This window comes from Ornithodoros turicata, unplaced genomic scaffold (genome assembly GCF_037126465.1).
Source record: "Ornithodoros turicata isolate Travis unplaced genomic scaffold, ASM3712646v1 Chromosome99, whole genome shotgun sequence".
Lineage (NCBI taxonomy): Eukaryota > Metazoa > Arthropoda > Arachnida > Ixodida > Argasidae > Ornithodoros > Ornithodoros turicata.
The window spans coordinates 271,518-343,606 of record NW_026999399.1 but is presented as its reverse complement, the minus strand read 5'-3'; the positions used below and the strand labels follow the sequence as shown (position 1 = coordinate 343,606).

At 45.4% G+C, this 72,089-nt stretch overlaps 1 protein-coding gene and 3 long non-coding RNA genes across 4 annotated transcripts; 3 read left to right on the top strand and 1 right to left on the bottom strand.

Moving 5' to 3' along the window:
• Nucleotides 1–3,037: 3,037 nt before the first annotated feature.
• Nucleotides 3,038–3,843, bottom strand: LOC135374689 (uncharacterized). Its single transcript, XM_064607613.1, has 2 exons — nucleotides 3,800–3,843; nucleotides 3,038–3,713 (listed from the first exon to the last, which is right to left on the bottom strand). Exons 1-2 carry the CDS (start codon nucleotides 3,841–3,843, stop codon nucleotides 3,038–3,040), a joined length of 720 nt encoding a protein of 239 aa, XP_064463683.1.
• Nucleotides 3,844–13,009: 9,166 nt separating this feature from the next.
• On the top strand, nucleotides 13,010–23,872 carry LOC135374694 (uncharacterized). Its single transcript, XR_010417077.1, has 5 exons — nucleotides 13,010–13,069; nucleotides 13,446–13,479; nucleotides 20,315–20,353; nucleotides 22,107–22,148; nucleotides 23,819–23,872. It is a non-coding gene; the product is annotated as an uncharacterized LOC135374694 (long non-coding RNA).
• An 18,582-nt stretch (nucleotides 23,873–42,454) lies between these two features.
• Nucleotides 42,455–43,609, top strand: LOC135374692 (uncharacterized). The gene is made up of 3 exons (XR_010417075.1): nucleotides 42,455–42,823; nucleotides 43,429–43,500; nucleotides 43,589–43,609. It is a non-coding gene; the product is annotated as an uncharacterized LOC135374692 (long non-coding RNA).
• Nucleotides 43,610–43,618: 9 nt separating this feature from the next.
• LOC135374691 (uncharacterized) lies at nucleotides 43,619–57,735 on the top strand. Its single transcript, XR_010417074.1, has 3 exons — nucleotides 43,619–43,636; nucleotides 50,704–50,846; nucleotides 57,673–57,735. It is a non-coding gene; the product is annotated as an uncharacterized LOC135374691 (long non-coding RNA).
• The last annotated feature ends 14,354 nt before the right edge of the window (nucleotides 57,736–72,089 follow it).

Below are 72,089 nucleotides of genomic sequence, written 5' to 3'. Positions count from 1 at the left end.
GTTCTTTTTCAAGTGAAAAGATATAATGAGTTGGTCAAACAGAAAACACTCACTTTCGTGTGCTTCGACAGTGGTGGGGGCAGGGAAATCGCAGTGCGTTGAGGTTGCCGAAGGGAGGTCATAAATTCTGTGTGCGGGGTCCTGTCGAGTGTGTTTCGCACGTGGGTGTTTTTTTTTTTTTTTGGGGGGGGGGGTCTTTCCCTAAGACGCATTTGTGTGGAAAGGACTCGCTTGCGTCGCGTAAACGGGTGTAGCTTCTTGTTGTGTTGTAGGCGTTATTATTTCTTCATGTTTTTCACAGTGGACAGCGATCCCGGGTGTTCGTTTAGTGCCGGATTGAATTTATGTATTAAAAATGATTCCTTCATTTCACGATCCCTATCGCTCTTGAATCCGGATTGTACTATGGCAATAGAGAGTTTCTCAATCGCATGTTCTGGAAGGGCCATATGCCTAGACAGCGGGAACTAGACACCGGAACTCCCGCTGTCTAGGTGTGTTTTTAGTGCAAGCAAGTGTTTTTAATCCTTATACGGCCTCCCAAGTCTCTTCATTACTTGTAGTCTATTTGTTTTCGCGTCCATCTGTACCCAGTTATACATTCATATATATATATATATGTGTAGACGGCACAAAAATATTCAAAACCGGAAACCGTAGGAACATCGAAAAAATGGGATAGGCACTGCAGCAAACGCGGTTTAGCCCTTTTGGATTTGCTTTCATTCTCTTTCTGGCTTTGGCCTTGAAGGAAAAAATGAATTCGTGTAATGCAGTAAAAACTTCAAACTGACTTGGTGAGTTTGCGAGAGTGCATGTGACAGCCAATATGCAGAACATGCCTGTAAGCAGCGATATGCCGGTAACGGATTTAGCAGCCGCGTGAGGCTAAACGAATGCGTTATCCTATTTTCTAGCATCACAATTAGAGCATACAGCGATGGAGATGAGTATAGCAGTCCACCCACGTCCCACTGTTTAGGGGCTTCTGCAGGCCGTTCCTCTAAGGCACATTCCCTTGTCACAAGTGAAGTTTTCTGCAATATTCTGCAATGTAATACACTAAACGTGCACCACTGCATTGGTCTGCATATCTAGCATGGTTCATAACCCCATAAAAACCGCAATAATAACCGACATAACCGGGATAAAACCCCCACGAATACCTGTCACACACTGCAGAGTTCTCCCGTAGGGTTCTGGCAGCCCTTGGAATGGCACGGGACCACTTTGCAGAGAGATCCGAAGAGGTCTCATGAAAAGCCTGTGAACTGCAGTCGTGCAATCTCATTCTTCAGTGTCCCACTCTCACCCTGAACGCATTACCCTCGTGCTTTTTTTTAATTAAGTCATCTTCTTCGGTAATCCATCTCATCCTTGTTTCACCGTTTCTTAGTTTAGTACTATAATAAATGTAATAATAAGTATATCCCCCCCCCCCCCCCCGGAGAGGATGGTGCACTGACAAGCGAAGCCTTTCTCCGTGCAGTTCTTGCAGCCGCTGTCGCAACCTGGTATGAAACACTGTCTTTGAGTTTCCTGTTTTCTCGACGGCATGTCCTCTCACGCCTCCGTCTTAGACCGCAACACCTGTCGATAACTTCACCGCGAAACAAACTTTTAGCGTCCGAAACCATCAGAGACAACTTCCCCCTTCAGACGCTCGTACTCCAAACTGACGGCGCCCCAGATCGAAGCGCAGGATTCTCCCCTCGCAGCGGGATCGCGCAGGGGGGCCACGGTCTCTGGAAGGAAACGCGCGGCGGTCTTGTGACGTCAGAGGGACACGTGATTTGGAGCGATGGAGATGATTGTAGTAGGTGGCAAGCTATAATAACGCAATAAACCGCTTTCCTCTCCAGATACTCCCTCTGTTTGCGAGGGTGATGTGCTCATTTGCATACCGAAATTTAGCGCTGGATATTTCACTGCACGCGCTTTTTGTCTGGGTTTTTAAAGGCTAGAATGGCTTTCAACGAGGATTGTCTTCCGTTCTGCTATCTCGCCTCCCGAAATTGCCTATTTCGGGAATTTATTAACAAATTTTAGGTAATCAATCATCATGTTGTATGCATACTTTCTTCGAGAGTATGGCAGCCTAGCGGAGAACTCAAGTGCAATAACAAAATTTACGTTGAAGTAATAACTTTTTTTTAGAAAAAATCCCTCCTGAATAAAAAATAACCAACCGAGCATATCGTTTGGCTTAACTTTTGAAAATGAAAATACATACGCAACAGATGACATAGCGACACCATCCACCCACTTACTTTATGTAATGGGAATCTACTAGTTCATGTCGTCGGTCTGACAACTGTAATATAGTAACTAACTACACAATGAAACAGAAAAAAAAAACATTGACACGATCAGCCTCCCCGATTGACCCAATCAGTATATCACCTTTGTCTCCTGCTCGTTGGCTATAGTCGTGACGACGCCTGTGTCTACGATGAGCCGATTGCCCCACCCCACCCCTTCTGCTCCTTGGCTTTCACTAATTATAATTAGTGTTTATTAGCGAGTCAAGTCATCAGTGTTTTTGTAACATGCACGTTGCACAACACTGTGGCAATCGGAAACGTTAGCCCTGTAACACTTTCCACCTACGACACTTTCTTCAAAAATAGAGTATCACTCTAGGAGAACAGAGGAATAACACGGCAGTAACAGTTTTACACCTTAACATAAAGCACTGATAACTACATGGACGTCAAACAGAAGAAAAGAGAACAAAACATAACATGGAAGCATCGACAAAGTTTTACACGTTATCATAAAACAAGGACAACTAACATCGGCGTAAAAATGCAATACACGCAGAGAGTTATATGCAACGCGACGATAACTGAGTTATTTTACATGCTTATAAAAAAACAGGCTTCAACGTTCTCTGCAATGTGGTTCAAACATGCGTCATTGATAACTAAACTTGCAAAGAAAGTGTTTGCCGCAACAAAGTTTGTCGAAGAGCATCTCAGACTGTTACTGTATTGTTTGTCGTGAGTAAAGGAACAGCAATGATTTAGATATAGCGTCATACTCGCGACATGTACACTATGGTTCCACGATGCAGCAGCAGCCATCCCTGAATGCAAATGGATACCGCGTCGTACAGAGTTCGCAGCCCGGCCACGTCATCCATAGACTTGGGACCTTTGATGTCGAAAAGCGAGTCTAGATGCTGGCTGATCAGAAGGTCATCCCTACAAAATCGCTTCTTTAGCATGTCGACTGCTGTTGAATAAGTGGCGTCGGTGATTGCCAAACCTGCGATGGATCGAGCCGCCGGTCCTGTGAGAAGAGACACCAGGTACTTGAGCTTCGTGACAGCAGAAAGTCGGGGGTTGTCGTGTATGCTCGCACGAAACTGGTCCCAAAATCCTTGCCACATGGAGACATCACCATTGAAACTATCGATCCTTAGCTTCGGCAAACTTGCTCCGTCGCCCAATACATTGGGGGTGTGCAAGGAGTTGGCGGTGTCGACCGATGACTGTGGCTGTGTAGTAGTACTGGCTGTGCTCGACGGTAAAGCAGGCGATAGCAACACGATTGAGGCCAGAGCACTTCTGACAAGCACGGCAGTTTCTGTTATGGGCTCAAGATACCTGTCGCAGTCGTCACATTCGGCTTCCAGTAAATCCTCAGGGGCGACAGCCTGGATCTCGCGGTTCAATTGCAACAGAGTATTCGCTTTGCCTTCCAGAAAGCTGTATTTAAAATTGAGCTGATCAACAATGAAGCTGTCACAGCCAAAATAATCTTGATGTCGGAGATAGTGCGACTAACCGCTGACCTTTCGGACTTCCGTTGCTTCTTGAGCCGCTCCATGCCTTCCATAGCTGCCAACCGAGGCTGTAGCACCCTGTAGATCCTCTCTTCTGAGCAGTATGTTGACCGAGAGGGTCCCGGGTTTCGGCACCAATATTAAATGAGATGGAGGACACGTCCGTAAGGGTGGAGTGCCTAGTGTTTAAAGGGACTCTGACCAGAAGTTCGACAAATATTTCGTTTGCATCTATTACGAAGGTATAATATGCCTCCAAGCCACACGCGAAATGTTTTGGCTGTGCGCGGAGGCAAAGTTTGCCAAACAGGGAGCTGAAAACCGGCTTCGCTTTTCCCCCTCAACTCGCGCAATCGGGGCCGAAATCTAGCCTCTTTGCAGTGGACATCCGCCAATTTCCGTGTGTGTGACGAAGTCACGAGGGCCACGTTTCATTGGGCGCCCGGACCGGAAGTTCTGTTGTTAGTGAGTTTGTGAGAGCGCCGGCATCCGTCCGGAAAGCGATCTTCAATATGGACGTCGAAGGCAGAAATGCGGAGACTTCGAGCCCGGAACTTCTTTCTGACCTTTCTGCGATCGAGACATCGAGAAGAAAATTCTGCGTGCTGAACAGCTCGGTAGGCTTTCGAAACGTCGCCGATGCCGCGAATGCGAGACGAAGTTAGAGCTCTACGAACATCAGTTACAGATGAAGCAAACAGCATGAGTCGACTGTCTTCAGGTAAGCGATGAGTTTTTTAACGCACACTGTGATCGAACATGTAAACGTTCTCAGAAATTTCGTGTTCTGATATCTAATGCGCACTTGCTGTTCATGGTGCCGGTGTGGCTGGTGTGTCATAATGCCGAAGGAGATCGAATGCTTGTGCTGCCAGGAGCTCGAAAACACTGCCGAATGACTGCAGTATTAGTGCATTACAACCCACAAAGATTTCCAACTTCTATTCTTCAATATGACTGTCCTGAAGGTCGCATATTGAACTCCGTGGGCAGCGCGAACCTATGAGCGACTGTATTCACAAGTAAGTCACATGTGTCCTTGTCGAACGATGTTAAAATTTGGGCGCCCAAAACTGGTTTGGTCCTGCAATAGAGTCGTTAAAAACTCCAGTACAGGGCGCAGCACATAAAAAGGCTATACAGTACACGACTCTGAACTGGAGAAAATCAATATAGGCAGTTTTGTAATTGTCAGTGTGCTGTGTCCTGAGTCACGTTTTTATGTATTGCCCTGTGCATAAGGTTTTAGCGTAGGTTTTTAGCGATATTGAGTGTTCTTGATTGTCGATTCAGTGAAAAGCAAAACAATTTTGGGTTCTAAAAGAACACAGCATGTGTAGTAATGTACAAGGTGTGGGCAGGTAAACTGCAGTTACTCTCAGGTACATGTAGAAATGACAATGCACACACACTGTACTGTAACCGGTTACCTATTTGCCTAAACTATATTTTATGTACATCTGTGTAGACGATGCAGATACACTGCGTATCGCCAGTTTGCAAGGTGAGTATGGCACAAGCTTGGAAAAAACAAGATCATGGTCATCCCAGCCTGTGCAGTGAAGAGGGTCTGGCAAGCCTTTCCCACAGAAAATGCCACAGGCTTCAAGTACCCAAGATCCTAACTGGAGGTACCTCTTCGCACAGCTCGTCTATCACATTTAAAATAATTCAGCATCTGTATTTAGGATGATCTATAGCTCTCAGGATGATGCATGGTTCATGAGTTCAACATGTTGTGTTGAAACACAACACTAGTCCTTTTTAATGAGTCTTGCGGAACGATAGATGAGCACTCCTTTCGTGACATTGTGTACCATTGCTACAGTGAACAATTTCTTGAGCAAGACTGATGAACGAACAAAAAATAGAGTCTTGTCTTCCAAATATGTATGTTCCTTGTAACTTCCGTATTTGTTAAGTGACCCATGTTGATGTCCCCCCTCATGTAATGCCTGCAATGGCCTTTGAGACATATTCATAAATAAATGCATATCAAAACCGGAAAAAGATGTAACACGTATCCTCTCTTTGTGTGAATGATACATAGACATTCTCAGAAGATTTGTACATAGTCACACTTTGCCTCATTTTGCATAAAGCCTAGTTCCACCTCTTACATCATCTCCACAATCTCCAAAGCAGTACAAGGCTAAAGTAATCAGCTACTACATAAAAAGAAGGAGGGGAGGAAAACAAATGCTGGCACATCTAAAATTCGAAGAAACCCTGGTACTTTCACGGGGCTACTCACGGCTCAGTGCTGGATCAGATCCCGATGGAAAACAGCTTTTCTGAGCCTCAGTGATTGATGCCCTTGATTGCACTGACTGTGAGGCACATCTCATTGGCTTGGTGGCAAGTGGGCTTGCGTCTGATAGTAAGATTTGGAAGAAAGGGAGCAAGTAACATCTCTCTACGGTCTTAAGAAGGATATCAACGTTACCTGTCAAGGTACAGCATTTCATGTTGCTTTCAGTAAGTACAACACTCCTCATAGCAGTTACCATTCGTGTTGGGAAAGCATGCTGAAGTTAGCTCAGGCAGTGCATCCAGAACTGTGAATCGGGTTCATAGAGAGCACCTGGTGAGAGGGACAGCAACAGTGTCCAGTAAAGACTCTCCAGGAATTTTGTGTAGGTTTGGGGGTCACACTTTTTAATAGTGTTGATGGAAAGCAGGGTGTGTGAAACACTGACTTCTGGTAGATGAATTCTTGTTATTTATAACCAGGTACCCATGTTCTAGTAATCTAGAAAAAGCATTGGCTCTCTTAGAGGAAATTGCTAATGAATCTGAGTGTCTTTTGTGGAAACAGGTTGTAACTGCCTTTCTATCCACCCTTCTTAGTTGCCCTAGCAAAAGCAAATATGTAATGCTGTACACCATATCTGATGCTAGCACACTAATTGTTTTGAGTGTTCTCAGGCTTCTGAAATGGAACTACCTCGTACATACGCTGTGCCATGTCGGCAAGAACATAAATCAGACTGCCTTTACTTTTTAAATTGGCCCTTCAGTGCTTCATGTGACTGCTAGAATGGCACCCCCAAAACAATAGGCAACAAGAATGATTTCTGCAATGTATTGAGCTTTGTAAAACAACAACTTTATTTGAAAATATATTCCAAAAGCCGGGTGACAACCTCATAATGTAGCGTCCTTTACTGCAAACACCGCTCAACACAACGAATAAAAACAGAGCGTAAACGTTTTGTCGCCTATCCAGGTGGCATCATCAGTACAACAGAGGCCAAAGATGAGCACATCAGCCTATCTAAGAGGGAATCTTACACATCCGATAGGTGGCCACGGTATGTATTACAGGCTGAAGCATCACGCCTGATAAAGCAGGATTCTAAGAACTTTCTAGGGTCCCATCGCTAGTCATGAGCAAAGGTTACTGCACCATCAAAATATATGTCCCTTAGGACAGCAGTGGTAGAGACTGATTCGGTCCTGTTTAGTTAAGCTAAGCATTAGTAGCCCTGGCAACTGGCTGTTTTAGTCTTGTCCCACGTCTTTTGTCTATCTCGCCAATGTAGGTTGCATCAGATTCTATGCACTCAACTTGATATGCACAGTCAAAATGCCTGATGGGCACAGTGCCCTCCAAATAGCGTATGAAATACATTGGATGAAAGGAATGCGGACCACCGATTTGACTCCTTTGATGTTGTTTTTGATTGTTCTCTGTTGGAGGGATGATGCCACCTGGATAGGCAATGAAACGTTTACTCTCTTTATTCTTAATTGTTGTGTTAAGCCAGTGTTCTGAGTAAAGCATTTTACGTTATGAACTTTGTTTGAATGATGATTAGTGGCGAGCTTCGTACCCTGGGCCACTACTCTAACAATTGCTTGTGGTAGTGTGGCGAAATGGAATAACGAGCCTTGTAGACAATTTACTTGGCAATATATTTATTTCTCTCTCATAGGTTGAAGAACCCAGTGTGGTGTTACATAACAGAGGGGCACGTAATTATACAAGACCGATCACCAAAAGGCCTTGCTTTTGACTAGATTAAAATGTGAAGCGATTGTAATATAACAAATGCTGCATGGTGGCGATATGATAGGTTCTCCTCACGAGTTGTCGCCACAGTTACGGTTAGTTGAGAAACTGCATATCCAGGTAGCAGGATCAAATTTTAATTAGGCTACTTTGGCCAACACGTGAGCGTAGAGCACAGTGTCAAAAGCCCTTACAAAATAAAAAGAATACTACATCTACATGGACCCAGAAATCAAGACAGTTTGAAATGCTGTGAACGAATTCCACTACGTTAGTTTTGCCTGAATACCCTTTTCTAAAGCCATGCTGGAATTTAAAAAAAGAAATTGACAGAGTCAACTTAGTTGACAACGTGGTAGTACATGATGTGCTCCATTAGTTTACAGGGAACCCTAAAAAGTGGAGCTGGTTTATAGATAGAAGGAGCATAGTTGTCACCTCTTCTGAAGACAGGAATAAGCTTGAGACCTATGTCCTCGACTCGCACACATACTAAGAACCTTTGACACAGATTAACGTATCTTCATTCCAGCTCTTTCACTTTCAGATGTTCATCTCTGTTGAGTGGTCTGTCATTCTTGTAATACAGATTGGGATTGAAACGCAGGTGCAGAAGGGATGCTCTGAAAGAAAACTGTTTGGTTTTAGTCCTCTTCATGTTTCTGAAAACGAAAACAAACTTCACGGTGACTATTCTTCTGAAATGAGCAATTCCAGGATGACAGCAAAAAAATATATCTTGCCATATCATTATATCCACCTGGCACTTCAATTGAATAATGGCAGTTGAAGATGACGATGATTCAATTTAATGACGCATAAGCAACTCGGGCTATAGTGTGCCAAAACCATGGTAAAACTGTGACTTGTTAAATATCAGACGATTATACTAAAATAATATACTTTGTTGGTTGGTAAATTGAGATATAGACAAAAACATGATATGATAAAAATAAGCAATTGAAGAAAAGGCAATTGTTGGCTTTGTGTGACTGATGTCGAGTTTGCCACACTACGTGTTGAATAATAATGTACGCTGATACGCTGTAGCATATAAAGTACAATCATACACACGCTCAATATGTGGTGGATATGTGAAACCAATATACACATACTTACATTTCAAACTTTCTTGAAAAAGGCAGTCCAAGTCTGTCGGATTTGCCAGACTCTACACAAAGCCAGTAAGCACAGTGTGGAATGACTGATTCATCTTTCGAAGGCAGAGGTGCAGCTACCACGACGCTTCGTTATCTCAATGCTTCGGAGCGGCATAGCCTAGTAAGAAGCCATCAGAAGGATCTCATAACGATAACTTGGTCGAAAAAGTGGACGGTTCTGTGGGATATGTAAGAAAGCATACGCGTTACACAACAGCTACGAGAATGATCGACTGCACCTGCATGGTTTTCAGTACGTAGACTTGGAACTGAAAAATAAATGTGCTAACCTTGTTGATACTACTTTTCCGTCAGGACCACACGAGAGCACATTTGGTTTCTTTAGTTGAAGGTATCATCAGGTCCCCATGCTCCTTTGAGATGCAGCAGACAGAAGTTCGCTGAGGCGAGTGACTGCCGTTGCGGTTCGTCGCTTCGCAGCAGATCAAGAACAGTACACCGCAACGATAGGTGAAACGTTCAGAATATGGTGACCAACTCTAACACCAACCCAATGACCCGAACAAAGAGGATGAACCGGGAGTCACACAAGTTCGCAGTTCGCAAGCTCGGCATACGGCATCCATTACAGCTGACCGGATACGGAAGCATATATCGAACGCCGTGTACAGATTGAAAAGAAAATCGTAGAAACTGTTGCAGGTGATAAATGCAGGGTATATTTTTCTTTTTGAGGCTCCGTAACAAAAACATATTAACGTAGAAATGCCATTTCATGAAGGAAATTGACAGATATTGCGTGACCACGTGACGCGTTTGAGCCAATTGTGGGTGTTGCGAGTGGCCCCCGTGTTGACGTCATCTTGATGGTGGACCGGGGTGGATATTCTATATAAACGTATGTTTTCTCGGTTTGACGCTAGGCGTGCTGCACTCGGATTAAGTCGAATGTTTAAAATTCGAGTTTAGAGAAACCGTGGGGTTTTAATGCGTGAATTTTCGCATGGAGAGTCCTTGTTGGGTGCTTTATCGACTACAGGTACGAAAGAGCTCCCACAGTTTCTGGTCAGAGTCCCTTTAATGGCAAGGAAAAGACAATGGCGGCAGAATGCCAACACCGCGAGCCCATGAGATGCGTGCCAGAACCCTTAACTTCTTTTACAGTGAGATTGAACAGGAAAGTGCTCTTTTTGTTCTGATTTCGCTGTGATCGCAGCGATCGGATCGCCGTGTTCGCTAGGCCTAACACCGGCGACAGATTAGACGGTTAGATATCGATACAGGATCATCAGTTGAAGCCCAATTCCGAGAAATGTATATGACGATGTACATAGCGTAATGTAAGAGTAGTCCTTGAACATTTTTCTTCTTCTTCTTCCACCACTAAGAACAGTGGCCACCAGCCACACAGGGCGATTGGCCAGGGTTTCGTGCGGAGTAATTGCAACGTGCGTTTTTGCAACGAGATCCCCGCTTCACTGCGTTTTTTTCGTCGTCATTTTAGGTGGCATTAAGGTGTCATGGCGGCCCACTTGGTAAAAAGCAAACTAATCAGAGGCGCGAAACTGTGATTGACAGGCCAAGCGTCTTTTTGTGACTCTTCCCAATCGCCATACTCCCTTTTAATATACGACTCCTCTAAACACCGGGCGGTGCCGCCCTTAGCGAAGTCATTGGAGATTAGGAGGAGAAGGACGATAGTGGGACCTAAGTGTTAAAGGGACACTCTCGACCCCTTGATGTTAGGTAAATAGGGCTCATCAGGTAATTACATATATCTTTCCAATGCACCATGCAAAATATTCCGTTTATATGTGACTCAAATGTATTGAATGTATTTGTGTAATGAGTTGTAATGTAATTGTGTTGAATGTATTTTTTAACTTGCGTCTTTTGCCCCCGGGTAAAAGCCGCATTGCGAACAGTCGTGACGACTGGTGCGTCCTCTTCCTGCCCTTGCGGCGTCTGCTCGGCTCCTCTCGGCGGGTGGTGTGTTGTGCTTTGTGCGTCGCCGTACCTGGTCCCCGTACTTTCAATACACATGACATTCCTGCTTTTTATTAGCAATGACTGGTTACTGCATATGTGACGGTTTTGTTGAGGGATCGGGCATACGTGTTGATTCGTGCATAGTGGGATCAAGGAGGAAAACACAACGTGCGTGTCGTTTTTCAGGAGGCCAGTGCCGTTTGAAGTGACAACTAAATGTGTTAAATTAAATAGATTTGGTCAACTGAAAATAAACATTTTTCAGGCGCGTTTCTCTGAGTTCAAGTGGAACACCTGCATAGCAAATGTCACACGCTACATAGTTTGAAATAACATAATTTATTAAACCAAATCACCAATCCCAACTGGGTCAAGTCCCACGTGAAGATCTCACTTCGTGCTTCAACCAATCGCAGACTGTTTTTGTGTTGTCTTGCACAATTGTAACGTTAGGAACAACGGTGACGACACGGAGAAATCGAAATCGGCTATGGGTAAACCTTAGGGTTTGAATATTTTTCTTTTCTCCCCCAAAACGGCAAAGCTTTCGCCCTTCGTAGTATATGTGGATGGCATACGTGTGAGCACAATCGAATGCAGCAGCAATCCCAACACCCTCCGGAGCTCCAGACTGTCGCTTTTAGCGCTGTGTTCGTCCCAGTTATTGGCAAAGCCATTGCAGACCGCGTGACAAGGAGCTGTCCTTTCAAGAAAACAAGGTCTATGTGTGTTGTGTCCTGCTCTCAACTCAGAACAAAAAAGGAAGCATAATTCACACAAAAAAGAAGAGAAATTAAAGTCCTAGTCGGTGGACGTGCTGCTGGACGGGACGTTTTCCTCGAATCCAATAGTGTGGAATATTATGATGGAATCGTATGTATATAATATACCATGTTCGTCTATAAATGGAGCGTATCTCGTATAACACCCGTTGCTTACGTCTCTGTAGTGCACGTGCGAAGTGTACAGAATGTCCTTATATCGAATAGAGTCACAGAGTAGTGTGGTACTAACTTCATTGTCAACTTGTCAAGGCTCCTCTGTAGGTAACAATGGATTTCACCAACATTACACGGGTGCTTGGCGCATAGTTAAGCCAAAGACTTACACAGCTGCAAAGTGGATTTCGGACAATACATCGGCGATAAGAGGCCCTCTCGGCACAAAAGAATACCGACCTTGTCATCCAGTCATGAGAGCGTTGGTCTTCTTACTCAGCAGTTTTGTGGAAGCCCCAAAAAACGGCGTTGTTTCAACAGATTCAAATGGCTTTAACTATACTGCGGTATATTTTACCGATTATTCAGGATAAACCGGGAAAGGAGGAATCCTAGTTATATATATAGCATATTGCGTTGCCCGTGAATTTTCTAGATGCAGCAGTCGTGTCTGATGCGTAAATATCTCCCGCTTCTTCAGTAAAGTTATCTGGAAGATTGAATTTCTCCACAGCGCTCATACATTGCGTGCATGGGATGAAGCAGAAGAAGTACGTCACGCGTTCATGATCTTTCATTCTGTGGATGTAGTACGATTCATTGTGCGACCTCGTTTTGCAGAAATATCCGCCTCAACATAAAGGTAAGTTCAATCGAAGTCATTGGTTAATTTATTAAGGGAACGCGGTCGTGGAAAGTTATCCAGTCGAATTTATAGCGGTTATCTCTAAACACGAAAAGGAAGGGCTTTCTCCTTCGTCGACGCTTGATAGATAATAATAATTCGGGGTCTACGTCGCGAGACAACTGAGATTATGAGCGAGCTTGATAGAGACGACATATATGACGACGAGATGTTGGAACTGGCTGTAAAGCACAACATCTTGGTCCGAGTTAGAATTGTCCCAGCCATTCGTGACACTCAAATCTTCATCCTTCCTTCGTCGCCTTTCACGCTTAAAATTATTTTGGTGTCTTTCTACTTCCCTTTGGTGTCGCGAAGTACGACCATGGAGTTTCTAGAATCTTCTTCATCTTGTTTTTGTCTTGAGAAGCTTTCGCTTCAGTCGCTGTCTTTGTGATTCATTTGTTTGTTCAAGCAATCTGAATTAATTAATCAATTCTTTGTCAAACAGTGCTGGTCCTTGGGTTTCTTCAACACTGAGTTTGAGCCTCGAACATTTATTTTGAAATTTTACTTGAACTGTGTCATCAGGTAAGAAATGTTCACTTGTCACACTTCGACACTTCATGGGCGTAGTTTTCAGTGGAATGCAGTTGAAATGTTTCGACTAAAAACATATTGGGGCAATAGAATACTCCGACCATGTCCATGTTAATTGAAATTACATGACCCTCAATACCTGATTGTTAGCAAGTTATGACCTCGTCCCAGAAACACTTACAAGAAACCTTTTATTCGAAGCACTAATCATTATCTCGACTTATTTATTAAACCACTATAGTTCTTCCGTTTCGGTCTTGCTTATCCATTACTGTGTGTTAACCCGTAGCCTTCAGACACTAAATGTTTGCCTTGCAAGAACCAATTCCCTAAACTGTTTTCTTTCTTCTTCTTTTTTGCAAACCAGATGACAGCCATGTCCGGTTCTACCGCGGCACTGGGTAAGTACCCCTTCATATCGACAGTATAATGGCTCCTGCCTGCGCTCGAGGGTTTTATTCCGAACCGAAAGCTCTTGGGGGTGGAGGAGAGTTGCACGAAGATAGGGGTGCAGGTACATTATAAGAGTGGTACACAGGAAAAAAATTTAGTGGTGTTGCAAAACATTTGTGGTTGTTGGAAGTGTTGTAGGTGCGGATAAATCTGCTTGGCTGTGCCAAATATGATTTACTTAGGAGCATGGCCATCTACATCCTCATACAGGGCTGTCCAACCCCTCCCCACTTCAAAAAAGTACCACATTGCAGCATGGGTGGTGAGCTCTGTACCACTGAAAATTCCCTTCAACATATTTATAAGCCTGCACGTCATGTTCGGTGCGACGTGTAAGCAAGTAGCATCGCTTAGGAGGTTTGCCATAAAATCAAAGGGTTACGCGGACCAGCTTATCATTGAGCTAACCTTGAAAAAAAGTGTGATGTTAAACGGTAGGACAGACTTATTTATTTACACATGGTAACAAGACTTTCGTGCACGAGACTGCACTTCAGGTTACAAAAATACGAGCATGGTACAGGAACATATATAAAGCTGACGGCGGAGTTTTAGCATAAGAGGTTAACAGGTTCATGGAACGGATGCAAATACAGGTAAAAATGAAAAGAACATAAATACAAACGCAGGGGATGATACCCCTGCGTTTGTATATATGTTATTTCAAATTTCAAAAGTTCGTAGATCTGCTATTGCGCACAACAGTATAATAACCACATCACAATACTCAACTCACTCAGTCGACTTTCACGACAACACAATATCGCTAGAGAACGACAACCTCATCACAAGCGTGCACGAAAAGGAAACTAACAAATAACACTTTCACATTAACAGTCACGACCCGCGCCACTGTAAGGTTGGGACTCGTATTGGACAGAGTGTAAAACTGCGCTGAATTAATTTCTAATGACTCAGACTATGCTGAGAAGCTCACTTGCTTAAAGAGACTACCCAGACTTCGTTCAATCCGAACTCCGTCGTAAGGCACTCACACTGGACTGAAACGAGGTTCTGGAACACCGAAAAGATCCTAACACGAGCCAAGTAAGCTTAATCACTAGATATTTATAAGCACATCCAAACATCAACGGCATTATACGGAAGCACGGGCGGCTCCTCCAGTGCGGTGACTCACCTAGGAGTATGCAATACAGACGCACAAAAAATCCTAGCAGACTCCTGGGTCAACGCCAAAATCAGTAAAACGGACACCCTGTATAACAAAACACGCCCCTCCAACCTCCCACGCTGCAAAACATGCAAGCACATTCAACACGGTAGCCCCAACAAAAGCACTGCGAGCAATTACACTCACTCGGTTAGCCACGCATTGATGTACAGAATCACCAATGTCATATACCGCATTGAATGAGTCGACTGCTATATGCAATACATTGGTGAAACCGGCTAATCAATGAACAACCGCCTTACCAGCCGCAGAACCGACACTTCTAAAACACTCCGCAAAGCACTCCCGACAGTTGAAACATACATTATACAGGGTGTGTCACTTGTCGTGTTATTTCAACCTTGTAAAGTAGAAAACAAAACGGCTCAACAGAAAAATAGTTCGGTAAGCGGCTACCTTCCGGGCATGCCATCTGCCACCTACTAAAATTACTTTAGACGACTTTTAATTGAAATGAATTAAATTTTTAGAATTGAACTCGAAAACTTGCCTAGTAAACAACGTTTTTGTTGCTAAATCAGATAGACAATGGTTGAATCAGCCAAACCCACTGCAAAATATGTTATGTAGTACGGCGGATATGTCCAGAAAATTCGCTCGAAAATTGGCGCACTTAGTCGGCGTAAAACAGTGGTGACCAGGGGCGACCAGGCTGGACTGCGGGTGATAGGTTTAGTGACGGTTAATGGCGATGAACTGAAAACGAAAGCTCAGGGCGCGCACAACGGATGGCGGCGCTGGTGAAGAAGATTACGCTGCTGCTACAGCGCAATCCCCGTGGCGGATGACAAAGCCGGCGACGAGGGCTGAGGGCAGTGGGAAAGTCGGGTGCCGGACTCAAGGAAGGCAGCAGGCGGACCCGAGGCGGCGGGCGGCCCGCACTGCTCGAGCCGCTGGGCCCAGTGTACTCGACGTGAAGGGGTGAAAGGCAGGAGACACAAGTTGAGCGCATAGGGAGAGAGGGCGAAGCGTTCGACACAGGCGGTGCCGACTCCAGAAATGCGGGCTCGAGCCTGTCGATGGCCATAGTGTCGGGTCCGAGCTGGACGTCCAGGCTGAAACAACTAGCCGGCTCGTGAGATGACCCTGTAGGGGATGTCGTAAGGTGGCTGCAGGTTGGTGCGCATCGAGTCCCGACGGAACAATACGTGGGTACATTGAGGAAGGGCGGGACACACGAATATACCTGATGCGGTGCCCGAGCGGGCGGAAACGGTCCATGTACGAGGAGGGGTCGGGCAAGAGCGGAGCCGAGGGGGTGAATAACGGAACGGTGAATCCGGGAAGGCGGAGCGGTCGTAGACCATGTGGGCCGCGCTGCAGCCGTCCTGGCGGATCGCCGCGCGAAGGTCAAGCAGGAGGAAGGGAAGACGTACGGACCATGTTGTAATAATAATAATAATTGGGTGTTTACGTCGCGAGACAACTGAGATCATGAGCGACGCCACAGCGGTCGGTCTGTGGATTGCTTTTGCCCAAGGACTATGTTGTGTCGCCGTGGTCAGTGGCGCGGAGGGAAGCCTTGAGCTGCCGATGGATGCGCTCGACCAGGGCGTTGGCAGCAGGATGGGAGGCTGTGGTTCGAATGTGATGGGTTACGAGGGCGCTGCACACGTGACAGCAGAGGGCCGAGTCTAACTAGCGTCCTCTGTCCGTGGTGACAGTGGACGAAACGCCGAATCGGGAAACCCAGGAGAAGATCAATGCGTGGGCCACTCTTTCTGCCGTGATGTCAGGAATCTGCGTTAGCCTGCGGCCAGCGCGTAAACCGGTCGATGCAAGAGAGGGGGTAGCGGTAGACCTTCGCCGGAGGGCCGACTAGGTCGGTGTGTAAATGGTCGAAACGAGCATCTCGCGGAAGGAACATATATACGTTTTGTGCTGGAGCAAGCCGAAAAACATTATTCTTCGATTATTATTCTTCGATTATTCTTCGTAAGATGATGTCCAACAAGTTTTCGAAGCTAGCGCTGAGTCACGAAACTCATGTCCCACCATCCTCGCCATGTTCATCACGTCCATTCCGCAACTATGGGCCGCTACACTATCCCCCTTGCAGAAAGATGTTCATGTCCCGCGAAGGGTATCAAAGAGGAATTTGCCGCGTATCATCGAGGCGGTAGTAATCCGGTACCATACGTACCAGATTGACGGTCAGAAGGAGAATTGGGTACTTTGCCGATGCGATCTAGGGAAACATATATTGAATAAGGGGGGGGGGACGCACTGCTGGAGGAATCCACTTTACTTGTACAGACGCCTTCCCCCTTCCACGTATCGACGTTACAGTCGAACTTTTGAAGGGTGCGAGGCAATTCAGTTCGTTGGATCTCGTTTCTGGCTATGGCCAAGAGAAGCTGGATGAAGCATCACGACACATTACCCCGCCCCGGACAAGAATGAGAAGGTAGTGAACTTGCCCTCACCGTCTAGCGCGAAGAAGCTCCAGTCGTTGTTGGGTTTAGCGTCGTGTTAACGCCGGTTCACCAGAGATTTCGCCACTATCGCCTCTCCACTGCATCGTCAGCTCGAAAATGGCACCGCCTTCGCGTGGACCGAGGACTGTGAGGCTGTTTTTGCCCACCTTAAACGCCTACTCACAAGCGCGCCAGTCCTCGCTATCGAGACTTCAGCCTCGCCCATCATTTTGGACACGGATGCAAGCGACAGCGGTTTAGACGCTGTTCTATCATGAGCGAAACGCGACCGAGCGAGGCATAGCTTACGGAAGTCTAGCCCTAACCAAGCCCGAGAGGAAGTGCAGACCCACACGCAAAGAGCTGCTCTCACTTGTCTATTTCATTCGCGTATTCCGTCATTATGTTCACGGCAAGGAGTACGTCTACAGGACCAACCACAGTGCACTACAACGACTCCGGTTCTTCAAGGAACCAGATGGGCAGGTTGCACGCTGGCTCGAACAACTCAATGAGTTTAATGTTCGTGTGATTTACCCACGGGGAATACAGCACCGTAATGCAGACGCCCTGTCGCGCATGCCTGGCTCGTCTGCAAACTCGCCGCCCACAGCACTGTCCCATGCCGATTTATGTGCGCACCAGATGCGTGATCCAGTTCTGTCTGAGATCATTCGTACCCAGTCGGACGGCGTCACGGCCTCGTCTCTTCAGGCCTAATCTAAGAACTACCTGCGCCAGAAACGTTGTTTGGAAATGCTCGACAGCTGTTTAGTGTGGAAGAAAGTGTCCCACCAGTCCCTGTAGAGTCAAAAACGTTGGTTGCCGAAATCCTCAAATCTGCACATGACATCCCCCTCAGAGGCCACCTCGGTAGAGGAAAAAGCTTTGGAGAAGCTCAAACACAGAATCTTTTGGATCGCCATGAACCCCAGCGTCTCCGACTGGTGTAGATCGTGTCTGAAATATTGCTCACGGCAACCCCCACACGTAACACCTCATGCTCCTCTGAGTCACGAGTATGTGGCTGCAGTATAGTAGTGACCGCTGAGCAGAGGTCCAGTGGCTGACGTACGATTCCCTGCGTGTGCTTCGGTCCTATTTGTGTTCGAACGAGCTTGAGGGTGCGAGCGTCGAAGTCGATGATGCAATGATGTCTGACGAGGAAGTCTACGATGAGAATGCAGTCACGCGGTATATCACGGACAACGAAACCAGGTAGAACGGTACTGGTGGTTCCCGGGACAGATATAATCAGGTCATAAACTCTTGCGACATCCAATGGGTTACCATTGAGGTCGTAAACAGGCTGGGGTACAGTGGCTTGGGTCGGGGAACACCTCCGTAGTGACTGCCAGATATCGTAGTTGAGGATAGTCACACTGGATCCTGAGTCAAGCAGCATCCTAGCTGGCGACCCTTCAACGGCGCCTGTAATCATGATTGAGGTACCTCCCAGGGTGCCGGTGGACCACTGTATAGGCGTTCCCAGCGAGGCCGAACCAGGAATGTCGATTAGTTTCCTGTTGCCGGTTATCTGGGAAACCGGGACTGGGTTTATCCTCGTGGACGCCGTGTACAACAGCATGCGAGGTGACTCAGATTGCCTAGCGGCAGCACACTAGGACGTTTGCAGGGTGTGCACTTTGCAGAGGTGGCAAGGGCATCAACGTTCCCGTCCAATCCAGCTATCGCTGATGCAAGTCCCGCCAGTGGATCTGTCGTGGGTGTGGCTTGTGACACGTACGCCACTGTGCGCGATGCAGCGGAAGAAGATAGCGGAAATTGGCGAATAACTGCAAGAGTACTAGAAAAGCATCGGCTATTTAAAAAGCATCACCAAGCGTTGCAGGGATAGCAGAGGTGACCTTGTCTCTGGTTGCAGAGTCGAAGCCAAGAATAAACGCATCTCGTACCATGTTATCTCTCATTTGCGGCGAACAACGGGAAGAGCAATAACTTCCGCTCGTCGGTCCAAGAACTACCTGGAGCTCAGGCGAGAAGGTGCTTCTCCTAGAAGTCCCCATCTCAAGTCAGAAAGTCCCCATCTCAAGAATATGTGTCGGGCAGAAGAAATTGCTGAAATACTGACATGTTTTCAGCTGCCATGTCACTAAGACGAATCCTACCGCTGCCACCAAAATGTAGCAAGCCGAAAAACTTGTGGGTTTATTCTTCGTCCGACTGGGATGTCCAAGCCCTTTTTTGAATCTAGCACGAGCGCTGAGTCACGAAACATACGTCGCACCGTACTCGCGATGTTCATCACGCCCATTTCGCAACCAGACGGCCGCTACAGTATTATATATATAGTAAATTATTTGCCGTGCTGCGGACTATTACGCATAAATATTACACAACACTTGTGTCAGGGATCGCTAGAAAACGCTGTACTCGACTGGCTTCATGCAAACGTGATACTTTTTCCAAAAACAACTGACACGATAAACGTAGAAAAGTATCGCCAAATATCATTGAGTAAGTTTGCTGAACCTCACTTCCCATATTATGACTTACCGTGATGAAAACGACCTTCTATTTGTAAATTAATGCGTGTTCGGCAAGAATCGTTCTCATTTTATTTCTTCAAAATACGCACCTCTTCAAGAGAGCCCTCCCGACTGGACACCTTGCGACAGCCGTCTCGCTTCCGATGCACGATGTTTGCAGAGTGTTGGAAGGTAAAAGTTCTGAACGGGCGGTCGTTTGAGCTCGGCATCAAACATGATGGGTGAGATGTGTTGTGCTTGGCGATAGTGACACAACAAGTATCACGTTTGACTGCAACGAAATGTTGGATATTAATGTTTCCTCGTTTCGTTCGCATTAGAAATGGAAGAGATTGCATAATGAGACGAAAATTATCCTCTGGACCACTGCTGTTCAGATCTGAGTTTTAGTTTATTTCGTCGTACATCAACCATTGCTTCTTGGATCATTCTTGGAAGTGGATTCAAGCCACTTGGACGGACGTCGACAAACGCGAAACAGACACGTTGCTCAGTGATGTCCTATTTTGAAACACGGTCATTTTCGGACCCTGCAGATACATAGACATTTTTAGATATAAACCCTGGATTTTTAAAGCTGAAACATCGTGGCACACCAGTGACTTCTTCCTGTGGACATCACTTCTGGTGGATGCTGACGCTTTCATTTTAATTTTTATTTCAGAAACGCAAAGCGCTCAGGTGTCGGCAGCTTCCGACTTGGGTATGTGAAAAACAGCGACGTAGCGATGATTTTTTTTTGGGGGGGGGAGGGGGGGTCTATGGGGCATGTTTCCCATGGGTCTTCGGTACAATATTTATACGAGAAAAATAAAGTTAGGACAAGGAGGCGCGAGAAGCTCGCTCTTCGTTCACTTCTTGGTTATCACGTGATCGAGTGCAGTCGTGTCTGATATTTCAACGAAAGGAGTGATGCTGTGGTATTATCGCTAGCTTGTAGACATCATGCTAATTCTGATTATACACCTGATGATAATTCTACATGGGGACAGGGGGATGTCACCCTCATCTCCCTTGCCCAATAGCACTCCCAAAGGAACGTTTTCGGATCAGGGGTTAAGTCCTCCAAACTTCCCATCTGGCTACGTCAGCGTTGACACATGCTTTGCACAGAATCAGCGGCTATTCCATTCGATTACGTCGTGATCGTCCAATCTGTAGCGACAGTTCTACTGACACGAGAAACTGCAGGTTATTTCACATGTAAGGAGTTGAAATTCACAGTTGGGGAAATGAAGAAAAAACAGACAAGGCTATCAAATTTGGCATTTAATTGCAACCTGCAAAACCAAACGAAATGTATGGACGCGCAGCAAACGCACAATTAACAGACATGACATCGCATATTGACTGTCTCAACGGGTAACTGGGACTTTCATGGGTCGAGAGTACAGAGGGGATTTGAGCTATTGAGGAAGTGCTTTGTGGTGTTGCGCTTTTGTGAGCAGCCTATAACAACAGTTACAACACCACGCACAACCACCCAATAAAAAAAAACACGAACAGTCTGTGGCTCTGGAATAGAAACACGCATAAAGCGCTTTGACTTTGTTGAATGTCGTTGCAAAATCAATATTCTCGCTACATGAGCTCATGAAGCGAAATGATTGGTCTGCGTAACACAGGCAGGAGCTTAATATTAGTAATTGGCTTACGTTTTTTATGGGTTTCCTTCAGACCATTTCAGGCATATGTTGGCACGCTCTAAATCTGCTGCAAGCCATTCAAAATCTGGCGTCAAAAACTCACCCGCACTGTTGGTGATAGATATGCTAATGTCTTACGAGCTCGTCTACGAAGCAGGGCACAGGCTGGCTAGTGGGTTCCAGCCTACTGCGGTGTCGAAGGGAATGAGCAGGCCGACAGCACAGCAGAAGCAGCTGTCTCGTCTAGGAGGCGGACGCGTATCGCGCTGCTGAGAGGAGATCGTCATTCCGTACTTTTACGCCTTGTGACTCCCCGCAATAGACCATTGACATTCTCCCCCAGCTACGCTAAGCAGAGCTAATGCAGCGTTCGCTCTGCGGGACATACCTCTCTCCAAGCTACTGCATTAGTTAATCGAATAAGCCTTGGTGTGGTTTTCTACAGCGCAGTGGCGTTACCGCTTGAGACAAGTTGACTCTCCCCAATGCTGTCACTGCAGTGCTGTAGCGCGACCGCTCCGCCAGTCACATTAATTACATTTGCATAAATAAGATAACAGCTCATTCATTACATAAGTTATATTTCATTTGGTAAAGCGACTTGAACGGACATAATAACCAACAACAGGAAATAGGCACGTTGCTCAGTAATATCGTGTTTTGAAACATGGTCATTTTCAGACCCATTATCTTTCTAGGATTGAGACCCTGAGTTTTGAACGCTGCAACTTGGCGGCATAGCAGTTGCGTCTTTTTATGGACATCGCGTTCAGGGAGATGCTGACTCTGTCTTTTTAATTCATATTTCAGGAACGGCAAGTGCTCAGGCGTCGGAGGCAGTTATAGGCCCGGGTACGTGATGGACAGCAGCAAATATATTTCGGGAGGGGTTCTATGGGAATGGTGCACATGAAATGAGGATGTCACCCTCATTTCGTTTTCTGAAAAGCGCACTACCAAAGGCACGGTTGTCGATGGGGGTTGAATCCCCAAACATTCTCACTGGCTCTGCCAGCAGTAACAGATTCATTGCACCAATTGAGCTGCCATTGCATTCAATTGCACCGTCAACGTCCCAAGTGTAGCGACAGCGTGTACTGACATCGGCAGTGTCGACTATGTACCATCTAAAGAAGTGAAATTTACATTTGAGAAAACTACGAAAGACCTCACACTCGTAAATTTGTCAGTTCATTTCATGCTGCAAAAGAAAACGAGATGCATTGCGGCACAGCGAACGTCCCATGAACAAGCATGGCATCCCATCTTCAGGGTACTAAGGGGTAACTGGGACTTTCGTGAGTCGAGAGAGTAAATAAGGGGGGATTGCGGCTATTGAGGGAGTGCTTGATTCGGGTGTTGCGCTCTTCTTGTATTTTCCTCTCATTACATTACACTTTAGGAAACCTGTGTCAACATAGGTTCTAACTGAGTAGGAATTTTATCAACTCCAAGCTACGGTACATATTGACTTGACAGACCATGAGGATATGTAAGGAGGAGGAAAAAAAACTCTGGGAAGGACAGGGAGGAGACACATAGATAACATGCAACAGCAAATACACTGGGGGTACGCCGGGCATGAGGTTTGGTGCTCCGGTGAATTAAAAAAAAGGCAATACGTGGCGTCGAAATGGAAATATGCATCAAGTGCTGTATGTTTATTGAATGTCATTGTGAACTCAAAATTCGAGCTATGTAAGCTCGTGGAGCGAAATGACTGGTCTGCGTGACAATGGCAGAACATTAGTAATTAATGGCATTTCGTTTTTCCTGGGTGTTCCTCGGGCGCTTTTGATACATATGTCGGTGCATTTCCCTTAGTAGCCGCGCCAGGATGCACATTATCTGACTACGTCAGAATGGTGACAGACGCATTGCACCGATTGAGCGACCATTTCATTCCATCCCATCGTGAAGGTCCATAGTGTAGCAATAGTGTCTGATGACATGTGCACTGTCATGATGTGCACAGTTGAGAAGAGAGTAAGAATGCCACCAGGCATCGCCTCCCGCACAGCAAACGTCCCATGGACGGACACAGTATTACACGAGTCGAGGATGTAAATAAGAAAGGGATTGAGGGAGTGCTTTATCAGTGTTTTCGGAGTGTGTTGTGCTGTCCTTGTACGTGTTTGCCTCTTGCATTTCAATACACTTTATGAAACAATATATTAACTTAACGACATTATCTACTGACATGTTGACCATGAAACCATCTACCGATTGCGGCACAGATCAGCGGTCCATGCAGTGTTTGTCAAATAACATACGGCTTCTACAAGTGTAGCATTTCTGCGCAAGCAGCATATGTTGAGCGGGAAATATATACTCGCAAAAACAATTGATAACTGCCATTATGGCCGTTTTATGGCTCATATCCCACAGCCGGCTGAATGGTCCCATCAGAATATGACGCTGATGGAAACGTTAGAAGAGTTGCAGATTGTGCGCAGTCCACAAGTTCTGATTTACTCACTCATTTGCCTGTGTTGCTTAATGCATTGCATTTGGTACCGCAGAAGTTGCTCCCGCTCCTGCTGAACGTCCCGATGAAGTAAACCTCGTCGATGAACGTGAGTGCGAATGTGGTTATCGCTAGTTCTTCACTGAGCAACTCCCTTAGATATCTTATCGCCCTACTACATCACGACATACAGTGTAACATCTTCGCCACCTGCATGTTAACTATCCCGTGTAAAGAGTGGTTTGAAAACCGAAGCGAATATGAAGCGAACAACTGATTTGGATAATCGAATACGAAGCGAATAAGTCTAGAACCGTAGCGAATAGGAAGTGAATAGCTGCAAAATGGACCGGTTTGCCCGCATAGGCGGAGTGGAAATCAAGAGCGAACGGAAATGTTAGCAGATAAATGATATGTTTAAAATAGGTCTACAAGCGCCAAATCTCTGTTAGTATCTATTGAGAAGGTAGTGAGGTAGGTGAGGACGAAATGGTATTTCACCACCATTGTTCTGACATAATAAAGGTCCAATCTGGACACGAAATGTGAAGTAAAACAGGCCTTGTCAGATGATTCCTTATATCGTTCCGATGTACCATGCAAAATGTTTCCTTTGTATTCGACTCCAAGAATTTGTAATGCAATTCCGAACTTGCATCTCTTGCCCTCGACTGAAAGCCGCACTTGGAACGGTAGTGACGTCAGGAGCGTTCTGTTCCGGCATCATCTAGGCTCCTCTGAGCGGGCTGTGTCAACACCACCTACATACACAAGGCCCCTCCGCAGCTCCGTGACGTCACCCTATGCCGTCCGCCGGCAAGCCAACAATGGCGTCCGCTTGCTGCGGTTGCGTTCGGCAGAGATGCTATTTCGAAGACGAATTCACCCGTTTTCTCGATGTGAAACAGCGAACGAGCGTGTACTTCCGAAGAATAGGATCCTACTGCAGTGTCTGTGCCCATAACTTACGGAATAATTGCGTACACAGCGGCAAGCCCAGCGACTTACAACTTCTGCTGCTAAGAGTACACCAAAGCACGAATAAAGGTGAGTTGAACAGCTTTACTACTCGTTTGGACTGGTGTAGCTTTTAATACTTTCTCAGGAACAGTTCTAGAACGGTTTGCAACAGCATACTTCAAAATACGTGCAAAAGTTGTACTTTGAGGCGTACAATTACAGTTTTTGAATGCAACATTGACTACGTTATGAAGGGCACCCATAGAACGCTGTGATCAAATGGCACCATTACTGGCCTCGGTGGCTAAGTCGGTAGCGTGTTCGCCTTCTGATCCCGAGATCGCGGGTTCGAACCCGGCCGAGGACGTCAGCAACTCGGTGGCAGGGTACAAGTTGCTTAGACACGCAGTCTTCCGCGAGGGACGTTAAATAAGGGGCGCCGTGTGATGAGCTTTCATCGCACGTTAAAGGACCCTCAGGTGGGCAAACTCAATCCACAGACCGACAGCTGTGGCGTCGCTCATGATCTGAGTTGTCTCGCGACGTAACCCCCGATTATTATTACTATTATTAAATGGCACCATTATTATTCACCTTGTAGAATTTTATCTTTTGTTTCTGAGAAGCTGCTTCTCCCTGTGCAACTGATCCGTCGCAGCTTCATGTTGTTCAACAGCCTGTTTACAGCTAGAACGTGTTGAAACGGAAGTTTCTATTGCTATAGCTATCTTCTTTCTCGCGAATGTATTGAGCAATGACGCTGGATCTCTCTTTCTGATTGTTCTCTTTTTTTCTCATGCAGAACTTGTCGAAGTACGATTCATGAAGAGCAGCATTGACAACAAACGTATGCGTTTCGGCTACAAAGGTGCTGGGAATCTTCGCATTCTGTTGCTCAATGTTTGCTTCGTTGAGGGCCTCGAATGTAAATTCAGTAGCACGCTTTTTTAGGTTCTTTCTCTTAAGCGCATAGTAATTATACAGTGCACTACATGATGCTCGTTCAACGTCGACTCCCCTGTCAATGTCAGGGAATGCTGGTTGGAAGAAACACCTTAGAGTGTTCTTTTCGTTAAGCCTGTTGTTGCAGGTACACTTTAGGGGGGTGGAATGGGTTAAACATGTAAAAAAAGGAAGAGTTTGATTTACATTTTGTCTGATACATTTGAGAACATTGTGATATCATTCCCCGCACTGACTTTCTTGCATTTGCTTCAGTACTCGCTTTTATTTTCTTCTCAGGTGCCTCTTGTGACGTGTTTGCAGTAGACAAACAACTGGTGTAAGTGGTGAACAGGTGCGGGACACACTATCAAGAGTCAGCCGTGTGTCCTTCAGTAACTACGACTTCCTTCCCTGTCTTGCAGTCAACACTGCGTGATGTTCTTGTGATTGGTTGTTGGAAAACGACGACAACTGACATTTGGCGGTTCTTCTGATCACTTGCGCTTTCAGTCAATAAAGCTGTTCATACTTTCGCTAAGTGGCTCGTCCCTTTCAACAGGTTATGGGCCCAGGGCGCGTTGATCGTCGGTAATCGTTCAACCGGGTCTGCTGGTCATCTCGTGCTGAGTCGAGTTGGAAATTGCAGAATGAAGCAAATTCTCTGTGGCGAAGCTCGTTGACGGCAAGTACCAAGTATGGAAGTTTAAGATGAAAATGGTACTCATCCGTGGGGCACCTGGTCGTACGTTGCGAGTGACGTCGCAGCGGATACAACGCCTGCATGGATCACCGGAGGCAGTAAGGCCCAGAGCACAATCTCCCTGAGCATCGATGACTGACAGATCGTGCACGTCTGTAACTGTACGTCAGCGAAGCAGATGTGGGAGGAGCTAAAGAAGGTTCACGAGCGGGCAAACTTAAGCAACAAGCTTTATTTACTCAGGGAGCTATACCAGTCACGTGTGGAAAACGATGAAGATATATTGACTTACATCAGGCGAGTTCTGGAGTTAGTAGAGCGACTTAGAGGCATCGCGCAAGAAATCACCAATTTCCAAGTGGCTGCTCTTCTTCTCAGCGGGCTTTGGGACTTTTACGAAGCGCTGTCACCGCTCTGGACACTCGGCCAGATGACGACCTGACCTTGGAATACGTCAAAGGAAAGCTTATGGATGAGTATAAGAGGAAGCAAGAAATGTCTGCAGCGTGCGCACCCGACTCTGAATCGGCACTCCGTGTGCACGAACAGCACCGTGGGAAGTTCTCCTCTGACACCAGAGAGTGCTTCTACTGCAAGAAGGTGGGACATCTCAGGAATGACTGTCATGCCTGGAGGGCGCAGAGGAAAAACTTCCGGAAAGGGCGTCTCAAACAGAGAGCTCGCACTGCAGTGTCACAACACTCGTCGTCTTCAGAGGTTGCGTTTCTTACGTCGACAGGCTCTACTGGGGAGAGCTGGTACATTGATTCCGGTGCTACAAGTCACATGTGCCATGACCGGCGGTTTTTCACGAGGAACTTCAAGGAGAAAGCAGAGCTTGTTACTGTAGCAAATGGTCAGCAATTCTCTTCTCACAGGATCGGTGATGGACTTCCCTACTGTCAGGTGTCCCGATCAACGGTCAATAGGATATGCATCAAGGATGTCCTTTTCGTGCCTTCTCTGGAAAGTAACCTACTCTCAGTCAAAAAGCTAGCTAGCCGTGGGAACGTCGTGACATTTAACGGGAACGTGTGGTCTGTCACGAAGAATGAGGTGGTTTTAGCGAAGGCAAGAGCTGAGAAGGACCTGTATCGGCTTGTGACAGCAAATTCTTACTCAGCACATGCGACTCGCGACTCGGATCACCGGAACTGCATTCACGTCTGGCATCATCGCCTAGGACACCGTGATCCGAATGCTATTAAGCGCTTACAGAAGGAAGGCTTAGCAGATGGAATCCTGATCGAAGACTGCGGTCACCTGCTCAAGTGCACAAGCTGCGTCAGAGGAAAAATGAAGCAGAAACCGTTTCCGAAAGTCAGCAGATCCCGAGCTGGAGCTGTCCTTGATCTGGTTCACACGGACGTTTGTGGACCACTGAGGGTCATGACACCGAGCAAAAATCGATATTTTCTGAAGTTCATCGACGATTTCTCTCGCTATACTGTTCTGTATCTGCTCAAATCCGAGGATGAAGTTGCTTCAAAACTACAAACGTTTCTGGCCATGGTGAAGACCAAGTTCGGAACGTACCCCAAAGTTCTTCGCGCAGACAACGGGACAGAATATACTGGAGGAAGATCATGAGCGATTCTTCGTGATTGTGGCGTAGAGCTCCAGACAACTGTTCCTTACAGGTCTCAACAAAATGGTGTAGCTGAGCGCAAGAACCGCACGCTTTGTGAGGGTGCCCGAAGCATGGTCTTCGGAGCTAACATGCCGAAAATGTTTTGGGGGGAAGCGGTGTTGACAGCGTGTTATCTTCAGAATCGGCTTCCTAGTAGAGCCCTCTACAGAACACCTTACGAACCGTGGCATGGCAAGAAGCCCAGCCTACAGCACATAAGGACCTTTGGAAGCCGCGGATTTGTACATGTGCCCAAGCAGAAGATATCCAAATTTGATGCTCGTGCTGTAGAAGGCACACTACTTGGATTCAGTGAAACACAGAAGGGATGCAGAATACTCCTCAAGGTATCCCGGGACGTGGTGTTCGACGAAACTCCCCTCACAGAGAGGGACTGTTCCCAAGCATAACTAGGAGGACCAACTACTCCACCCTCTGCGTCTTTCGGTGATCGAGACGAACACTCGGCTCAGGGTGATGTTGGCGTGGAACTGTTACCAAGCGCACCCGACTCACAGAATAACATCGATCCCGATGGCGTGTATCAGCATCGTGAAAGCATGGAAAAAGCGTGCAGTCCCCGTCGTTCAGCGAGGAGTAACAAAGGAGTCCCGCCAAAACGTTTTTCGTACGTCGCGCGTGCAGCACCGTCCACTGATCCTGTCAGTTGGGAAGAAGTCCAGTTGTTGCCTCCTTCTGAAAGGATGAAGTGGATCGAAGCTGCAAATGAGGAAAGTATATCGCTTGAACAGTTAAACACGTGGGTGCTCGTAGATTTGGGTGCAAATGGATCTTTAAACCAATGCTGGATAACAATGGCAACATGGAACGCTACGAGGCGAGGCTCGTCGCACAAGGATGTTCCCAAAAGTATGGGAAACTATGGGTGATGCCACGTTCACTCCTGTTGCTAAACTTACCCTACGTATTCTGCTTACGGTGTCTGCCGCAGAACACTTAACAGTTCGGCACTTTGATGTGAAAACAGCTTTTTTGAACGGAGATATCGAAGGAGATATCTACATGAAGCAGTCGTAAGGTTTCATTGCAGAAGAGGAGGAACGGCTTGTTTGCAAGCTCCAGAGGTCCCTTTATGAACTTAAGCAAGCTGCAAGAGCTTTGAACCTGAAGGCAAATTCCGTTCCTCTGCGAGAGGGGTACAGCCGTAGCTAAGCGGTTTCCTGTCTCTACTTCAAGGACATAGGAGATAGATGCCTGTACATACTGCTGTAGGTAGATGCCATGCTGATTTGTCACAAAGACGACACAGTCATCACTCAAGCCTGGACGGACATCGAACTTAAGGATCTAGGTAAAGTCAGTCGCTACCTAGGAATAGAGTTGGAAAGACCGCAAGATGGCTGTTTCCTAGTTCACCAACGAAGCAAAATCGACGCGCTGCTGGGGAAGTACGAACTCCAGGACGCCAAACCCAGTCCAGTACCAATGGATGCAGAGTATCTCAACTTCACGGGAGACGAAGGTCTACTTCCCAGCAACGACATATATCACCGAGCCGGTTCGGGAGCTACTCTATCTCTGTACGACGGCAAGACCAGACATTGCATGCGCGGCAGGGATTCTGTGCCGTCGTGTAAGCAAACCACATCAACGAGATTGGAATGCTGTGAAAAAGCTTCTGCGGTATTTGAAGCGCACCGGAGACTTCGAGCTGGAGCTTTCGGCTGAGCCGAACACGGAATTTGAGATGAATTGTTGTGGACGCTGACTGGGCAGGAGACAAGCAGGACCGCAAGTCCACCAGCGGATACTTCATACAACTAGAAGGAGCCCTTTCTCATGGTTCACCCGAAAACAAGCATCGGTTGCGCAATCGTCTACAGAAGCGGAGTATGTCGCCGCAGCACTACCATCACAGGAAGTGCTATAGTTCCAAGAACCTCCACCGTCTTTCAGTATCTGCTTACTTAAGCCAACCGTCTTATTTGAAGACAACCAAGGCTGCATTAAACTTGTACCCGCTGAAGGAGTCAACGCGAGCACAAAACATGTCGACGTCCGACATCACCATCTGAGGGACTTGGTGCATCGCGGAGTGGTCAACCTGGAATACTGCGAGACAGCCCAGCTGACCGGTGATGCCCTGATTGAACTGCTCCCTCGGCAGCAGCTACAGTTCTTACGAGATCGCATGGGTCTTGTTGAGCAGTAGTTGTCGAGGGAGGGTGTTGGAAAACGACGACAACTGACATTTGGCGCGCACATCTCTCGCGCACCAGTTCTTATGATCACTTGCGCTTTCGCTTTCAGTCAGTAAAGCTGTTCTTACTTTCGTTGCGTGCCTCGTCCCTTTCAACATTGGTTCTGTCTTAAAATCAAGTTTGCAAACCTATGTAGAAATGTCGAATTTTCGCAACGATGCCTCGTATGCATTGTTGTGCTTCATAAACTAAATACGTATTGGATATACTAAATATACTACTATATACTAAATATATACTAAATACTACTTCAATGGGCAAGGTCGAGCGAAAATATCAAAGAAAATATCATGGACACCATTGACAGCTTTTCTGATTACTTTTGTTTTTGATGGTTCAGAAGGATTGAAATTAATTCATGTCGGACACGTCTTATAATTGCCCCTGCTCACGGGCTTGTTGGTCAAAGGTGCTACATTGCTAAGAAGCTCATTCGCTACAACAGCGGTTTCAGCGTGTATGCATTGAAATGTTGAAAGTAGCGCTCTGTGTGTGTGTGTGTGTTTCCTGCTTTTTAGTGAATGTAAGCTCATTCACTCATAAAATAATAACGCACGCAGTGGGATGCGGGAACCTAGCAATGTAGAATCTCGCTGCAGCAAACGAAGCTGCAGGACGGGATTTCGCGACGTCGGGGCGCGGGAGAGGGAAGCATGGAGAGACCTTGTCTGTCTAGGCGGTGTTGGCTGTGTGTTGTGTTCTGTGCATCGCCGTTCCCGGATGCCGTATCCAAAATACGTATTGCATTCCTGTTCTTAAGTAGCAGTGCGTGGTTATTGCATATGCGACGCTGTTGTTGAGCTATGAGGGGTTGCTGTTTAGTGCACCGTGAAGGCAAGAAAAACAACGTGCGTTTCCGATTAGTGGAGACCGAGCACCTAAAACAGTTGGGATAGACACTATGCACCGTCCTGGGTAGAAGGTGGCTGCAGTATCAAGCATTTTAAGGAGACAAGGAAGTGTTACTAAGTGTCCATATCGTTCTGGTCACCGACGCAACATAAGTTACAGCAGCAACACCCGCATAACAAGTGTCACACTCTACATACTTCAAAGTAACGATAAACAAATCGCGAATCTCGACTGGGTCAAATGTCACCTGAAAATCGCCTCAACCAAGCGCAGGTACGACAGGGAATGTATTGTGCGTCCCGATCGTCTATAAGGCAATCATTCGCCCAGCAAGTAAACAGGTAGTCTTCACTGCAAGAATAGAATTATTCATTCCCCGCAAGGCTCACACTTAAGTTTAAGTTAAGAAACAGACAGGAAGGCTGCGTACTCGCAAGTAAAGTAAAATTGTATTGTTCACACATTTAAATACAGAATTTCCAAGGCGTAAGCATGTCACAAACACGTGAGCACTAGGAACATTAGGTCAGGCGAAGAGCAGGAATCATTATCGAGATCACGGCACCGAATAAACTTCTCAAGATACCCTGCCATAAACAAAACTGTCAACAAATCAGGGGTTGTCAGATATAACACAATAATAAATGGCTATAATGTACACAAGGGGCTGTGTACATTATCCCTTTATCACGCAGTAAAATCTATTTAGGCCAAACGGGCAGATGTATAAACACGAAGTTGAGAGAACACTCTGCTGCACAAAAATCTAGCACCCCGTCTGGTCATCAGCGAGTTCACTGCAAAAACTGCGGATGTGAACCACTATTTAAAAAAGTGAAAAAAAAAAAAAAAAAACTACAATAGTTGGTACTTTTGAAAACCAAGTGGATAGGAAAGGACAGAAGCCGCCGACATTTCGAACAGAGACTGTCTTCTGCTGGGCACCGTCCTCATCATTGGCATGGTATTTAAAGGGTTAGATGTGACGTGTTTAAAGGTTCATGCGAATTGTGGGTCAACAGCCCGGAGGGAAGAAAGGGTCCGTACGGGCTTTTACGGCCGGAGTGAATGGTCGCTTTGTCAGTGTGCAGGGGATTATGTGAACGAAGTGATCTAGGCTCCTGACCGGCTACAGAAAAATGGGGGTTCACGAACACGTGGACGAAACGGGACAACAGGCAAGAATTGGCAAACATAGCGAAAGATAAGGAGGTTAGTGGTTACGTGGGGAAAATTCCAGAACGAGCAAAGTTGTTTGTAATACAAAGTTGTGGCATGCAATAAAGAAAGCAGAAAGCAGTGGCCATGCAGAACATAACCGATGATAATGGAGATAGAAGAAAAAAAAAAACTTTGCTCGTTCTGTTTCCGTTCGTTCACATAATCCTCTGCACACTCTAACAAAGCGGCCATTCACTCCGGCCGTCAAAGCCCGTACGGACCCTTTCTTCGCTCCGGGCTGTTGACCCACAATTCGCATGAACCTTTAAACACGTCACATCTAACCCTTTTGAATACCATGCCAATGATGAGGACGGTGCCCAGAAGAACAGTCTCTGTTCGAAATATCGGCGGCTTCTGTCCTGAGGGAACTCCCTTCCTACATCTCTACCGGTTCGCTGGATTTCTACCCATCTAAGTGGATAGGGAGCTCCTTGAAGCCTACTTGATTAACAAAGCTAGTGATAAATCTAAGCACACCATCCCTTGATCTCAAACAAGCTGAGAGAATGTATCTCGATAATGATTCCTAGTCTTCACGTGCTCTAATGTTCCTAGTGCTCACGTGTTTATGACATGCCTACGCTTTGGAAATTACCTATTTAAATGTGTCAATAATAAAATTTCCCTTTAGTTGTGAGTACGCAGCCTTCCTGTCTGTTTCCTCTGTCCTTGTCTCCCTGCTGAAAAAAAAAAAGAAAACAAAACTGAAGTATGACTTACCAACTACCCAGTTTCTCTATACCCGCAAGCTCATGGCGCTCGGGTTGAACGCGCCGATCTTTCTGTTGTTTGGCTCAATGGTGACGTCGAGAACACCGCTGACGTCACAGGGAAACCAAAATCGGATATTGGTTAAGCGCACGATGTCATTGATTAGTAAGATTTAGTATTTCGAGCGATATCACCTTTGCGTACGTAACGGATAGCGTTGGTGGTTGGTCCTGCGCACGCCCACAACAGAGAGAGAGAGAGAGAAAGAGAGAGAGATTTGCGCACGGCGCATAACCACCAACGCTATCCGTTACGTACGCAAAGGTGATATCGCTCGAAATACTAAATCTTACTAATCAATGACATCGTGCGCTTAACCAATATCCGATTTTGGTTTCCCTGTGACGTCAGCGGTGTTCTCGACGTCACCATTGAGCCAAACAACAGAAAGATCGGCGCGTTCAACCCGAGCGCCATGAGCTTGCGGGTATAGAGAAACTGGGTAGTTGGTAAGTCATACTTCAGTTTTGTTTTCTTTTTTTTTTCAGCAGGGAGACAAGGACAGAGGAAACAGACAGGAAGGCTGCGTACTCACAACTAAAGGGAAATTTTATTATTGACACATTTAAATAGGTAATTTCCAAAGCGTAGGCATGTCATAAACACGTGAGCACTAGGAACATTAGAGCACGTGAAGACTAGGAATCATTATCGAGATACATTCTCTCAGCTTGTTTGAGATCAAGGGATGGTGTGCTTAGATTTATCACTAGCTTTGTTAATCAAGTAGGCTTCAAGGAGCTCCCTATCCACTTAGATGGGTAGAAATCCAGCGAACCGGTAGAGATGTAGGAAGGGAGTTCCCTCAGGACAGAAGCCGCCGATATTTCGAACAGAGACTGTTCTTCTGGGCACCGTCCTCATCATTGGCATGGTATTCAAAAGGGTTAGATGTGACGTGTTTAAAGGTTCATGCGAACTGTGGGTCAACAGCCCGGAGCGAAGAAAGGGTCCGTACGGGCTTTGACGGCCGGAGTGAATGGCCGCTTTGTTAGAGTGTGCAGAGGATTATGTGAACGAACGGAAACAGAACGAGCAAAGTTTTTTTTTTCTTCTCTCTCCATTATCATCGGTTATGTTCTGCATGGCCACTGCTTTCTGCTTTCTTTATTGCATGCCACAACTTTGTATTACAAACAACTTTGCTCGTTCTGGAATTTTCCCCACGTAACCACTAACCTCCTTATCTTTCGCTATGTTTGCCAATTCTTGCCTGTTGTCCCGTTTCGTCCACGTGTTCGTGAACCCCCATTTTTCTGTAGCCGGTCAGGAGCCTAGATCACTTCGTTCACATAATCCCCTGCACACTGACAAAGCGACCATTCACTCCGGCCGTCAAAGCCCGTACGGACCCTTTCTTCGCTCCGGGCTGTTGACCCACAATTCGCATGAACCTTTAAACACGTCACATCTAACCCTTTTGAATACCATGCCAATGATGAGGACGGTGCCCAGAAGAACAGTCTCTGTTCGAAATATCGGCGGCTTCTGTCCTGAGGGAACTCCCTTCCTACATCTCTACCGGTTCGCTGGATTTCTACCCATCTAAGTGGATAGGGAGCTCCTTGAAGCCTACTTGATTAACAAAGCTAGTGATAAATCTAAGCACACCATCCCTTGATCTCAAACAAGCTGAGAGAATGTATCTCGATAATGATTCCTAGTCTTCACGTGCTCTAATGTTCCTAGTGCTCACGTGTTTATGACATGCCTACGCTTTGGAAATTACCTATTTAAATGTGTCAATAATAAAATTTCCCTTTAGTTGTGAGTACGCAGCCTTCCTGTCTGTTTCCTCTGTCCTTGTCTCCCTGCTGAAAAAAAAAAAAAGAAAACAAGACTGAAGTATGACTTACCAACTACCCAGTTTCTCTATACCCGCAAGCTCATGGCGCTCGGGTTGAACGCGCCGATCTTTCTGTTGTTTGGCTCAATGGTGACGTCGAGAACACTGCTGACGTCACAGGGAAACCAAAATCGGATATTGGTTAAGCGCACGATGTCATTGATTAGTAAGATTTAGTATTTCGAGCGATATCACCTTTGCGTACGTAACGGATAGCGTTGGTGGTTATGCGCCGTGCGCAAATCTCTCTCTCTTTCTCTCTCTCTCTCTCTCTGTTGTGGGCGTGCGCAGGACCATCAACGCTGTTACTTAACGGAATCGCCTTTTGGTAACCATGTACTAAAACTCTCTATTTTCTCTTAAACGGGGAAGCTTCCACACTTAACAGTTTACGTGGACGACAACCCAGTCGAATGCATGCAGTCGGAATCCGAATACCCTGCGGAGGCCCGGACTGTCGCTTTAAGGAAAGTGATAGGATAAGTCTACTAGTGCACTCAAACACTGTTTGTGGTGATTTCGCTGCATCACACCGGCATCGCTTGTCCTTGCGTTATTTTTTTTTTCCCGGCGAGTATTCGAATGTATTCGGTATGAAAGGGATTGGATCGATTTGATTCGCAACTCGAATATCGAAATTCGTATTTGCTTCGGAATTATAATCCTACATATAAATATTCGCGTCAATATTAAAAAAAATTGGAATATTGCCAAGTGAATATCCTGCGAATGTTGTGAATGTGCGAGTGTTGGCCACATACCGAAAGAACCATGGTCATGCACAAGGGCACATGTTGAACCACTTGTTAAGTTGTTGCTAGTGTTTGACATGAGGTCGGTGTCACTTTCCAGCGACTTCATCAGAGTAAGTATTCACTTCCGCATTCCAGATCGAGCAGCGCAACACTACTGTTTCCTACACTTTTGTGGCGTCACACTCGCAACATTAAACAAGGTGCTTCACCTAACGTGTCACAAAAATGTGTTAAAATCTACTTGCATGAGAAGTCTCGGCTCAACGGGACACTTCCGCAATCTTTTACGAAGACGCAGGATCGCTTTGATAAATTTTTTTGATCGCTTTAATCGCCATAAATTTAATTTTCTAAATTCAACTCCGAAATATGCGAATCCAATGTCACGTTGTTGTTTTTTATTTGCCAAAAACAGCGCATGTTGGATCTGCCCCGTACGATCACAACATGGGTGTCCCACCAGAGAGGCAAGAGTTACGCGAAAACAGAAGAAAAAGTCACTGTCCTCTTTCTTTCATTTCCTACTCAGTGCCTTTTTAGATAACTCTGGCTGCCGTTATCATCAGAAGCATGGAAAAAGGCACTGAACGGGCGGTGTCACCGGCGCAGCCGGCAGTTCCTGCCTCTCGAAGCGACGAGTTTCGTTTTTTTTTTTTTTTTCTTTCTTCGAGGTCTTACCACTATAGCAGGGCAGTTTATTTTGTGATGGAACACGGTATATCCGACATGCATTTTCTGTTTGTGGCAAAAAGGAAAAGAGAACAACACTGCCATTGACACCTCATTGGCATGTTAAAGTGACATTGGCTTGGTAAATTTCGGGGTTGGATTCAATTAATTAGATTTATCACTACTGAAAACTGATCAAAATGCCTCTGGGTCATGGCACAAGTTTGTGGAACAGAAATACCGTTGACCACATGATTTTTGGGCAAGTAAATTTATATATATTTTGAACAGTTAGGTGAAACACCCGGTATAATACAATGTAGGTAAGCTGAAATTGCCGTATCATTGCACAGTATTGCTGAATTACTGTATCTAGGGTATTTATTTATTTATTCATTTATACACAAAATCAACCACCTTTTGGTTGTCAAGGCATGAATAATGCATCAGGGTTTTTACAAACATAAGACAAGTAAGAGTAAGTAAGAGTGAGCTGTAAACAGTGTTGTACCCGTTACCGAAATATGGTATCGCGATGCTGACACTCTTTACTTGAGTAAAAAGTATCGAAATAGCGATATCGATACTTCTTATTTAAAGTAACGGTGTACCGCTACCGTTAGTAAGAAAAAGAAACGCGATACTTTGGGCGATACTTTTCTTTGAAATACGGAGATGTCGCAACTTAGAAATATCGCCTACGTGACTAGTTTTGCAGTTAAAAGACAACATATTTAATATGTTGCTCGGAAACGTTATGCTTGACTTTTATCAGTGGCTGATTCTTGAAATTGTTCTCTGCCATCCTTGCAAGTCGTGGTCTCTCCGGCAGCTGACAAAGGCCAGTGTGACATTTGCGTTAGTGTCAGGCCCACACATACCATGGAATCCAATGCCCAAAAAATGCTATATCCGAAGTTAACAATGTCACAGTATGTGAGCCTGACTCAGTGCGAAACGGCAGCTTAGCAGTGGAATCCAGAGCGCACTGTCGAAGTCTTGACCTCTGTTCGTTGACCTAAACTCTTTTGTTGAACCCACTGTGGTTATTTCCTTCAGTTTCAAAGAAAAACGGTGAACACGTGTTTGGTATAATTCCATAATTCCGGATACGAAGCACGTAGGCGTCTCTGCAAGCTTCTTGTCGAGGGCTAGGCGGACCAATGAGAATGAATAAGAGTGAGAAATGTGGTCAGTGAAGAAAGGTGGGGCACTAAGAATTATGGGTACCGGGAACGATACAGAGATCGCGTTACCATAAATTTGTAACAGAAATACTTTTGCGATACCGACTTAAGAAAGCATCACGATACGCATTCCGATACCGAGCAACTATCGCTTACAGTAACGACGTTACTTGTAACGGCGATACGTATGACACTGGCGTTAAAGGAACGAACGGATAGAATCCAAACCAAATGGAGTACATGCAGCGCGTGGTTCATCTATCTTGGTAACTATTTTGCCATCAACAACATCGACATAAGGCAAGGCAATAAAGACAACATTAAACCAACGAACGCATAGGATACAATACAGCGCGATGGAGTGCATGCAACAATCTGTTCAACAAACTTCGTAACGGTTTTGCTATCCACGACATTATGCGTCAGTTCAGTCGATGTTCTCAGGATGAAGGAAACCTTCTGCGCATTAGTATGTGACCTTGGGAAACTGACATGACAGTGGTGTCGAGTAGGGTCTGGTGGTAACCCATTGAATGGGATATATTCCTTACCGACACGCTTGAAACAATTACTTACCAACTGAATGCTTCAGATTGTGTATTTTGCGGTGAGTTGCAAGCATGGAAGATCGAGTTCAGCGAAGAGAGGAGAGACATGGTCCATATGCGGTGGTGGTTAATCGAATTGCCCTACTTTAAGTCATTTGAAGTAAATATGCGCAAGGCATAGTGTAAGCATCTAAACATCCCATATTACGTCGGCGTATTTTAAAATAGGGCACATGGGATACATAAGCAGATAATTAACTTCCTTGTGTGAACTGTCGCAAGGTGCCCCTTAAGTACAGTTTCCGATTAGCTGTTTGTTGTTAATGCTATATGTGTGGTCTATCGCAGTTGCGAAGTCAGTGTAACAGCGAAGTACGTGACTTCATGAACCGTTCTAAGCGCGATATCGTGAATGTAGTATCCATGACGTAATGGGGTTTCCTTATTAGAAAAGGACATTGGTACCCACTTTGAAACATTCAGCTGCACCTGCCAGATATCCGCCCACTGAGAAAACACGTGTAAGGAACCATCGAGACGTGGCTGGTCGTCAATAGCCCTAAGTGATTTGCGTATAAGTTACATGTAGGTGTGAGGTTACCTAATAAAATGTTGAGAAAGATTAAAAAGACAAAAAAGCAAACCCCACCCCAAGAAAGAAGTCGACCCAAAAGTGAACCTTGAGGCAATCCTAATGGTACTGGTAATGTCTCGGACTGAATGTCACCGATAGAGACGTACTGATACAATCATCCAATGGTCCAGCCAAGTTATCAATTGGTCGTTTATCGAGACACAACTCAGATTACTCAATATCATTCTATATGGGACGTGGTCGAAATACTTTGAAAAGTCTAAAAAAAGTCATTACAGTCAATAATTAATCCCTTCTAGGGAGTTACCCTGTAGTGGCTAAGCTAAAGAAGTGTTCACTGAAGTGATGAGGAAGTGCCGAGTAGGAACTGAAGTTTATTCTGTCGGGCAAGATCCGTGGAAAAAAGAAGATAGTGAAAACATGCCACGAGAAGGCGTGGCGCCAACTTCGTTGAAGCGTTGCGCCACAGGGTTCTCCCCTGTAGGGACTCGACACGGGCATATGGGGTACATATATCCAGGATTTTCCCCATATCGGTTCAAACTGGGAAATATCGGGCCCATATTGCCCAATTGGAGCCGATATGGGGAAAATCCTGGTAAAATGGGTACAATATTGGACCCGTATCGCCAATGACCAGCCAGTATGAGTATATATATGCAGCATTCTGTGCTGCTTGGGGAACGCCACGGCCGCCACCTTCAGAAACCAACAGCCTCAATCAGGGTCATCCCATACAGGGATAAGGGGTTTCCATGCGCTGATATCAAGGAAGAAGTCTTCCCTCCCCGATAAGGCCACGGACGGCTGACTAAAGCACTTCTACGCCTCTACAATTTTCGTTGTGCTGCGTGGTACCACATCAACAACCGTATCTTGAAAAGTCGGACTGTACCCACATCTATTTCAGTGCAGGACCAGATGCCCCGAGGGTGTGCCACCCAAAGATGACGCATGTTTTTGAAGCCTAATATTGGCACACCGACCCGTCTGGCCTATATAAAGTAGACCACACGATTATAGTTCCCTGCAACTAGAATCATGTACATCAGCTCTCAACCACCAAATAAATTGCACTTAATTTTCCGGCTGTATGTTATTTGCCGTTCGCACGAGGAGGAACTCGTGGAGAGAAGAGACTGATGAGGTCAGGCGACAATCAAGCACATATCCATACAATACCTTTTATTATGATTGTGTGCATACACTGAAAATACAGACAAAGAAAATACCGAACAGCTAGCTGTGTACCACAGTACGTATATGAATATATGTCCTAGAAAAAAGAAAAAGAAGAAAAAGCAGGCACCAGGTGCATACAGAATGCGTGTACACCACAGACTGACGCTACGCTGTTATTTTGTTCACCTTTCGTGTAGGGCCACGCTGTCATCCGCGACAGAAACGTGCTCTTCCTTGTGTGTTACGAAACGAATTTAATGACAATGGATAGTCATGTTTAGTTTCTAATTATTTTGTACAACAAAGAGAGGATGGTTGAGAGCATCTAAATTTTAATGAGAAAATACTTTCACGCAGAGGCTGCAAGACTAACATCAAGTTACAAAAAAAGAATATATAACACATGTTGTGTGTGCTATGCTCCTACACTCTAAACATGTCTGTTATTTTACGGAAAAAGTAAATGAAAACATTACTCAGACGCCGTCCGTACGGTAAGAGAAAGATAGGGAAAAATAATAAAAAAAAGAAAAATAAGAGAAAATTGAGGTCTGTTTACGGTCAGCCTAATGCAGAAAAAAATAAAGAATAAAGTACTGTCAACTTTGTATGTATAGATAGGTAGAAATCCAGCGAACCGGTAGAGAAGTATGAAGGGAGTTGCCTCCAGAGCCAGCAAACGACTGCCGTCTTTCCTACCCACGCGGGCATCCTTTCTAGCCTGAAAAGGCGAACCAGCAGAACCTTATGATTCACATACACCAGCGCCCCACAAACTGAAAAGAAACACGAATTCAGGTTGTATAACATGATTCTTCATTCACTATTGCACACTATCAATTATTTTGAAAAGTAATTTGTCCGCTCATAATACTGCTGAGGTAATTCCTTGACGTCTGATATTGCTTAATGCTTCAGGCTCGATGCTGCAACTTTCACTAAACTGTAGGCTTGTCAACGTTGAAAAGTCCATGTGTTTTTGACTCCTTATTCATTTCGCAAAATAGGGCGAAGCAATTGCCAAGGCTGTGAAGCCTAGTTCTCACGTACGACAACGGCACACGGCAATGGCGAACGGCACGGCAAATTGTGTCGTTCCGACGCCGTAATGGCGCCGTTCTGGCCGCCGTCTCACGGCAAAAGGAAGTTGGGCCATGCTCAACTTCTGCCGTGCCGTGGTCCCGCCCACATCACATCCAACGAATGAACGGCCCGCACCAATGAAGATGGCGGCTTCTCAGCTTGATGCCGAGAAATTAATTGAACTTGTGAGAAGGTTTCCTTATTTGTATGATTTGTCGCATCCTGATTTTAAGGATACACAGAGAACACGTGCAAGGAGAACACGTGGAAATCCATCTTTGCTCGCCGCGGCTCGTGATGTTCGACATCACGTGAACACGACAGCACGGCGAGGTGGAGAGTCGGCGACACACACGGCGGCAGCAACGGCACGTCACCGTTGCTGTTGCCGTGCGCCGTTGTCGTATGTGAGAACTAGGCTTGAGCCTCAACCTTCCAGGCATACGACGAGCTTCTCTACATGTATGGTCACCTTTATACCAAATGCAACAATAGATATACGGTTTCCCACTCCCCCCCAAAAATGAACAGAATATACTTGAGACATCCTAAGCAACAATGAAGAAAATTACTATTCTCGGCTAGCTATGATAACCAGTAAAAATGAATATCTTACGCCTGCATCAATACAATCTGACGGTTTCAATGGCGGTCACAAGCAGATGCATGAAAGCCTACGGAAATTACACACAAATGTTAACTGCTACCAAAACAAATCCCAAAACAAATCTAAACCGGAACGCAACCTAAATACACCGTACCCATCAAAAACCACAGAGCTAGCCGTTCTGCAGCCAGTTTACTCATTTATTTTGCGTTTTCGATTATTTTGTGCAGTAAAAAGTTGACTGTTACAAAAAGTACTTTTCCATTAGAAAGCGTGATCCCCTTAAGAACAGACTAGTGAGGTTTATTGGCGCAACAATGGAGTACACTATCTGCGTGTCTCAAGGAGGGAAGAATCTGTCACGCATCGCCTCCGCCTCAACGTCAGCCGCAGTCCTTCACTGCTGTTCAAAGTGGATCAGCAAGCCACACCCTTATGTTCTATCTGGAACGTTGAGGCAGATATTCGTCACCTTCTTCTCGAATGCCGCCGTTCCAAGTCCTTTCGCGACAAGTTCAAGTCTCGCCTGACCAGCCTCGGATACTCCATCTCTCTCTCGACACTAATTGGCACGCGGAGAAGTGGTGTAACCGCTGTGCTTCTTGACTACCTTCCTGATACCGATAGCTGATAGCTTCGGAAAGGCAATGTCGATACCCTCTTAAACCACTGAAGCTTGTAAGCCGGCATGATCTTGCACAGCTGCTGCAACGCTTTAGTCTCTAGATCGCCGATCCGTGGAAGGTCCGTCGCAAAAATCAAATGAAACCTAATCGAATCCGACCCGTGTTTTTTCTGGAGACACCATGTGTGAGCTTTTCTGACATACATATATGATATGTCTGTGGTATATCTGATCTCTCTGATATATCTCGCTCGCGAATAATGTCTTGAAGCGTTCCGTGAAATGGAGCTAAGGCTAATTACGATAGTTTTCGCACAGCTAGTGCTACTGGTGCAACGGTCGTGGTTGCATTGCCAGAATGTCATCTGGCGGACCATAGACATACGTGTATTAATGCGAATTAGGTGTCGCTACTTTGACCGTCGAAAGAGAATGCACAAGGGAAAAAAATATGCTATTCCACGGTACTGCGGCAGTAAGAACTCACCAACTAAAGAGCGTCTCCCACTAAGCTTCGATGAACTCGAGAAGTTCGCATGTTTAACGTTTTGTTGTTGCTTATTTCGTTTCCAGAGGCCTGGTGTTGGCCTGTGTATTACTTCTTCTTGCAATGGTTATCCTCGTCATCGCCGCAAGAACCTGGATGCTCTTCAAGCAAGGTAGGAACACTGGAAATAGTATCTTCCTCAACCAGTATGTGCATGTTAAATGTGAAATAATATAACCTCCTGACCTCCCTGTAGCGTATTTATGCCAAAGCCAAATTTCAGACAGCAAGATATATTGGTGTATCCGACTGCCGAGTCAGTATCATTATTTAGCTAACCACCCTTTTTCTGTTTCCGCTTTTGTGCTGAAAAGTGCAGCCTTACTGGCTTGTGCTCCATGTATCACAGTCATAACCACAAGGCGGCTGTGCGTAAGTGCAGAGAATGCACAGCAGAGATCCGATCAAGAGTGATCCGTTTAGAATCATGCAGGTGATACACTATTTGTCTCTCATGTGTCTGCTGAAACTGATCTGCTGAAAGCGTTTCTCTACTAATTGCTCCCCATTTCTACGACTGTCGTTCTGCCGTGTTGATAGGCATGTTAGCCGCAAATAAGATTTCCCGAACAACATTTCGTCCCTCGTGGCAAATTTTGTGACGGATCAGACTGTTGTCTGTTTCGAACTCAAAATTAGCGGCAACGTTTATTCTGCAACAGTTCCGATTCGTTTGCTCCAAGTCCTGATTTTTGTAAGAGTTGCTCGTCTTTACAGATTCAGGAGACATCCATCATCGAGTCCCATCGACGACGCCAAATGTCATACATGGCACATCCAATACAACGCGTAAGTATTAACATCGATTGAAAAATTTGCTGAGTTAAAGATCACAGACAATACTAACATCCGAAATTCAATCCCAAATGAACCTCAGAGGATACGACGACGCCAAAACTATCACGCAGCACAACCACCACAACAAGTAAGTATGAACATCAATTGAAACATTTGCGTATGTAGGGATAAGAGAAAATATTGACATCCGAATTTTAAGACAATGAAAAAAATGGCTAAGAAGCAACAAGGTCATGAACATTATGTGAAACCCCGACACCATATAGGGAAGACGAAGGGAGACTTGGTGTTGTGCCTGTCCCTTGGTGGTCCGTAGTCTCGAGTATTTACATTATGCAAATTTTAAGATTGAATTTTAAGCATGTAAAGAGAATACCATCACTCATAACGCCAAAGTAACATGGAAAAATCAATTACCCTAAATATCCACGTTGTCAGTCAGACACTCCAGAGAAACGCATTTGATGGCTTTGGTTTGCATCACCGGAAGACGCGACACGGCGTGGCAGCTGACGTCATGGAGATTTCGGCTCCCGATGAACACTGAGATCGCCATTGTCATGTTTAGTGAATTTGCAATCTCCTTTGTTCCACTGTTCATCGAAAAAGCCTGAAGCCTTGCTCCTTGCTTGAAGCCTTGCTTGAAGGCTTCCAGCCACTTTGAAAAAAAAAATGCCCACGCAGATGAGTAGCTACTTCCTGTTGGACTCTGCATAGTCTATATGCACTCTTTGCCATGCTGTTTCCGGCTCCTCCCATCGAAGTTCCTGACACAAGGGCGCCGTTTCCCAGTGTAGTAAGCACTCCGTGCAGCTATTGACCATCTCATCTATATCAATGCCTGGCCACCACACCAGACTTCTAGCGAGTGCGTTCATTCGTGATATTCCGAAGTGCCCTCGGTGCAGTTCCATGAGGACCCTGCTGCTACGGATCGGTGGAATTAACACTCTGTGTGCTCGAAGGATGCAGTCCTGTTGCAGCGTGGACTCTTCACCACCCCAGTTCCACTTCTTGGCTTTGTTGACGCCCGTTTTGAGTTCACGGCTTAGTTCTTGCAGTTCTCGGTCCTTCTTGTGCTCAGGCAATTTCATTGTAGGTCACAGGTAGGCTGTAAACGTACTGCAGTTCAAACAGTTCAGTATCACCCAGTTGTGGAAATCCTTCACTGGAGCGGGGAAGTCGCGACAGGGCATTTGCGCTGCCATGCAGTTTTGTATTGTGGTACTTGATGTGTTACTGAAACCCTTGCGGGTACAGAGCATAATGTTGCATTCTAGCAACCGCTAGTATAGGGATGTTCTTGTCTCGTGCAAATATTGAGATCAAAGGCTTTTGATCTGCACTTGGAGGAAGCTCCTTGCTTACACCGAATATAATGCTTATAGCCTCTTTGTCTATCTGAGAGTACCCTTGTTCAGTCTGACAGTGTCCTTTGTGACACTGTCTCTGGGTACATAAGAAGGAACATTGGTCTGTGCTGTGCACCAGGCAGGTGGCAACTGGCAGACACGTTTATTGCGGCGGCGTCACCTTGATGGCGTCCACAGAGGGTGCAACAGGGCTCCCCCATCTAGAGTGTCGTCCGGCTGGAGACGGTCAGAAGAAAGGGACCATGTCACAGTCTTTCGAGGTGTGTAGGCCTCGGGCTTCAGTGTGGCTGAAGGAATGGGAAGTTCAGAGTACGTGTTCGAGGGAATGACGGTGCAGACGTACGCTGCCTTCGCGTGATTCAGGGCTACCTTGTCGGGTTCGCAACTAAGGCAGCCGATAGTAGTAATAACTGGACACAGACTGCAGCCAACGCATAACTTCGTCTAAACACGATTTAATTAGTAATTAGAGCTAATTGGGACCCCCAGATTCATCGGCACCCTCCAGGGAGTCATTACACTAATTGTGGAGCATGTATCTCGTGTCCAGACCAAGCTGTAAGTTGGCGGCAACCTCCGTCCATAAAAAAGAAGAAAGAAGAGATAGAAATAGAGTGGAGAGGAACAAGTTATTCAAAAATCAACGACGCCGTGGCGAAGAAAACTGCTCCGAAGCGCCCGCCATGTTGGTAGTTGGCAACGGGCAGTTGCAGAGATCGACGACATGTGGCCACTTAGTTGCAAGGCATCACACCAGATGGCGCCACCATCACCGCTCTATGCGAGAAAGACAGAAAACAAGAAGATACTAGCGACAGGTAAAAATGGCAACACTGTTAAACAAGTCTAGGCATGCGAGAGAAAAGGTCTAACCGCTACTGCTAAACAGCACGGGGAAAACTACACATCGGGGAAAAGGCTTAGGGGCGATCGGTTAGGCCTAACCACAGCGTCACAACACTATGCAGCTAACACAAGGCGGGAACCACTGGGCACACATCACTAAACATGCGCCAACGCGAACAAAAGGCTGGCTCACTGCTAAACAAGTGTAAACATGCGTGTACGGCAAACATGTGAGAAAAGGCTTAACTCGAGCGCGGTCAAACAACACAGAAACATCGGCAAATCACTCGTTGGTCATCGCTAAACAAATCTAAACACGGGGCACGGCAAAGATGCGAGAAAAAGAGCGCGGCAAAACATCACGCAAACATCGGCAAATCACTCACCTTTTCCCCCATGGCGACGGTGCAACTGCTCCATCAGAGAGCCAGGCAGAAACTGAGCGGGCGCGGGGACTCGAAGCAATTGACCGCACGCCTGCTCTCCACGACAGCCAGCGAGCAACTGACTGGGACGCCGCGCCGCAGCAGCTACCCACGGGCGCGCTCCTAGCACCCTCTGCGCCACCCACCGCAGGTGGTTTCGGTTTCACTCTATGCTCCTCCCGCTGCGCGCGCGCGCTCCTAGCGACGATGGGTGGCTTCTTCGTTTCGGTTTCGCTCTCATTTCTTTGCGCGCGTTTATCTGTATCAAGGCAGCGCACACCGCGCTCGCGTCATCAATACGTGAAGATGTTCAGCTATCACTCATTTCAAAATTGTTCCCGCACCCATGCTTCTTCGGAAGAAGTGGAGAAGGTATGTTTCAAAAGCGAAAGTCCCCAGAATGAGCTGGTCATCACTGCTTTTCGCTACGTGATAGACAGGGTAGGCTTTGGCAATATAGTAGAGATCTCGCCGGGGCCGCTGCAGGAGATGGTGCGTCGGATCTACGCCCGTTACAAGAACGTCTGTATAACGGTTCCAGACGGACCCCTGGGACTGATGAGCGAATTTGTGAGCTTGGCCAATGCAGAATTCAACTACATCGCTGCAGACACCGTCGACCTTCTCGCTCGTGCCATTCCTCATATTAAGTACGCCCTGCGGAAACAGCGACATTTGCAAGCAGTCTACATCGTGAACTTTGTCACCGACTTATTGAAATACCACTTGGTTATCGACATGCAATGCATTAAACAGTCCGAATAACTTTGACGAGACCCTTTCACTGAAACATCTTTATTGAATACGTACAAAAGAGTTCGTCGATAGATGCCTGCACTTTGTTCCACGGTCACTCGATTCACGAGGACGCTCATGGTCTCTCTTGTCCGATGCTGTACAAGGTGGGGACGTAGTGCTATACAGGCAGGTAGTTGGGCTATCGCGGTGGTTGCTGGACGGCTGTTCCTGTGCTGCATGATATGCGGCGACAGTGGCTATCGCTTCCTGAACAACAATACCATACATAGAATACACTCCCTCAGAGCAGAGCTGGACTACTTACATTTTGCTCCACAAAATGGCCCGCATCGCGGATGGATGCCCCTTGTGGGCTTTCGATCCACTGTCGTAGAACCAGAGCGCCTCATCCACCTCCTCCTCGCATTGCGCTGGTGTTGCGCTTGAATTTGTTTTTAGGTCAGTTGGTCAATTGGTCTACAAACGAGCAAAAAAGTACACCTTTGAACCGCAAACGTGGCCGTGTGAGAACCTCGCAGTTGAAGAACGTTGCCGATTTGTGTGGAAAGCCATCAGTTGGCCAAGCAGAACCATGACAGAACTTCAGGAACGTTCAAAGGAGCATAACCATTGCAACTGATGTAATCGTCGCCAACAAAGTACTGCAACACATAGAAGGTGTGATCCTGCTGCCGGTCCATACACATATTGAGCCCGGAAGAAAATATACAAAAAAGGAACAAGAAGGAACAGTGGGCGGGCCACCTACACACAGCAGAAGTCTTGGCAGTCTGTCCCAATTTCCAAACGAACCCGTGATTCCACATAGAACCCCCCGGAGTGTAAGAACCCAACACAGCATTCTAGCTGTTTGCCGCAGTGACTGGAAGCAGACGTATTCCAATAATTGCGGTAAATGGCTTGTGGTTCGAATAGAGAACGAACTATTTGGCAGAGCTGTGATGGTGCAACTTCTTTATGCTTAAAAATCATGCAAAGAGGTTCCTTCTGCTTGTGGGCTTAATATCATTCGGCGCATGTGGCATCATTCGGCTCATAACTCGCATCATTCGGCATGCGAGTTTTAGTATGCCGTTGATAAGGTTATCGTGCCTATCGGAATCAATTGCACTGGTGCGTGACTCAGAAACACATCCGCTGATTGGTTCTGGTTGATACGATTCGACGCAAGTCACATTACCAACGTTACCAACGACCTGCTAAACCGCTCTGTTGTCTGCCAAACGTGGACGAATGACTTGCCACTAATGAATCCTTGCCACTAATCTTGTAGTAGATCACCGCACCAATGCCTAAGTGCATCCTCCGCCAAGTAGACGGTCTTGGTGGGGTCGAAGTGTGTCCAAGGATCGGTAGGCCAGACATATCGTCTATTATCCTGAAGGACTTTAGCGCATGCAAGTGAAAGGCAATCTCATAATTCCAGAGATTCGGAAATGTCTTCACAGTACTCTTCACTATCCGCAGTACCGAACAAAATAAAGCTCGGTCACGGTTTCCGGCGCTCGCATATTAGCAAATGCCAAGACATATGCGGTGATAGCTGAAACTTCTTTGCCTGTGCGACTTGTCCTAGATGTTTGACCTCTACTGACGCTTTTGAAGTCGTTGAAGAGCGTTTCAGGTTGCAGAGTTGATGAACTAGCTGCTACTTCCATCAAACCCTCACATTTCAACGGCATCGAATGATTAGGAAGTGTCTTTGTTGAGAGTTGTTGAGCAGTGGGATCTAGGCTCAGCTTTCCCAGCTTAAGTCATATATCCCTCCATTATATTACACAGTAATAGTGTGTCGACCATTAGTCGAACCTCTGTCACGGTGACGTTTATGCCAATACTTGATCCTCATCTCGAAAAGTCATCACAGTGTTCGCAAGGGATGGACCAATAGAATCTCCGAATCCTCGAATCCCATTGCCCAAAACGGCGAATAAGAGCATTTCGATCCACCAAGCCCATTTATTTGTATATTTTTAAAGGTTGCGCCTCCGGTGTCCACAGAAAACCAAATAGATCTGTGTGGTGTGTGGTTGCATTGTTCTGGACTGAAGGAGTTCAGGAAGGAACTCTCCCATTACACGCTTAAAGGCAATATGGTTTCGGTTTTGATCGTTTGTTACTTTTATTGAAACAATGCATACTCGGGAGTTTCTCCTGCAGTCGATGAAACAACGTCATAGTTTACATTTACGAAGTCGATTCTAGAATCGTAGGCGTGGTGGAGTCGCAGAACCGTCTTTGGATTTGGATTGGTAAAATTGTGGATTCGTCCTACTTCTAGTCCTTACCTGTCGACGGCCATATAACGCATGAGAAGTTCCCTTCTGCACACGCGTTGGCTATGTACCATTTAGAAACCAACTGTACAGCTTTCCTTTGTGAAACTACAGGAACACTCGACAATGGAACATTTCTTGTGTTCCCGAATATCGGCACTTGGCACTTTACTTACATGTGTTGATGTGGGTGTTGTTCGCGTTGACGAGGCTCTCGTTCTGCCTGGAGAAAGGCTTCGGCGATACGTAAGGCATTATTGATACCAACGACACTTGTTGAGCAAAGCGAGCTTTGAGTCGCTGATCCTGTAAAGTGGTAATGAAAGCCGTGAAAAGCACGGAACGTGCAAGAGTCTTATTTTTGTATTCGCATAATGTTACGCCGGACCGCTGCATGCAAAGACAATGGCGTTTCATCTTCAAAGTTTTACACGTTTTTTTAATGCCCGGTTACGTCTGTTGGAAATATTCGATGGGACTTCTCTCATCACTTGCGGACGGATCAACGAGACTCGAACCGTGACACTCTGTGCTCCCTAGAATCGCTACGAATTGTCCAATCGACAACTGGCGTGTTTCCAAAAATGAAGGAGGCACACGTGAAGGCATCTCTTCCGGCTAAAGGCCAAAAGTCCGTTGCACAAAGAGCCTCGAAGTCCCAGCAGATGCTTGCACAGACTGAGTAGCACACGAACGTCTGCAGTAGCAGATGAAGCAAGGAACTTTGACTGATAGTATTCATTAAAATGAAGTTATTCGCAGTGCGGTTCCAAACTCGAAAACCTCAGTCGTACTGACTCGTGTCAGATGTAGATGTTCAGCATTGCCCCGCTTTTAGTCTTTGTCATCTAACTCATCATGTAAATCTGTTATCCTGGATCATCTGATTGCTCATAATTGTAGATAGCTTTTAACTGCCGCACTCACTTGTTATCGTCATCCTCCCCTCTCTCTCTCTTATCCTCATCTCTCACACACTCACCATAGTTATAGCACTCTTTTCCCTTTACCGCTTTCGTGCCACTACACCCATACTGTCTCTCTCTTTGACGTGCGCGGGTTGGGAACGCGCACCATTCAGTATCGCCGGCTAGCACAACTCCACCCGTTATGCGCCTTTAGACGCAAAACATGCCGATCACTTGGTAAGACGATGGCAAAAAGTAAATGAACTGAAAAATTACTATTTGGCAATAGAAATTGATATCGATTAGCTGTAGTCCGTTCCATCAAATTAACGCATCAATGTAACTCATACCAAATTTTATTTTAACTCATAATTCACTTCCGGTCATAAAAATCCTAATATCTGCATAAGAACGAATCCTGCACCAATGGCGGGAGAGTACAAATGTTGTGCTGCTGTACAACTGTTTATGCACGTTGGCCCCACACAGTTTCCATTGAATCCATTTCACGAGGCGCACTTAACCTTCAACATGGCAAACAAATAGGAGCTAGAGTAACACGTAAATATGAGCAGAGTGCCACTGATGCTTTCATATTCAATTACAGCTACGAGGCGTCCCCTGACCGACGAAGAACTCACTGAACTGGCTGAAACGCGTCCGATCACAGTCCTCTTCGTCGGTGACCACAGCTACAGTACGATATCGAAGGAACAATTCCTGATATATGCACAAAGCCAGCTTAATATGGTAAGTGTGAAATAGATGTACGTACTGCGTATGGTGGGAATGTGTAGAGAGAGGGTATGTTTCTCACATTGTGGGAGAGGTTGTCTTCATGATAGAGCTTGCTGTGAAAGCTATAGAACTCTGTACTTTTTTTAAGCAAATGGATACGAAATACTTGATTGAGTCCACTTCCTGAGGTTCACCGGACCCCAAACTCAACAAAATGAACTTGTCCCGAATTCATCAACTAGGATGCATTCTACTTGCTGAGTGATTGTCCTGCTTGTCCTACCGTTTCAGGAAAACAACTTGATTTGATCATGATGATGATGGTGATTACCCAGCCAAATACGCGCCCTCCACTATGCAAAAAAAACACCAGAGTACCTAAAGTCAGGTGTAGCAGGTATGCGTCTGCTCTACCGGGTGTTTAACGAAAGGACCTCGGCTGAATAATTCGTAAACAGGTGGTACCAAAGCGGACCTTTCTTTTTGGTTAAGACATCTGCCGTGAACTGAGTTGTGAGCGGCTCATTTGCATACTCTCACGAATAAAATACACATCCCATTTTTCAATTTTATTTCACACACCTACGGTATATCTGTTTTATGTATGGGACCTTCAGCGAGAAAAATTCGTAAAAAAAAAAAACTCGTCGACGCATAGGACTTTTTCGAGCAATTAATCGGTTTCGGTTTACATATTTCTTGCGCGGAGTAGTGCACCAATGTGCTCTTTCAATCAGCTATCCGGCTGTCTATGTCGTGTTCATCCGATTAGTACATAACACGGGGCGACGGAAGATTAGGAACAGCAGCAAGATACGCATCGCTATGCTTGGCATTCTATATGAACGTGACACGTTTGTTTTTTGTTTCTTTGAATATGTTTCGCTGAAGGTGCCGATACGGGAAACAGTTGTCTTGAATGCGTGCAAAGTAAACTTTAAAAATTAGGATGATTGACTACTTAGTGAGCGTGTCCATATGATCCGCTCACGACTCAGTTGATGACCCATGTCCCAAGCATGTTTACGAAAAAGAAATTTCTTCGATGGCCCCACCTCTTTACGAACTATCCAGCCTGGAGACCTTCGTGAAACAACCGGTATATGCCGCACTGCAAGAATGCCGTCTACTCTACACCCTTTCTCCTGTAGGACGATATATGTGCAACTGACTTCCCGCTGTCTTAATGACCGGCTTCCTGACCATAAACGAAGCGAGAAATGCAGAAACTCCGATGTCTACCTTCATCATCTAAGTTTCCGGTCATGTAGACTAACACGAGTACTGTTTGCCATGAGACCATCGACAAACAAACAAAACCTCTTGCATTTAATAAGTTCTTTGCTTCTGTATTTACGCGTGAGGACGCGTCTTCTGTGCCGTCTCTCCCTACTCTTACTCATGAAATGATGCCACCCGTCGTGATTAATGCTGATGGAATAGTGAATATCATTGACAGATTAAAGCCCCCTTGCCGCAGGTATTGACGACATTAACGCAAAAGTACTCAACAGCATTAAAAACCCCTGCAGTAGCTTCCTGTCCCTCATTTTCTCCCAATCATTACTAACTGGACCCGTGCCCAGCGACTGCAAGGTAGGCAAGCTCGCCCCGATCTTTAAATCTGGCGAACGTAACCAGCTGACGAACTATCGTCCCATTCGCCTTACTAATGTCTGTTCAAAAATAATGAAACACGTCCTATTTTCAAACCTAATATCATTCTTGGAAACTAATAACCTTCTCTCACCATTCCAACACGGATTCCGCAAAAATTTCTCGTGTGAGACACAATTATCTAGCTTTTCTAATAATCTACTTTCCAACATGGATCATAACTGCCTAACTGACGCCATTTTTATAGACTTTTTCAAGGCCTTTGATCGTGTGCCTCATGAACGATTACTTTACACGTTAGCCCGCCTACGTATAAACCCGCCCGTCGTTGCTTGGATTCGCGATTTCCATGACAGACATGAATACACATCTGTCAATAATTGCTCTTCCCCTGGGTCACGCGTTATCTCAGGCGTCCCACGGAACTGTCTTGGGCCCACTCCTCTTTTTGATCTTCATTAACGATCTACCTGATGGTCTGTCTATTTGCCGACGACTGTGTCATTTACAGAAAAATATCTTCTCCTCCGATCAATCACTGCTTCAGGACGACCTTCGCCGCTTTCAGAACTGGTGTTCCGGATGGCAAATGAAACTAAACAGCTCGAAGTGCAAGGTCGTTCATTTTACGAGAAAACGTTCCTAGCTTTGCTTATTACATTAACGACCTCCCCATTGAGTCCGTAACCTCCTTAACTTATCTTGGAATCACCTTCATCTCTGATATGTCCTGGAAGGAACACATAACCAAGCTCACCGCCAACGCTAACAGAACCCTCGGCGATCTCAGGCGCAATCTTAAACATGCTCCCATCACAGTAAAGAAAGTGGCTTACGAATCACTCATCCGCAGTAAGTTAGAATATGCCTCATCCATCTGCTTCATATGCTCTAATTATTCTCGTCATTCCAGCATAACAGAAATGAAATCTAGTCTTTAGTTACTTCTACTTAACATCCGTCGCAAGGTCGCACGTCTCACACTACTACACAGAATTTACCATCACCTTCCATTCCTTAAGGACATCCTCATAACACCGCTTGACTACGTGTCATCTCGCATTGATCATCCATACAAAATAAGACGTCCTCAATGCAGAACATTAGCTTACTCTAACTCATTTCTGTCTCTCGCAATAAGCGAATGGAATGGTCTACCCGAATCACTATTAAACATATCAGGACAGTGCTTCATTTGGCTCACAGTTGTCATCATATCCCCTTTGCTAATGTGTTTTTACTACGATGTTCACTTTTGTATTCATATTTTTTTGCATTAATGGCTTATTATGTACGGTGTACTTTTTGTGGCTCTCATTTATTTTGAATTATTATTTTTCTTTTTTCATGTAAATTCAGGTTTGCATCATGTTTGTAAATGTTCATATTTGTCAATTTATCCACTCCCTTATGTAAAGCCCGCATGGGCATTTAAGGTGAAATAAATGAAATGAAATGAAAAAAAAATTCCGCATAGCATTGGCGATTGTGTCGACGGCAGGTTGTGTCAGGCAGGTTGTGTCAGTCTCTCTGTGGTCCTCGCCCCGGGTGCTTCGCGACTTCGTTTGTCTTTTTATTCTGTCCTAATTGAATGTTTCGCAGATTTCCCTCTCTGCACTAGATTATTCTTTCTACTTCAACATTCGGGGAATAACTGTACCATAAGGGAAGCGAAAAACAAAACCGTAAAACAACCTTGTCTGCCACGGAGTTTTCTTCCGTGTTTTGTTCATTTCTAACAGCTCAATGAATCACCATATCCGGCGACATATTCTCTTCTGAAGAGCTGTCTATGCGACTTCCTCTCCCCGCTCCATATCTCTTGACCTTATATATTTGCAGGGGTGTGATTTCTGAGCCGATTGCGCATTTTTGCGCCCGGGCGATGTCCTGCTACATTCTGTTAAAAAAAGTCAAAATATTTAATTTCCTGCGCCGCTGTGCACCAATTATCCCCCCCCCCCATATTGAACAGCAACAATACTAAAACAGAAGTGCGTGCTTGCACTTGCGATAGCCTAGCTCACGCGTCCACCTAACAATAGTGGCTTTGTCGACTATCGAGACAGTTCAAGCCATACTACGCTATTTATCTAATCCAATCCGAGTCCACATGGTTCCGGTTGTGCTTCTGGTGATACACGGTCTGCGGGCGCGCTCAAACACGTATTGCGGTACCTACATGGCTTTGGTATTGTCGAAAGTAACAGGTAACACAGCCCTCGAAGCTGATATTACAGTCGTACCCACTGGAGAGAGACTCCTTCATTAACACATGCCGTTGATCTTCACCCGCCATCCTCTCGGTTCTCTGAGAAATATTTCTACTTCTAACGAATCGTGTACGTAATACGTTTCTAACAAACGCTAGAGAGTCGTTGAGAACGCTGAAGGTCATACAACAATCCGGCTCACAGGTGCAGCGGCACAGTGAACTACGCAATGGCCAGACTGGGCCGACCGAACCCCAAGCGCATGCTCTCTTAATCTGTCATTCACCCACCTCGCAGCGGGCCAATATAGCATCATCCACACTACAGTTGTATCTAATACACTACTCCTGTTCTGCACTAAACAAAATCCCCTGCATGCTTCTTCCCGCAACACGGGCGTTAAAAACTCGACACCGTCTATGAAGCCTGCACCACTGACGCATCCTGCTCCTGACTAATCTTCTTAGGTTGATGGGATAACGCATGCACTACGGTAACCCTACCATCTCCTCTCCCAGGCTCACGCTACGCTCTCCTCCCTTCCCTTAACAGATTGTAGTAAGCTCTCGCTCACACAATTCAAAAATTCATGAGTGTCAGCCGAACGAGACATGTCCTTCTGTCGAATAAAATAAAAAGGAATAAGGTGCAAAAAGTGCTGCAAAGTTTTACAGGACGGGCAGCAAGGAGTCACACAGAAACAAGCGCCAAGTGATGTTTTCAGTGTTATTCTCTTCCGAAGCGAAAACAGATCCTATTAATTGCTTAGAACTCGACCAACCGTAAATTCGAGTGCCTGCTCGCCTGCGACACAAAACCAAGGGTGAGCTGTACATGTTTCTTTCGATTACGAAAATAAAAAAGAAATACTCAAGCGAGGAATTGATCGAAGTATTAGCTCTGGATCACTATGTCTATGTTTCTTGCAGTGCAACATAACCGCGCGTTGCTGTCCTTTCCACGAGAAATACTCCATGTATCCTCAGTCATCCTTTTTGAAGCCAGAGGGTTGTACGTTGGAATACTCTTTATTTAAGAGAAATGTCTACCATGTCTCAGGATCGGCCGGAAAAAGCAAAACAGAACAAATGTGTTAGGGAGTCTGAGCATGTAAATTAAACGAAGTATCATTACTCGCCCCGCTATCCACCTATAGGGGCGGGCACAGGACGAATCTGAATTACTCTTCAAGAACAGTCCACGAGCGTTATCCATAGGACGTTCTGGGGATACAGCTCGATACATGATGACACTGTGAGGACGTCATGAGGACCGTGTGTGTTCTCGGGCATAGCATCAGCTGTAGGAAGCGGAAAATGGTGATTTAGGGCATCTGGGATAAACCACAGGATAAAAATGACCACTTACTTGGTTTCCCGGTTGAAGGTGAACAGTTGCCGTATTATGCAACCTTGAAATGCATTCATTGATTTATTAGTTGCCTAACAACAACTACATGAATGACAATGGGATGAGGAGGTTCGCCGCAACAAGTTTAAGAGCGATTACGGAATACATAGGGAAATGTTTAACCTTAGTAATTTAATAACAGTACAATATTGACAAGAGCAGGCACAAAGATTTACAGAGACCACATGAACAAAGAAATTAACGATGAAAGTTGAAAGTCGCGGAAAAGGTTAGCCTGCTGTTCAGCTGGCGTTTCGAAGGCATCTATCCGGCTGTCACGCACCGCTATTTTTGTTGCCTGGTAACTGCGCCTTCCTTGTACTGAATACGGGTAAATGTCGACGTGTGTACGATAGTTAGGGATCGGATCATGAGAACGATTTCCTGCAGAGTACTCAGATTTCGCGTTAACCATTTCATGGCCTCTTTAATGCCAAACCCGCAGCGTGTTATCCTCTCTAGTAAGCTCCTACATTTGACCCATATTGGCAAAGCATTACACGCAATTTCAAGGTGTCCTCGCATTTTATTTGTTTTGTTTTGTTGAAGTTCAAGGATTGCCATCGCGTTAGTCCTGGGTGCCCCGTATTTTCCATATTATGAAGTAGATGAGGTACACCTCAGTTCACCCGGAAAAATCAGGTCAACTAGTAGAGAACAATTCAAAAATGATAACGGGCATTCCAAAACGTCACTAAAAGCTTTCTCGTGGTCAACACGCGAAAGTTCAAGCTTCAAAAGGAAGCTTCATTGCTGTTTTTCAGTTATGTGCTTTACAGAAAGTCGCTGAGAGAGCCCACAGCTACCCATATTTGCAGCGGAAAATGTTGCAACGTTGCGAGATCTCTACTCACAAACTGAACACAGAGCCGGTATATGTCCATGTCCGGTACCGCCATGTACAGCTTGAGACAATAGTTGACATGCACGGCACTGGCGCATGTCTTCATCGCAGAGGTCGCCTGCATTATACCAGGAAGAGGTCGAATATTAAACTTTTTTGTTGTTCCGTGTTAGCGCCGCGAAGCAACTGTGCTATGAGCGGCGTACAGATGTGGACCGGTGAACAGGGAATAGCATAAAGAAGTTGGGGGCAGGGGAGTTACTATGCGTGCTGGGCCGACTTCAGGGGGAACTGGAAAGTCTCAGGAAAACCCCGGGAAAACCTCAGACAGAACAGTCGGCGGTAGGATTCGACCCCAACACCTCCCAGTCAAAAACGGGTGACTGACTATTCTATTCATGTATCAGTATGTGTGTCCGCCCTTGTTTCCTGTTTTGATGTCACTGCAATGTAGACATGCGGCACGGTGCTGTCCCGTGCACTCTTTTCCCCAAGCTGTACAACACTGCTTAAACCCCACCAAATGGTTGGAAAAATGATTTTCGCTCTGCGTGGAACTCGCCATTAGCCACACTATACGATGTTGTTGGAACTTATTCTTGGACGAAGTTGATTATTTTCTTTAATTTGTACCGCTATGTAATCTAAAAATCACAAGTTCGACGCGTATGACAAAAATCCAACAAGGTATGGCAAAAACAGTGCATAACATACGAATTAACGAACACTGTCTATCTCTCTTCTTATGTTCCAGATGAATGCAGCCTTTGCAGAAAATAAGATCAAGCTGAAGATGAAAGTTTACGACACCTATGTGGTACGACCTTATACTCTGCTTCCAGACATGCATTAGCATCAGTGGGCCTATTCCTAGAGAGGGAATATAGTGAGCCAAGGTGCTGGCATGAAACCAGGTTGAGGGCAAGGCAATTTCACAGCAGCAACAAATTATTGGAACATGTTTCCAAGGGATGTTGATATCGCGGTATTCCGTGTTTCGAGTTCAGTACATCATTAATGGGCATAAATAAGGCACGAACTTTGGAACGCTATATTCGTTTCCGACCTGTCTTTCGCTCCGACAGAGAACCCACCCAGTTTCAGACAGTCCTTCCCCTTTGGTATTACTTTCGCAGACACTACAGGGCCGCATTTACAAATGTTGCTGATGAGCTACATTTCGTTTCAAAGTCTCGCCTTCCGTCGACACGCTATCGGTTTTCTTGTTTTACAGCAGGGCCTTGTAGGTCATTATTGGCTCAAGCAGGACCACTGCCTCATCTGTTATGCGATTAGTGTTCATGTTGCTACATTTGACAGCATACACCGAGTGGATATAGCTTGGGTATCCTTACTACGTGAAAGTTAACACGTGTCAAAGTCATCGAAAATGAAACACAATCGGCAATTCTGTCTTTCTCAGTTCAATAAGCTCCCATGGCGCAACGCGTGCTTCATTCAGCACTCTGATTTCTTGCAATCGTCCATTCTCAAACCCATGTAGTGCAATTCTAAACATTTTTAGGTTCAAAATATAGGACGATGGCTTGTCTTTAAGCCGCGGTTAGTAAAGTTTATGCTCTGTACTCTTGCAATCAGGACTCACTGCTGGAAGCAGTTCAGAAAAACTGAAGCCGAGTTCAACTAGGTAAAGAAGACTACCTTCTGTCGAGAGTAGCTTTGTGGTTCCTCAGGAAAAAAACGAAAGCAGCGGAAGGACAGTCCCATTAAAAAATCTGAGCCTAAGTCACGGAGCGACCACACTGGCGGCACTGATGATGATAAATATTGAAAGCAACGGAATTTCATGACATAGGGACACATGCATGACTTTGTTAACCGTGTGTATTTCCAGCTGAATGAGGAACAGGCAAGAAACCACCTCGTGGAAATTCCCTGGAGACAGTTTCAGTCAATTGACTCAGAGAGAACCTCTGAGAGACTTAAGGGAAGAAATTGTTGAATACCCTGGGGTCAACGAGTCCGACATCGTCTACGTATTTACGAGGTGAGTTCGAGGGAATAACACACGACGCAAGATGCCTCTCCTAGATCGCAGACCCCTTACAAGAAAATTCAATGCAAGTCGTTCACGCGAATGCAAGAGAATGTGTTTTAGCATAAACAGTTGCCCATTGTTCAACGTGCTTACTATCTAGGTTTTCACCAAAGCTATAGTTCTGTTTATATATTCTGCTGGTGTGCTGCTATCGTTCCGATCTTCAGTGCGAAAGTCAGCTAATGGTCATCAAAATGGCTCCATCGAAACTTAACGTGTGTCGTTTTCAGAAAGCTCCTCAGCAAGGAAGGTTCTCAACAGACCTAGTTGGGGTAAGTATACAAGGCAGAGCAAGTAATAACCACACCTTAGCAGGGACAACATTGGGCCAATTATGTTACATGTAGGGCTTGGCGGCCTATAATACGGCGACATTATTGGGCATCCCGACCTCCGACGCATGGTGCTATAGGCAGTGAGAACTAATAATTATGCAACCCAATTAAACTATACAAACAATTAATTATACAACCCAAGTTTTACACAGAAAATCGCGGCAAGTTTTGCACTTTTTACTTTAATGATTTTAAATTTAAAATTTTGAATATTTTTAAATTGTGCAAAATCTAACTCAATGCAATACTTGACGTGGATTTTCTATGTAAAAGTCGGGTTGTAGAAAAAAAAACTAGACCCTGTTGAAAAAACTCATAAGCTAATCTGTATGAGCATGCTCATAAGGCTGATATATGTGTTTATTGTATGAGCAATCATACAAGTGTATGAGCAATATGAGCAATATGAGCAATATGAGCAATATGAGCAGATCTGGTTTTGCTCATATGCCAGGTGCATATGAGATTTGCACATATGGTTACGAGCACGTTCTCATAAGCTTATGTGCAAACCTCATATGCATATGTGTGAGCATCACTGAACCAGCTGGTTCAATGACCTAGGTCATTGTCCGTTAACATGAATGACTGACAGAGGAATATTGAAAGAGGACTTTTATTAACACACCTGACAATATTTACAAAGTGTCATCGGACTGCGGACCGCGTCTCAGATCCCTCAGGAAGCTCGCGAGGTGCTTGTTCACCTGCTTCTTCCTCTTCTCCAGGGAGGCCTCCGCGGAGGGCTTGTTCGTAGCATATTTGACGAAGGCGTCTGTCGAAAAGGGTGGTGCTAATTAAAATGCTGTAACAATACTTTTACAACAATAAATGTAACAATTTTTTACTTGCCTTGCCATGCATTCAGTTTGTGTTCTCTAATTCTTTACAAAATGTTTGTGCCAGGAAACAATGAATTACACGCTTGCTTATTGTTTTGCACAGAGTTAACGCAGTGTACAGGATACACTAAAACCAACTATAACTATAGAGAACTTAGACCGTCACTTAAACAGAGAAGCCAAAAACCACTAAGGCAGTTACAGTCTGACTAAACAGCGTATATACAGTATAGGCAATCTGCAGTTGATTATGGCCACTAAGATGCAGTGCACAACTTCAGCCCTTAATATGAAAGTGTGATCGCAATTTTTAAGGCTGGTATATCCAATACCTGCATTAAAATGAGTGACAAAGCTTGTTGTTCATGAAATGATGGTTGACTAATTTTATCACAGGAATAACCATGCAGAATGAGAGGTTCACCAAGTCAGCCTCGGTATGAACCACTTTATGGTTGGTGGCCCCATTCCTTATAAGTACACCATAAGACCACGACTTTACAGTGATGCTGCTAATGGCCCACAGCCACAAGCAATTGTAAAGATACTACAGCCCCAACATAAGTATATCTTGTGTTCTAGGCAAAATGTCACCTATGCTGGATACCTACTTGAAAGCGCCTGGAGTTTCACAGGAGTTAGTGGTTGCTTTGCAGTGGCACCCATCTTAGAAAAACGTCGGCACGCAATGCCAGTGACACTCCTGTTCCTGAGCGTGTCCAGATCCCAAAGGGAGCGTGCCATGTCTTTGCAAAACCTAGCATCCGTTTTTGAACGTAGCATCCACGAGAATTTTTCTGTGTGCATAAAGATGTTGTTGCCCAAATGGATCTGCAAAAAGGGCAAGGAAAGGTCATTTTCAAGTCCTCACAAGTAAGTTGTGACCAAATCGTGACATGTGCAGCGCTTTTTTCATCCTTTAGAGATACTTCATCAAAAAAAGCTGTAACAGGCCGGTTTCACGTCAGTTCAGGCAGGGAGGTCCTATCAACCTCTCGGATTTTCATTATTTTTTTGATACTCAGAAGCTCATCGTACATGATGACCAACAGCGGTAAAATGAATAATTTCTATGGAATAGTTTTCGGGAAAAAAATCCAAAAAATCCAACCCTGAATTTGAGTATTTCAGTTTTGCCATGTTTGAACGTGTATATCTGAGTCTCGAAACATACTGCAGTGAAATTTTTTTATGCTTTAGTATGCCTACAGGCCAGCAGACAAAGCGCAAATTTTGGCGCGCAGACGAAAAGGTCTAACATCGGGCCGTGTCCTGGCAAAATATAAATGAAATAAAAAGGGGCCTTTTCGAGAAACGGACACACAAAATCCGTTTTTTCTAAATATACCTTGACATTTGTTTGTTTCAGCAGATACCTGTGGGGGTACACGCACGATATATATACCAGATGAAAGAGCATTAAAAGCTCAGTGAAGTGATACCAATAGGGTGGTGAGGAATATCTACAGTCAGAGAAATCATGCGTCGACGTTGGAACAAAACCGCACTAGAGAGCACGTTCGCCATTTCTTATATCAGAAAGCACTGCTCCTGCGCGCCAAAATTTGCGCTTGAACTGCTGGCCTGTAGGCATACTAAAGCATAAAAAAATGTCATTGTAGTATCTTTCTAGACTCGGATATACACGTTCAAACACGGCAAAACTGAAATACTCTAATTCAGGGTCGGATTTTCTGGATTTTCCCCCGCCGAAAACTATTCCGTAGAAATTATTCATTTTACCGCTGTTGGTCATCATGTACGATGAGCTTCTAAATATAAAAAAATAATGAAAATCCAAGAGGTCGATGGGACCTCCTGCCTGAACTGACGTGAAACCGGCCAGAAGCTACATGGCATTTGTGTAGGAGGGATAGGCGGCCAGGCACAGTCTTGCCGAAATAGTTTAAGTGAATGACTAATTACTTAAGATTTTGTAACTGACTTATTAATTACGTCTTCAAGGAAATGAAAGCCAGCAGAACCGAACCTGATCGTCATTCATTTCCGTCGCTTTTAGGGTGCTACGACAAGTTACGGACAAGGACGATGGACTTGAATAATGAGTGACTCTAGTTCTGCTATCACACATTTCCTAGCTGCCATCTACTTAAAGGAGCATGGAAGTGACAATGAACGTGACTCGAAATCCTGCTTCATTTGTGCAGCTCTCCGCAAGGAGTCACCATGCAAAATAGTTCCGATCTGCGGAGTATTATCAGTGCGCAATAAAATTTACGATAAACAGTCGAAGAACGGCAGTTGCCGGCGAACCCCGCGTGACGTTGATGCTGCTCGGCGCCTTTTTTCTCTGTCTTGTCATCTTGGTTCAAGCGCAGCTTATACATGTTTCTGCTATGCCGTTGGACGTCGCTGGTCACGTACCGTAGCCCGTGATAAGTCACGAAGCCTTCGGCTTTGCTTCGGCGCTCTTCGGATGTGGAGGGTTCTCTAAAGGTGTGTGGAACAAAGCCTCGCACGTGCTGTCTGGGTTATCTGCGCTCATTGTTCTTTCACAGCACCTCATTTTATGCATTGTAGAAGACGTTACAGCGAAAACCTAAAAATATTTTTGGGGTCACTTCCCTGCTCTTTTAATCAGTCAAAGAACAAAACAAAAGCTTTAGTTTTTGGGTAATTACAAGCTCCAATAAAGCGTCCGCCCTGACACATAACATGCCAACAGAAATGGTGACGTTGCTGCTATCATAGCTTTATAAAAATCTGTGGGCAAAAACCATGTACATGTGGGATGTTCAAGCAACCATATTAACAACTCTAGGCCAGTCTCTGTTCGTAATATCGGCAGCTCTCATCCTGAGGCAACTCCCTATCATACTAACAATTCTGTTATACAATGGTAACAAAAGAAAAGTATGAGGTCAATGATGCTGCATCTCTTTTTTTTCTATTTCTCGACAATGTTTCCTTTTGGGCCATGCAGGCTTGCTTCGAACAAAAATCCACGAATGCTGCTGCTGATGATTATGACTGGAGTTTTAATGGCACATCGACAACACAGGTCATAAAAAAATCCACAAATGCTTGTGCTGCTGAAACGTGAAAGCAGAAATAACTGGAGCACTATTTTTTTTAATAGAACTCTGCAATTTTCCAGGTCATTCAAACTGTTTACATTTACTCTCTAGGTGACTTGCGAAGCAACACTGGATAAATGCACGCCTTGCCAAGTTCACTTTTTTGTTCTCACTACCAAAGAAAAGAGTGTTTCGATTAAATTTTGAAAAATGTACGTAAGATCCCACTGTAAAATGCAGTTTGTCCCCAATTTGTTATAGGATGCCTACGTGACTGATGGCTGAACAAAGCAACATTTTCCCCCTATTTTTTTTTTCGTGTAGTTTTTTTGCTATGCACCTTAACACGCTCTATGCTTCCAACACAATACATCCAAACAGTTTAAATGGCCCTAAAAAAGTTAAGAGTTGTGCAACAGCTTTACTGTTAGATCAGGGCAGGGCAGGGACGCAGGAATGGGGGGTAGGCTCTTACAAAACGATGCATGGAGCAATAACGTTGTGAACGACTGACATAAACCATATGTTTCTGCAGCTAGGTTACGAACTTTCACAAGTAGGCGTGATCAAGGCTAACTGTTAACTAGGATGACAACAACTAACCTCACTGTCTATCGTTGCGTAGAGCGGAACTGTGTCACAGTCCTCGGAATCATCTTGACTGTGAGTGTACTCTAAAGGTTGCTTTAAAAAAGAAAAACCAGTTAATTGAACACACACACAAATATATTTATACCCACTTAATTGAAAACTTAACTGAAACGAACTAACATCCCATACAGCACAAGTAGAACGCCGCTGAACATGAACGTTTGGTGGGAGCACAGAGGCATTTTATCTAGCTTTAAATTGACGCAGCTGACGAGCTCGTTCCGCGTGCCTCTCAACGCACGCATCTAATCCCCGGCAGTCATACGCGTATAAACGCACTGCGTTCTCATTTTAGCGGGCACGGAGGTGAAGGCTCTTGAAAATGCCAATGTAATTTGTTTTCAGTGAAATGGTGCAGTCTTGCTTTCTAATTTTCACGCATTTTACCAACCGTCAGGAGAATTCCCATCGCTATGCGAGCAAGCGCTTTGGCGGCGATCGTTATATCGTGTTTTGTTTATATGTAGTTCAGTGGGAGATCTGACGGGAACCAACAATTCGATTGCAATATCGGAGTTATCGTTCTATCGAAGATTGTAATAAACGGGCTCGACTGTAGAATTCACCCAACTTCCTGATATTACAACAAAATCAATGTATAAGCTTCCGCAATTTCCAATGGTTTACAGTACACAACATCAAAATGACGCACGGCTAATGTCCCATGGGCATCGCATGGCGGGGCATGAGCGCAAAACATTGCAGTGAATATTCGGTAGGTTCAGCCATTATTCAGGTTTTTGCGACAACAATTAATGGAAAATGTTCACCGTCAGCAGCGTATCACAAACCATTACAAAAAAGTGCACCTTGCATACCTGTTTATTGCCCCATTAAAAAAAAAAGAAACTAGACGCATAACCTTTTACCTGTGTAAGCTTACTCACCTGGCAGTCCAGTTGACAGGTGGGTGCCGTATCACCTGGTATGGCAACAGTCTGTAGAGAGACTGTTGTTTCAGCAGCCGATCCAGATTTGCTCGTACAGACACGTGAAGCAATACTGTCTGAAATTTGAGAGAAGATACTGTGTAACAGAGACCTTGCACATTTGATCATCTACCAATTTTTTCCAGAAGGGTTTCTGTCAAACCATGTGATAAGTCCATATACTTCTTTCTCTCATTTTCTTCGTGAAGAAGTCTTTGCTGGCACACTTCCAATTCTTCCTTCAGCTTTCGGTTTTCCGCCTCCAAGCACTTCACACGTTCCCGAGCTGCAGCACCAGCTGCTTCGGACACATCCTTTTTCTTTTCAAGGATGCTTTTCAGCTGGATGTTCTTAGCAGTTCTTGCATTTTTCACTGCCTCCTTCTTTCCTCCTTTTTGTTTCTCAGTTGTACCCTGCTAAAATAATACAATAAAAATAGTTCAAACATGAACATATTCGGCACAACTGTGTCTGGTTGGGTAAGGCATAAGTGGATGACCGTGTCTCCAACCAAGGTTAGCTCAGAAAAGAGGGTCCCGACGTTTCGGAGCCAAGTTTGCTCCTTCTTCAGGGGTGACGGTGGCCAAGTGCAGCAGACTTTATATCTGACTGTATATGCCATGACTTCTAGTTGAGACATGGCCTATGCAGTAGACCCCTGGAAACCTGAACCAGTCCTTGAACAATTCCTCTATGTGGTGTGTAGCCACTATCAGGTGTAGCTGCGCCGCACTGTCGTTACTTCGCCATCTCAGGCTCTCCAACATTGCATTTCACGCAGCCGCGTCCATTTCACTATTGATGCCACCAGCCTTCGTCTGTCTGCACCTCTAGCGCTCTGCTTCGTCGCATTCTGGAAGCTTTTTTTGACGCGTGACTTAGCTTCCACGTATCCGATTGTGCGCCACACTATGGGAGACCCCACAGTCAACGCTCTGACTACATTCTCCGCTCGCAGAGGTATATGCCTGAGTGTCCCCATTTCGAGAGCAAAGGGGATTACTCACCCCAAGGTACTTCTGCAAGTTACAATTACCATGACAACGACGACGCACCCGCAGGCCGACGTCATACGTGACGTATGCATGAGGGAAGCGCAGCTTTCGTCGTCTGCTCTTACGGCACGTTTCGATAAATTCCTCGAAACGACTTAGTTATTCCGAATGAAACCTTCACGGTTGTATGTGTACAGTACTGGTGAAACTAGTTTTGGCTAAGTTTCGGAATCGCCCCGGCTGTAAGAGACCGTCCCTTTAAAGGCACATGGCAATATGAGGAACAAGTGCAGGTATGTGTGCACTGTTTGGTGAGCTCCATTGTAGCAGACGAGACTACTATAGGTATATAGATATCAACTGCTTGCGACATACTTGTCTGGAATCTCCAGCCCACCTGTCCGCGGCAGTGTCGCCATATAACGCCATTAACAGTTTCACATAGTGCCATTAACCGGAAGATATCATTTGATATTAGGGTGTCGCCTGCTAGCACGTAAGAGAAAGAATGCTAGCAGACGATGTGCTAAGCTCTCCAGTATCACAGATGATCTCTCCCCATTGGTGGCATTGTGTGAAACACTGCCTTAGGGTGCCTCAATACTAGCTAATATTCAGACGCCCTACGTGGGCCGCAGGCCGGCCACGGGTTGTGGATTTCAGACCGGTATGTCACAAGCAGTACAATGTGAACCATGTGTTGACCAATTGATCATGTGGGGGAAAACAGGCCGGTATTCGAATGTAAGGCTTTTACAACCTGCAGCTTTGGTTAAGTCAGCAACCTCTCTGGTAAACAAGCATACGTGTTGCAGTCGTTCCAGCTGCAGGCTTTTATTTTCACGAACTATAGATTACCCCCCCTGTAGAAATATTATTACAGGCACTTCGCATGCGACACCGCCGACAGGGGACTATGCAGTCATGGGCCGGGGATTCCAGACAAGTACGTTGCAAGCAGTACAGTGCTAGACAAAAGTTTACGGAATGTGCGAGCGGTGTATTTTCTCTGGGTAGAAACACAACAGCGGTGAGCTGAAGCGGGCGAGTTCACTCGTTCAGAGGAATGGCAGAGTGCGGTTGTGGCGACAAGCCGTGGTAGTAGAGGTAACAATGCTTTTGAAATGGTTTCATTTTCGCTCTTCTGCACCAAGCGAGAGTTGCTTTAGTGGAAGGGAGTCTCTCGTCTTCATAGTAAGGACAACTCTGCTTCTATAAATTCCCAGAGTGCATCGTTGCTCCTTACAGGGGTCCGTTTATTGCTCATTCTATTCTTAAGGATTTCCCAGGCGTTTTCGATAATGTTTGAGGCCGGACTCTGCGCAGGCAGTGTCAGCTGCGTTAAGCAGAGGTCACCAAGAGGGCGCTGCTCCTCTATGCTCTGGACAGGCCGTTCCCGGATGGGTGCTATGATTTCCCCGACAGCGGCGCCGTCCATTGAAGCAATATTGTCCAATGCGTTCTAGACGACATCGGTGTAATGCAGCTAACATGCCTGTGCAGAGCCCAGACTTAAACATTATCGAAAACGCCTGGGAAATCCTTAAGAATAGAATGGGATTATATATTTATTACAAATTTATAGAAGCCGACTGGTCCTTACAATGTGAAGATGTGGACCTAATCCGTCGGCTATACGCCTCCCTGCCTGTACGCATGGCCTCCGTTATTGCTGCGAAAGGGGGGCCGACAAAGTATTAAGAGTATCGTATCCTCCTTTCTCTTTTTGTTTGTGCTGAAGGGTACACAATCTTTTCTCCTGTTCTGTCGATTAAAAATAGATGAAAAAAGCTATGCTACTGTAGCCTGTTTTGTCTCAATTCATGTTAGCAGCACCCCATTATTTCTATGGTAGCGGAGAGACTTCCTTCCCGCGATAGCAACTTTGGCTTGGCTCAGCCGGCGTTCACACGGGGCAACTCGGTAGCTCAACCCACAAGCAACCTTATGGCATCCGGAGAATGTGGGTTCGAACCGAACTTGTGGAATCTTTTCTTTAGCTGCTGTTTATCAAATTTCAATCAGTTTTGTTGCGCAAATAGATTATTATCTTCCAGTAATGGCAACTGATAAGTTTTCGTGACATTAGCAAACTTCCGTAAACTTTTGTCCAGCACTGTACAACATATCGTCTCAGATGTTCTATGATATTCTATAATGTGAGATATTTTGTATGTGCACTCTGCTTTAACCACAACATAATCAAAATTGTGTCTGAAATCACTACAGTAGAGTAACAAACGTTACAAGAAGAGCGCGATATGATTTAGATATATAAGCTAACTGCCACGACCGTTATACAAGTCAATGAACAAGCTTCAGAAAGAATAAAGGACAATAGCTGTCCAGCAAGTTTTGGTGAACTGTGCTGCTACAGTAACCTAGTCTATAGCAATCATGTCTCCTGTTCTATGCAACTTACCGCTACCATGTTAAAATCTCCCTCGTCAAATATGAAATCTCCGGTGGGGACTGGGAGTCTTTGTTCCTGCAGTTGCTGCAGTAGTGATCCCATGTTCTCTATTCGAAATAATGACAATTAACTACCAGAGCAACAGCATACACACAGAAGCAATACGCGGAAGAACCAGTCTTTACTCAGTACAGGGCTCGCTCGAATACACAGGCAAGAACGCTGGCAGCTTTCGACGCCGGCTCGCCATTGAATTGCCAGTCAGTAGCACCATTGAAACAACCCCAATGTATGCTCAACAATACATAGAGATTAAGGTTTCATATGAACTAGTGAATTAGTGCCTTTCTAAAGACGTTAGTTTCTGACAACGTGGTTTCCAGTAACACTGGTGAAAAGTTGAGTGGAGTGTTTAAGCCTGGGCCCGCGTTCATCCCGATGTCGTTTCCCGTGCTAAACGTCATTGATTAAACCGAGCAATATAGTACTGGAGTGGTATACGTTACCTGCCAGAACTTTCACTTCTGCATCATAGAAGCCCTGCATGTCATTGTTACGCTTGCTATACCAAAACGCTTTTTTGGTTTCGCCCTTCTTGAAGTCCCGTACGTTTGTCGGAGTGAAGTTTTTTACAAGGGAGCAAGGCACAATGCCATTCTCTCCGTCAAAATACTTGACGTATGCTAACATGGTAACAGAGACACGACCACGCTTTACCAGGTCTAAGCCTAACCAGTCACCCTAACAATGCAACAGATCACACATGCGCACTGGCGACGTCTCTCAAGTCTCAACGGATTTGACTGGCTCTTGACTTTTCAGTTGGCTAAAGTCGTGGCTTTATGGTATGTACAGGAATGAAAAAAAATATATATATATAGATATATACACCTTCGTACAAATTTAAAGTACTGATAAAAACAGGGTCACAAAGAAAAAAGAAAAGACCGCATCACAGAAGCCACAAAACTTAACGCTTCCGCTTCACCGACAGTGTGCGGTGTTCGTCCACCCGATGCGATGTGATGGTGATGCTCTGGAAAGGCTGTACAGGTCGCTAATCCGCCTTAATCGTACTGTACAAATTGAAAACTAAACATGAATTCTCGAACCCCGAAAAGAAGAAAGCAATACCTATCACCAGGTAATGCATTCGATCCTCCAGCGTCAACGAGGCTCTACCGTGAAAATTCTGAACGCCGTGGTACGCACGATCTCCCTCTTGACATTCTCAATAGTGCACTGTCACAACAAGGAAGTGGTGGTTCTGGAAGCTCGGAAGCTGCTTGCCCATCGCCCGCAACGGAGGAGGTGGTCAACTTGGAATGGGACGATCACGAGACACTCATCGACGACATATCTATAGAGGAGGAAGAAGAGATACGTATCGACCAGTCGCCAAGTGACGACGATGATGAAAGCTGTACCTCCGCAGGGGACGATGACAGTGAATCTAGTGACAGTTTCTTGCCTGGTCAGATGGAAGCTCTGTTCAATTTTTTCCAAGAATTCGGAAACGAAACTTTGCCGAACTCGCCAACACTAAAAAGTGAAGCTGTTGTTATGGTGATGGCTTATATTGTTTCACACAACATTTCATGGGCAGCAGCGGACGACCTGCTTAAGCTAATAAATGTTCTATTTGGGGTTACGGACGCTATCCCACGGACAAAGTACCTCTTGAGAAAGCTGTGGTGTGCAAAGGCAAGGAAACTGTCTAAACAGTTTTTCTACTGCAGTGATTGTAGTTCTTTGTTAGATATAAGCGAAAACGCAGACACAGTACAGTGTTCAGTATGCAACAGGAGGACTTCTCGGTCACAGCTGCGGAAGGATGGTTCCTTCTTTTTCATCCTGGATGTTCACCAGCAGTTGCAGCACCTGCTCTACAAGAATGCCACGAAAGTATATGATTTCATGAATAACGAAGATGAAAGTGGCGGTACACTTGGGGACATTCGAGATGGGCGACTCTATAGGGAGCTGCGAGAGAGTAGTGTCATAAAACGAACTGATCTTACTCTAACAATGAACACTGACGGCAGTCCCGTTTTCAAAAGTTCAAAAATGTCAGTGTGGCCCATACAGTTCATTGTGAATGAACTCCCTGCGAAAGACAGATTCAAAAATGTGATGTTAGGAGGCCTCTGGTTCGGAAGAACACATCCCAACATGAGTTTTATGGACAAATTTGTTACTGAAATTTGTAGCATCAGGCATGTCTCCTGGAGGTCCAACAACGAAACAATCAAGTCGAAGGTGGTAGTGATGTGCTCGTCTGTGGATGCACCTGCAAGAGCAGCAATTCAAAACCACAACCAGTATACTGGTTACTTCTCATGCTCGAGGTGCCTCATCCGAGGAGAACGAATAAATGGTAAGTGACGAGTATTCTGGTGGGCATTTGTGCCCAAAGCTTGTTTGTTTCAAGTGATAAATGTTGATGGGTAATATAATATAATCAAATATACCTGCTTTGACTGTTGGAATGGGAATGATGAAATGCAACTTACTTACATACATTTTTATTTCAGGGGCAACAAAGTTTCCCTGTTCTAGAGTTCCAGAGACTAGAAGAACTCATGAAATGATGGCGAGGGACATGGAGTGGGCCGTCCAGTATGGTGTGCAAGTAAATGGGGTCAAAGGACCTTCAGCGCTGCTCAACTTGCCACACTTTGATGTGGTACGAGGACAGTCTGTAGAATACATGCACTGCCTCCTGCTGGGTGTTACCAAGCAACTCACTGAGTTGATGTTGTCATCGTCGAACTCAGGAAATGAGTTTTACATTGGTATGTTTATAGTACAATGGGACCGTATAATGTTACAGCCCTGTGTCTTTTGGAATGCGGGATAAGAGAACTGAATTTTTTACTTCTCAACAGGCGACCCCACGACTCTTTCCAAGCTGGACAAACGACTAAGAAGTATCCGCCCGCCTCATGTCTTTACACGGTTGCCCCGCCGCATACAGGACAGGGCAGACTGGAAAGCCAGTGAGTGGCGACACTGGCTGTTATTTTACTCCCTTCCCTGTACACTGGGGCTGTTACCAACATCGTACTGGAAGCACTTGAAACAACTCTCAGAGGCCTCTGCAACTCTTCTTTCCATGAAGCTCGATCGCCCTGCGCTCAGTCACGCTGGTAAGAATTTGTTTAAATTAACACTGTGCCATGAAAGCTGGCTGACTGCATACTGAACTGGCAGAGAGTACTCGGTGACACAAACACATTGTGCATACGGTGTGCCCTTCAAAAAAGAAATAAACACATAAACAATTTTTTGGGGTGCTACATAATTAGCAGCACCTGTTTCTGACACAAGTAGCGTAAAGTTATCATCCAGTTTCCTCTCATCGCTGTGTTTGCGTAGCGCTCGTGAAAGCATAATTTTGAACACCCTGTATTTAAGACTTTAATTGAAATAAATATTCAAATTTTTAATTAACTGAAGATTTAAAATTAAGATTTTTGTCAAATTAATTGTTCTTTGTTGTGTAGCTCACTTGGTGCGTACCTTTTCATTCCTAATATTGGCTCACTCTGTTTCCAGGTGACTTGTTACAACAGTTCGTGCATAAGGTGGAGCAACTGTATGGTGCAGCTGCGATGACCTTCAATGTACACCAGCTCCTGCACCTAAGAGATGCTGTGAGAGACCTCGGCCCCTTGTGGGCACACTCTGCCTTCGCCTTTGAAACAGGAAATGGGCACATTGTGAAATTGGTCAAGGCTGCAAATGGCGTGCCAGCACAGATTTTGGAGAGGGTCGCTCTACAGCAACAGCTAGACGTCTTGATGCTGTCCTTGCCTTTGTCGAACAGAGTGCAAGAACTCTGTGAGTTGTTACTTGGACAGAAAAAACTCAACAGCCATGCATATTTTGGGGAAGCGTGCTTCCTTG

What these genes read in the sequence shown, in the direction of transcription:
- LOC135374689 (XM_064607613.1), bottom strand. Translation starts at nt 3,843, where the DNA reads ATGGAAGGCATGGAGCGGCTCAAGAAGCAACGGAAGTCCGAAAG. An exon ending in AAGCAACGGAAGTCCGAAAG is followed by an intron (nt 3,714 to 3,799) that starts GTCAGCGGTTAG and finishes TTTTAAATACAG; the next exon opens with CTTTCTGGAAGGCAAAGCGA.